General features: G+C 47.7%; 1 protein-coding gene across 2 annotated transcripts; it reads right to left on the bottom strand.

Annotated features, from left to right (window-relative positions):
• Nucleotides 1-2242: 2242 nt before the first annotated feature.
• On the bottom strand, nt 2243-47102 carry LOC144489719 (X-ray repair cross-complementing protein 5-like). Of its 2 annotated transcripts, XM_078207570.1 has the most exons (13): nt 47000-47102; nt 44276-44373; nt 40380-40489; nt 39156-39294; nt 36283-36537; nt 30707-30890; nt 27084-27270; nt 20369-20537; nt 16070-16216; nt 12202-12363; nt 8715-8844; nt 8239-8339; nt 2243-2590 (listed from the first exon to the last, which is right to left on the bottom strand). In XM_078207570.1, exons 2-13 carry the CDS (start codon nt 44343-44345, stop codon nt 2388-2390), a joined length of 1857 nt encoding a protein of 618 aa, XP_078063696.1. In that variant the 5' UTR covers nt 44346-44373; nt 47000-47102; the 3' UTR covers nt 2243-2387. The 2 variants fall into 2 exon arrangements, with proteins under 2 accessions (XP_078063696.1, XP_078063698.1); XM_078207572.1 differs by lacking the exon at nt 16070-16216.
• Nucleotides 47103-54943: the final 7841 nt, after the last annotated feature.

Raw genomic sequence — 54943 nt, 5'->3', positions numbered from 1 at the left:
AACGCCAGGGACCTGAGTTTGATTCCTGGCTTGGGTCATTGTCTGTGTGGAGTTTGCACATTCTCCCCGTGTCTGCGTGGGCTTCCTCCGGGTGCTCCGGTTTCCTCCCACACTCCAAAGATGCATGGGGTAGGTGGATTGGCCGTGCTAAATTGCCCCTTAGTGTCAGGGGGACTAGCAGGGTAAATATGTGGGGTTATGGTGATAGGACCTGGGTGGGATTGTTGTCGGTGCAGACTCGATGGGCCGAATGGCCTCCTTCTGCACTGTAGGGATTCTATGATTCTCATGATAATGGAGCTTCAGAATCACACTGGGCGGAGTTTGCCCCTCACTGTCGTGACACTGAATCCAGCTGCCGCTGGGTAATCCCAATTTCCCAACAATAGCCGTATCAGAAAAACAGAAACAGATTCTCAAATATTTTACTTCAACAAAACAGTGAATTATTTTAACTTCTCGATATTATGAAGTCCTGACCCGTACACAACCGCTTCTTTAAACAGTTATCTTAGAAACATATAAATGGAAGATTTCCTCCTGGGAGCCATACTCGTTGCTCGGGTATAATCACCAGCGGCTGCATGTCTTGTCCTCAATATAGGAGGTGAACATCATTACTATGGAACGAGAAGGAGGAAGCTGCAGGGGTGCTGCGAGGGAGCTGCAGTGGTGCTGCGAGGGAGCTGCAGTGGTGCTGCGAGGGAGCTGCAGTGGTGCTGAGAGGGAGCTGCAGGCAGTGCCGTGAGGGAGCTGCAGGGGTGCTGCGAGGGAGCTGCAGTGGTGCTGCGAGGGAGTTGCAGTGATGCTGTGAAGCAGCTGCGATGGGGCTCTGAGAGTGATGCTGTGGAACTCAAGGCAACTATGATGGAGCTCTGAGGAAGCTACAAAAAGATGTTTAGAGTCTGGTTCAATTAAACACTGAGTGAGCAATGGTGGTGGTCTGGAGATGGTGATGTGGAATCTCAGGACTCTGAGGTCCGAGAGAGGAAGTAAATAAGAAAGGGTGGGATTTTACAGACTCACTCGTCCTGAAACCGTAAAATCCCACCCGAGGTCAACGCACCTTTTCGCGTTCCGCCCCTCGCCCGCTCCGATTCCCGTGCCGGGCAGAACGGGAAAATTCTGGCCATAGAGTTTCGAGAAGAAAAACACACAGGAGCGGCAACAAAACAGGCAGGAAGTACCCAAAAAAAATCATCCCCAGTAAACTCTTTAATCTTGTCACTTATATTAAAATACAGACAGCCAAAATCAGGATTGGAGGTTGGTTAGCGTGCGAGGGAAATGCGAGAAGAGATGGTTTGTATTTAATTTGAACTTTTCACCTCAGAGCAACCCTAACTGCCTTCACCCAGAACAGGCTCGAGGGGCTGAATGGCCTGCCTCTGTTTCCAGCGAGAGATTACTGATCTGATACGGTAACTGTTCCCATCAAAGCGAGGTCCCAAAACCTCGTTATTACTTTGTACCGTTGTTAAAAGAAATCATAGAATCCCTTCAGGGCAGAAAGAGGCCATTCGGCCCATCGAGTCTGCACTGACTACAATCCCACCCAAGCCCTATCCCCGTTACCCCACATATTTACCCTGCTAATCCCCCTGACACTAAGGCGCTATTTAGTATGGCCAATCCACCCAGCCCGCACATGGATCTTGCATGTTTAGGTTAACCTTTGCAGCTCCGTGCTGCCTATTTCTCTCTCCACTCACTAGAACTACAAGTGTAAAGAGCGCAGCCAAGGGTCAGTATACTACCCTTGGGCGGTGCCAGCTGGTTGTTAACAGGTACCTTTCTGCCATAACCAAGTCCGGGGCTTCCTCACCAACCCCCCGGTAAAAATAACAGGGAGGAAAATAATATTCAGACGTGGCAGTGACTTTCCCAGGACTGGGTTTTGTTGGAGGTGAGTAGGTTACAGGTGGCCTGTAAAACACAAAGTATAAAATAAACTTGTGACAAATTCAACAGGTACAAAAATATCCCGGGGGCAGATTTCTGAGTTCCTTGTCAGCGAGGTGGCCTGTATATCCTGGAGGCCTCGGAAGGAGAGCCTGGGCTCTCCTCATTACGCAGATGGTCGGAATCACGGAGTCAGAGCAAGTCCTGGTTCTGTTATATTTGGATCAGAGCTGATTTGGATACTGGCTGCTGGCTGCGGTGGGGGTGGGGGTTGGGGGGGGGGATGTTGGGGGCGGGGTGGGAGGGGGGGCGGTTGGGGGGGGGCGGTCACAGTTTGAAGATTCCTGTGATGTTTTGATTCATTTGGGAAGGCCAGTTGGGTCTTTTCCCCAGCTAAACCCGACAGTCTCCGCTGCTCGTACACGACCCGCAGCCCCCGCCCTCCCCCCGCTCCCCCCCAGGCCATGGCCTGAATTCCACCGCGGTCAGTTCTCAGCGAAGTGACCGGTGATGGCGTCGATCAGCTCCTGCTTCTTGCTGCCCCTCAGCCCGTACTGTTTACAGACCTCCTTGAGCACCGGCACGGTCAGCTTGCCCAGCGTCCCGCTCCGCAGGTACTGCCTGACCTCCTCCTTCCCCAGCGACACCTCCACGTTTGGCTTCTTCTCGGCTCCCCCGGCTGCGTCGCCTGATCACAGAGAACAGCAGTTCATTCTTCAGACAGTCACCGTGACAAATCTCCGAAGTACCGAAGACAAACAATGGCCCCACTCTTGAATATTCGGCTAATAAGAAACAGCACCGTGCAATTCCACTTCAGTTAATTATGGCTCGGGTCACTGTCTGTGTGGAGTCTGCATGTTCTCCCCGTGTCTGCGTGGGTTTCCTCCGGGTGCTCCGGTTTCCTCCCACAGTCCGAAAGACATGCTGGTTAGGATGCATTGGCCGTGCTAAATTCTCCCTCAGTGTACCTGAACAGGCGCCGGAGTGTGGCAACTAGGGGAATTTCACAGTAACTTCATTGCGGTGTCAATGTAAGTCTTACTTGCGACACTAATAAATAAACTTTACTTTTAAATTTACTTTACACCTGTTCATTGTTTATAATTTGGAATTACATTTGGAATATTGTGTGCAGTTCTGGTCACCTCACTATAAGAAGGATGTGGAAGCGCTGGAAAGAGTGCAGAGGAGATTTACCAGGATGCTGCCTGGTTTGGAGGGTAGGTCTTATGAGGAAAGGTTGAGGGAGCTAGGGCTGTTCTCTCTGGAGCGGAGGAGGCTGAGGGGAGACTTAATAGAGGTTTATAAAATGATGAAGGGGATAGATAGAGTGAACGTTCAAAGACTATTTCCTCGGGTGGATGGAGCTATTATAAGGGGGCATAACTATAGGGTTCATGGTGGGAGATATAGGAAGGATGTCTGAGGTAGGTTCTTTACTCAGAGAGTGGTTGGGGTGTGGAATGGACTGCCTGCAGTGATAGTGGGGTCAGACACTTTAGGAACATTTCAGCGGTTATTGGATAGGCACATGGAGCACACCAGGATGATCGGGAGTGGGATAGCTTGATCTTGGTTTCAGATAAAGCTCGGCACAACATCGTGGGCCGAAGGGCCTGTTCTGTGCTGTACTGTTCTATGTTCTATAAGGGACAGTAAAACAATAATCATTCTGGAGGAGCGGGCATCGCTAGCATTTATTGCCCTTCTTTAGTTGCCATGAATAGGGCAGTTTTGTGTGGGACTTGCCAAGTTAATTCAGAGAACGTTCAGCTGTCAGCCTCATTGGGACTGGAATCACCAGGAGGACAGGCTGGTAAAGACAGCAAGTTTAAAGTTTATTTATTAGTCACAAGTGGGCTTACATTAACACTGCAATGAAGTTACTGTGAAAATCCCCCAGTCACCACACTCTGGCGCCTGTTCGGGTAACACTGAGGGAGAATTTAGCACGGCCAATGCACCCTAACCAGCACGTCTTTCGGGATGGTGGGAGGAAACCGGAGCACCCGGAGGAAACCCACACAGACACGGGGAGAAACGTGCAGACTCTGCACAGAGAGTGACCCAAGTCGGGAATCGAACCCGGGTCCCTGGCGCTGTGAGGCAGCAGTGCTAACCACTGTGCCGCCGTGCCACCCCCTTCCATAATAGACATGAGCTCGGTCGTTGGATTTTTCTGACAATCTGACAGGTTTTGGGGTCACCTTTATCGGGAGCTACTTGATATTGATCAAGTTTTTAAAAAACAAATACTCGCTTAGAATTCTCAGACAGTCATGGTGGGCATTTGAACCCACATTTTCCCTCTGGATTTGAATACCGCTGCAAAAACAGAGGCGTGCTGTCAAAGCTTTTCATCTTGCACTCATCAGGACAGACACAAGAATGCCAAATTTCAAAGGGAGTAACAATTTATACTCCACGAAAAAATGGGTGCTGATTGGTCAGCATATCGATTTTGATTGGTTGAGGTATTGCCATGGTGGGTGCGCCAGGGAACTATTGACCCCCCCTCCCCATGCTTCCATTTAATTAAAAAAGGCAGTGCCTGGACATGTTCCTTTTGCCTGTAGAGGACAGGTCCCTCCATATGAATACACGTAATTTCTAGCAGGCGTAAATGGGCCACATTGCGAGCCCGACTGATAATCTTTAATTGCTGCTCTTTGAAATTTGATATTCTTGCATCTGTCCTGTATAATAAAACAGCTATTTGTTCCCTGGATTATCTACAGTGGTCCACCCCAGAACCCTGAGGCCGAAAGCAGTCAACAGAATTGTTTGGAAACTCTGAGGAGCAAGTTGGGTACCTACCAGCCACCAGAACAAGGAGCTGAACCTCCACAGTTGTGTGATGTTAAATAAAGGTTGGAAGGTTGCTTTGCCAAAAATCAATGGGCAGGATCCCCATAAAACCTTTCCTCAGGAAATAACTAACAGGGAGGAACGATAAAGTGAATTCTGGAGGGCTGTGGCATACCTCACGGGCTGGTTTCTACAGAAGTGAATGCACCTTCAATATTCTTGCCACGTAAAGGGGAATTCTTGGGCAGGGAGCACAAAGATGAACTGAGTTCACAGGCATGAGGAATGATAAACTGCGGTGTTGAGTTAATAGTGCTTGCTTTGTTTAACTCTAAAATACAATAAAGTTTGTTTTTATTTGAAAAAGTTGAAATCTAGTGACGTAGTTCTGTCAGGTAATTATGGTCAGTTAATTCTCTATAAATGTTCCTAACAGGGTTGTAATAAATTACAGCGGCCACTACACTTCACTGACTGTAGTGTTTTACAATGTCCTGAGGAAAGGCACTAAAGAAACGCAATTCTTTGTTTCTTTTGGCGACCAGCTGGTTCAGTTCTGAGAGAATTGAGCAGAGATTTCCGTGTCTGTGTGGCTCACTTGTATCCCACGCGGCGCATTTACTGACACAACGTTTAATTTGCTCCCCTTGCCGCAGTACTCACTGAGCTTCCTCTTCTGTTGGCTCTTTTCACCTAGGTTATAGCCCGGGGGATAAACCAGCTCCAGGCCCCTATTACGCTCCTCTATCAAAGTCATTTATTTGCACCTCTCCAGCTTCCTCTCTCCCCCCCAGCTTCTCACCCCACGTTCACTCCAGCCCCCCCGCCCCCCCCCCCCCCCCCCCCCCCCACCCACTGCCACGGCTCTCCCTCTCCAACCCCCCTTCTCCACCTCTCTACCTTTCCTCCTCCCCCCCAGCACCCATCTCCCCTCTGGCTCCCCTTCTCCCCCCGGTTCCCCCTCTCTGCCCCCCAGCTCCCCCTCTCTGCCCCCCAGCTATCCCTCTCTGCCCCCCAGCTCCCCCTCTCTGCCCCCCAGCTCCCCCTCTCTGCCCCCCAGCTCCCCTTCTCTGCCCCCCAGCTCCCCCTCTCTGCCCCCCAGCTCCCCCTCTCTGCCCCCCAGCTCCCCATCTCTGCCCCCCAGCTCCCCCTCTCTGCCCCCCAGCTCCCCCTCTCTGCCCCCCAGCTCCCCCTCTCTGCCCCCCCAGCTCAGAATCACAGAATCCTCTTCGGCCCACCAAATCTGCACTGATGCATGAAATGCCCTGACCTGCCCACCTAATCCCATTTACCAGCACTTGGCCCATAGCCCTGAATGTTATGACGTGCCAAGTACTCATCCAGGTACTTTTTAAAGGATGTGAGGCATCCCGCCTCCACCACCCCCCCAGGCAGCGCATTCCAGACCCTCACCACCCTCTGGGGAAAAAACCTTTTCCTCAAATCCCCCCTAAACCTCCCACCCCTCACTTTTAACTTGTGTCCCCTCGTAACTGACCCTTCAACTCAGGGCAACAGCTGCTCCCTATCCACCCTGTCCATGTCCCTCATAATCTTGAACACCTCAATCAAGTCGCCCCTCAGTCTTCTCCGCTCCAGAGAAAACAACGCAAGCCAATCCAACCTCTCTTCATAACTTAAACACTCCGTCCCAGGCAGCATCCTGGTGAATCTCCTCTGCACCCCCTCCAGTGCGATCACATCCTTCCTATAATGTGGTGACCAGAACTGCACACAGTGCTCCAGCTGTGACCTCACCAAAGTTCTATACAACTCCATCATGACCTCTCTGCTTTGTGATCTATACCCCGATTGATAAAGGCGAGTGTGCCATATGCCTTTTTCACCACCCTATTAACCTGCCTTTCCGCCTTCAGAGATCTATGGACAAACACGCCAAGGTCCCTTTGTTCTTCGGAACTTCCCAGTGTCAGACCTTTCACAGTATACTTCCACCCTCTCCCCACCCCCAATTCTCCCTCCCCCCAAGCTCCCCCTCTCTCCCCCAGCTCCCCCTTTCTCCCCCCAGCTCCCCCTCTCCCCCCAGCTCCTCCTCTCTCCCCCCAGCTCCCCTCTCTCCCCCCAGCTCCCCTCTTCCCCCAGCTCCCCCTCTTTCCCTTCTCTCCCCCCCAGCTCCCCCTCGCCCCCCAGCTCCCCCTCTCTCCCCCCCAGCTCCCCCTCTCCCCCCAGCTCCCCCCAGCTCCCCTCTCTCCCCCCCAGCTCCCCCTCTCCCCCCAGCTCCTCTCTCTCCCCTCAGCTCCCCTCTCTCCCCCCCAGCTCCCCTCTCTCCCCCGCAGCTCCCCCTCAGCTCCCCCTCTTCCCCCCCAGCTCCCCCTCGTCCCCCCCAGCTCCCCCTCTTCCCCCCCAGCTTCCCCTCACCCGCAGCTCCCTCTCTCTCCCCAGCTCCCCCTCAGCTCCCCTACTCCCCCCAGCTGCCCTTCTCCAACACCCCCAGCTCCCCCTCCCCGCCAGCTCTCCCTTTCCCCGCCAGCTGCCCCTCCCTCCCCCCAGCTCCCCCTCTCTCCCCACTATCTGCTCCTTTCCCCAGCTCTGTCCCCTCTCCCCCCAGCTCTGCCCCCCCTCCCCTGAGCTCTGTCCCCTCTCCCCCCTGCTCTGCCTCCTCTTCCCCTGAGCTCTGCACCCCTCCCATCCCACCCCGTCCGAGCTCGCTCTTATTAACAGTGGAGGAATAATACATTAGCTGGTCTTTTTCCTTCAGCAAGTTTATTCTACATACAGCTCAGTACAGATACAAGCTCCTCTGATTCCCCCACAGTATCTGTTCCCCCTGTGTCCATTTATACTCTTTCAGAGGTTGAGTCAATAACCATCGCCTGTCTTTAATAAGGCAATTACTGTAATTGCCACAGTATGCATTTGCTGATACACTGACTCTCCTCTCTGCATCCCCCAGCTCCCCCACCCTAACCCCCCCCCACTTTGCCATATTTCTCCCCTCTTCATGCCCCCAGCAACCCCTCTCTGCCCCCCAGGGGGCATTACAACTGGATTCAACAATTACCCAATATTCATACCTGCCCCGGGGCCCTGAATCCAATGGGAAATATTCCCGATATACTGCTCTGTTACAGACTACGTGTGAAAGCTGGGCTTTTTTAGTCTTTACAATCACTATCTTTTCATAATCACTATCATTCCTTATCATAATCAAGGACCCCACACACCTCGGACATTCTCTCTTCCACCTTCTTCTGTCGGGGAAAAGGTCTGAGGTCACGTACCAACCGACTCAAGAACAGCTTCTTCCCTGCTGCTGTCAGACTTTTGAACGGACCGACCTCGCATTAAGTTGATCTTTCTCGACACCCGAGCTATGACTGTAACACTACATTCTGCACTCTCTCCTTTCCTTCTCTATGAACGGTATGCCTTGTCTGTATAGTGCGCAAGAAACAATACTTTTCACTGTATGTTAATACATGTGACAATAATAAATCAAATCAAATCAAATTAATTCCTTTTGCTGCTGGGCAGTGGGTACGAGCTGTACAGCAGGATACTCACGTGTCAAATCTTCAACTTCTTCCGGTTCCTTCAAATCGAGGGCCAGTGCCTCCAGATTACGGAAATGCCGCTGAAGAACCGGATTCTCAAAGCTCTCAGGCCTAATCCAGAGGGATAGAAATGGTCACCATTTTATTTTAAGGAGAATTTGCAGAAATTTCCTGTTCATCTGCACTGGGGAAATCATAGAAATCCTACAGTGCAGGAGGAGGCCATTCAGCCCATCGAGTCTGCACCGACAACAATCCCACCCCAGGTCCTATCCCCGTAACCCAATGTATTTACCCCGCTAGTCCCTCTAATCTACACATCTGGGTCACTGAGGGGCAATTTAGCACGGCCAATCCCGCACACCTTTCAGACTGTGGGAGGAACCCGGAGGAAACCCATGCAGACACGGGGAGAACGTGCAGACTCTCCGCACAGACAGTGATCCTCTAATGGCGCAGAAAGTATCGCTGGAACCTCTGACTGACCTGTATTTAAACCGGAGCTTCTGCACCACTGATTTCATCTTCTCGATCTGATCCTCGCTGGCCACTCGCTTCTCCGTAAAGCCGATCTTCCTGACATCGTCGGCGTAAGGCAAATAAATCAGGTGGAATCCTGATGGGAAAACGACGGAAAGGTTTTGTTTGTACCAGGAATCGGTGAGCATTTCACACGTCCACTCTGCCCGACTCAGGAGTTGCGTTTGATGGGATGACCTGGGATGAACATTCGCGTTTTTGCAGAAATCAGGTCAAAGCTACGACTAGTAAAGTTTTAAAGTTTCAAAGTTTATTTTATTAGTGTCACAAGTAGGTTTACATTAACACTGCAATGAAGTTACTGTGTAAATCCCCGAGTCGCCACACTCCTGTTCGGGTACACTGAGGGAGAATTTAGCACGGCCAATCCACCCTAACCCACACGTCTTTCAGACTGTGGGAGGAAACCGGAGCACCCGGAGGAAACCCACGCAGACACGGGGAGAACGTGCAGACTCCACACAGACAGTGACCCAAGCTGGAAATTGACCCAGGTCCCTGGGTGCGTGTGTGAGTGGTGATTGCAGCTCCGTGGGGTGGATTCTTTGTGTAATTTAATGCTTTTCAGACGTGACAGAAAACTGCGGTCCCCACATCCCACGGAGGTGGATGTTAACGACCCTGTTTTGAAGAGCAGCGGGGAGTTTTCCCTGGTGTCTCGGCCAGTATTCATCCCTCAATCAACATCGCTTAAAAAACTCTGCCTATCGTCAGGTTACTGTTCCCAGGGAGGAAACCACAAGTGAAGACCCACGTCTAAAATCACTGCACTGCCAATGTAATGCAGGGCTACAGCGATGGTAAATGATTCATTGAATTACACTGCATAGAATCCATTCAGCCCATCATAAGACCATAAGACCATAAGACATAGGAGCGGAAGTAAGGCCATTCGGCCCATCGAGTCCACTCCACCATTCAATCATGGTTGATTTCAACTCCATTTACCCGCTCTCTCCCCATAGCCCTTAATTCCTCGAGAAATCAAGAATTTATCAATTTCTGTCTTGAAGACGCTCAACGTCTCGGCCTCCACAGCCCTCTGTGGCAATGAATTCCACAGACCCACCACTCTCTGGCTGAAGAAATTTCTCCTCATCTCTGTTCTAAAGTGACTCCCTTTTATTCTAAGGTTGTGCCCCCGCGTCCTAGTCTCCCCTGTTAATGGAAACAACTTCCCTACGTCCATCCTATCTAAGCCGTTCATTATCTTGTAAGTTTCTATCAGATCTCCCCTCAACCTCCTAAACTCCAATGAATATAATCCCACGATCCTCAGACGTTCATCGTATGTCAGGCCTACCATTCCTGGGATCATCCGTGTGAATCTCCGCTGGACCCGCTCCAGTGCCAGTATGTCCTTCCTGAGGTGTGGGGCCCAAAATTGCTCACAGTACTCCAAATGGGGCCTAACCAGTGCTTTATAAAGCCTCAGAAGTACATCCCTGCTTTTGTATTCCAAGCCTCTTGAGATAAATGACAACATTACATTTGCTTTCTTAATTACGGACTCAACCTGCAAGTTTACCTTTAGAGAATCCTGGACTAGGACTCCCAAGTCCCTTTGCACTTTAGCATTATGAATTTTGTCACCGTTTAGAAAATAGTCCATGCCTCTATTCTTTTTTCCAAAGTGCACGACCTCGCACTTGCCCACGTTGAATTTCATCAGCCACTTCTTGGACCACTCTCCTAAACTGTCTAAATCTTTCTGCAGCCTCCCCACCTCCTCAATACTACCTGCCCCTCCACCTATCTTTGTATCATCGGCAAACTTGGCCAGAATGCCCCCAGTCCTGTCATCTAGATCGTTAATATATAATGGCTATACTGGCTCTTTGAAAGAGCTTATCCAATGCGTCTCAAGAGCCTTCTCTTTCCCCCAGCCCTGCAATCTTTTCTCCTTTATAGATTGGATCAATTTCCTCTCAGCAGTTATTATGTAATCTTCAATTTTCATCCACCCACTGTAACATGTATCCGCTGTAACTCTGAACTATAGAAATCTGAAGTTAGTTCATCTGAGTCCAAGCCCAGGCTGTGGTGCTATCTTTCTCTTACGTTGATCTTTCTCTACACCCCGAGCTGTGACTGTAACACTACATTCTGCACTCTCTCCTTTCCTTCTCTATGAACGGTATGTTTTGTCTGTATAGCACGCAAGAAACAATACTTTTTACTGTATACTAATAAACATGACAATAATAAATCAAATCAAATATCTGGTTTCAGTTCCTCTCTGCATTGGAGCTGCACACAATCAGCCAGGCTCCACTGTGTGCATATATGTGTGTGTACGTGCGGTGCGCGCGTGTACGTGTGGTGTGCGTGCATACGTGTGGTGTGCGCGTGTACGTGCGGTGCGCGCGTGTACGTGTGGTGCGCGCGCGTACGTGCGGTGCGCGCGCATACATGCGGTGTGCGCGCGTACGTGTGGTGTGCGCGTGTACGTGCGGTGCGGGCGCGTATGTGCGTTGAGCGCGCGTACGTGCGGTGCGCGCGCGTACGTGTGGTGCGCGCGCGTACGTGTGGTGCGTACGTGTGGTGCGTGCGTGTACGTGTGGTGCGTGCGTGTACGTGTAGTGCGTGCGTACGTGTGGTGCGTGCGTGTACGTGTGGTGCGTGCGTACGTGTGGTGCGTGCGTCTACGTGTGTACATGTGGTGCGTGCATGTACATGTGGTGTCTGTGTACATGTGGTGCGTGTGTGTACCTGAGATGTGTGTAAATGTGTGCTATGTGTGTACGTGTGGTGTGTGTACGTGTGGTGTGTGTACGTGTGGTGTGTGTGCACATGTGGTGTGTGTATACACGTGGTATGTGGTGTGTGTGTGTGTGTGTGTGTGGGGAAGGTGAGTGGGGGTAGGATAGGCAACAGCTACGATGCCCTCCATAGACAAATAGTGTGTGAATAATTATCATATGTGGCCACGCAGAACAAAGAACAATACAGCACAGGAACAGGCCCTTCGGCCCTCCAAGCCCGTGCCGCTCCCTGGTCCAAACGAGACCATTCTTTTGTATCCCTCCATTCCCACTCCGTTCATCTGGCTATCTAGATAAGTCTTAAACGTTCCCAGTGTGTCCGCCTCCACCACCTTGCCTGGCAGCGCATTCCAGGCCCCCACCACCCTCTGTGTAAAATATGTCCTTCTGACATCTGTGTTAAACCTCCCCCCCTTCACCTTGAAACTATGACCCCTCGTGAACGTCACCGCCGACCTGGGGAAAAGCTTCCCACCGTTCACCCTATCTATGCCTTTCATAATTTTATACACCTCTATTCAGTCTCCCCTCATCCTCCGTCTTTCCAGGGAGAAAAGGTGCCGGAGATTCTGTGGCACTGGTGTGACCATAACTCAGTCAGAAAGGAGAGACAAATCAAGTGTACTCACCCAGTCAGTGAGCAATCCGAGAGAGACAGTGTCACTGACCTGGAGGGATGGTCTGCACTTTCTGATCATCCAGCGCCTCCTCCTGTGGGACCAACGCCACAAATCGGGGTGCGGTGTTCCTCCGGGGAGTGTAGCGGCAAACAGCATACACGTCCTTCTCCAGGCACTTGGTGAGCAGTGCGCTGAATAAAGTGGTGCTTCCTGTTGGGAATGTGAAACATAAACACAGCTCAGAACAATAAGCACCTGGCACCAGGGCTGGCCCAAAGGCTGCTGGAAAGGACCAGGGGGGCTGACCTCTCTGAGCTGCTTAGCAAGTGGTGACGATAAAGTCAAATTGTTACTTCATCCCCTATAACACGATAGAATTCTTCATCAAGGTGGACAGTGAGGGAGTTGATTTTGAGACTAGGGTCCTGAATCTTAATAAAGGAAACTACGATGAATATGAGGCACAAGTTGGCTTTGATAGATTGGGAAATGTTATTTAAGGGGACGATGGTGGATCGGCAACGGCAAACATTCAAAGAATGATTATTTAATCCAGTCTGGCACAAAAATAAAACTGGAAAGGTGGCCAAACCAAGGCTTACAAGGGAAATTAGAGATAGTTAAAGGTCCAAGGGAGAGGCATACAAATGATCCAGAAAAACTATAGACCTGAGGATTGGGACAGTTTATAATTCAGCAAAGGGACTAATTAATAAGGGGAAAATGGAGTACGAGAGTAAGCTTGCGGGGAACATAAACTTTGACCGTAAAAGTTTCGAAACATAGAATCCCTACAGTACAGAAAGAGGCCATTCGGCCCATCGAGTCTGCACCGACCACAATCCCACCCAGGCCCTACCCCCATATCCCTACATATATACCCACTTATCCCTCTAACCGACACATCTCAGGACACTAAGGGGCAGTTTTTAGCATGGCCAATCAACCTAACCCGCACATCTTTGGACTGTGGGAGGAAACCGGAGCACCCGGAGGAAACCCACGCAGATACGAGGAGAATGTGCAGACTCCACACAGACAGTGACCCAAGCCGGGAATCAAATCCAGGCCCCTGGAGCTGTGAAGCAGCAGTGTTAACCACTGTGCTACCGTGCCATCCAACTTCTATTAGGTGTGTGAGGTGAAAAAGATTGTTAACGGCAAACTAGGTCCTTTACAGTCAGAAACAGGGGAATTTATAATGTGGAACAAAGAAATGGCTGACCAGCTAAATACATACTCTGGTTCTGTCTTCACAAAGGAGGACACAAATAACGTACCAGAAAAGTTGGGGAACACAGGGTCCAGGGAGAGGGAGGAACTGAAGGAAATTAATATTAGTAGAGAAATGGTGTTGGGGAAATTGAGATTGAAGGCTGATAAATCCCCAGGGCCCGATAATCTACACCCCGGAGTACTTAAGGAAATGGTCTGAGAAATAGTGGGTATATTGGTATTCATCTTCCAAGGTTCTATAGCCTTTGGGACAGTTCCTATGGATTGGAGGGTAGCTAATGTAACCCCACTATTTAAAAAGGGAGGCAGAGAGAGAACAGGGAATTATAGACCAGTCAGCCTGACGTCGGTAGTGGGGGAGGATTTAATAGCAGAGCACTTGGTAAACAGCGGCTGGACAGGACAGAGTCAGATGGATTTACACGAGGGGAATCATGCTTGACAAATCTACTGGAATTCTTCAAGGATGTAACTAGTAGAGTTGATGAGGGGCAGCCAGTGGATGTGGTTTATTTGGACTTTCAGATAAGGTCCCACATAAGAGATCAGTGTGTAAAATTAAAGTGCATGGGATTGGGTAGTGTATTGAGATGGATAGAAAACTGGTTGGCAGGCAGGAAACAAAGAGTAGGAAATAAACAAGGTCTTTTTCCAAATGGCAGGCAGTGATTAGTGGGGTACCGCTGGGATCAGTGCTGGGGCCCCAGCTATTCACTACATATAAATTAATGATTTAGACAAGAGAACAAAATGTAATATCTCCAAATCTGCAGATCTAAAAAGGAAAGATAGGAAAGGTAGGATTCGAGAGCCGTGGATAACCAGGGAAATTGAGGATCTGATTAAAATGAAAAGGGAGGCGTACGTTAAGTCCAGGCAACTGAAAACAGATGGAGCTCTGGAGGAATACAGAGAGAGTAGGAAAGAACTCAAACGGGGAGTTAGAAGGGCAAAAAGAGGTCACGAGATGTTCTTGGCAGGCAGGATTAAGGAGAATCCTAAGGCATTCTATTCATACGTTAGGAACAAAAGAGTTGTCAGGGAGAAAATCGGACCACTCAGGGACAAAGGAGGGGAATTATGCTTAGAACCCAAGGGAATAGGGGAGATCCTAAATGAATACTTTGCATCGGTATTCACGAAGGAGAGGGGCGTGTTAACCGGGAGTGTCTCGGAGGGAGGTGTTGACCCGTTAGAGAAAATCTCCATTACAAGAGAGGAAGTGTTAGGTTTTTTAGGGAACATTGAAACTGACAAAGCCCCAGGGCCTGATGGCATCTATCCTCGACTGCTCTGGGAGACGAGAGATGAAATTGCTGGGCCTCTGATGGAAATCTTTGTCGCTTCTTTGGACACGGGTGAGGTCCCTGAGGATTGGAGGATAGTGAATGTCGTCCCGTTGTTTAAGAAGGGTAGCAGGGATAACCCAGGAAATTATAGGCCGGTGAGCTTGACGTCCGTGGTAGGGAAGTTGTTGGAGAGGATTCTTAGAGACAGGATGTATGTGCATTTAGAACGGAACAATCTCATTCGTGACAGACAGCATGGTTTTGTAAGAGGGAGGTCGTGCCTTACAAATTTGGTGGAGTTTTTTGAGGAAGTGACAAAAACGGTTGATGAAGGAAGGGCCGTGGATGTCGTCTATATGGATTTCAGTAAGGCATTTGACAAAGTCCCACATGGCAGGTTGGTTAAGAAGGTTAAGGCTCATGGGATACAAGGAGAAGTGGCTAGATGGGTGGAGAACTGGCTTGGCCATAGGAGACAGAGGGTAGTGGTCGAAGGGTCTTTTTCTGGCTGGAGGTCTGTGACCAGTGGTGTTCCGCAGGGCTCTGTACTGGGACCTCTGCTATTTGTGATATATATAAATGATTTGGAAGAAGGTGTAACTGGTGTAATCAGCAGGTTTGCGGATGACACGAAGATGGCTGGACTTGCGGATAGCGAAGAGCATTGTCGGGCAATACAGCAGGATATAGATAGGCTGGAAAATTGGGCGGAGAGGTGGCAGATGGAGTTTAATCCGGATGAATGCGAAGTGATGCATTTTGGAAGAAATAATGTAGGGAGGAGTTATACAATAAATGGCAGAGTCATCAGGAGTATAGAAACACAGAGGGACCTAGGTGTGCAAGTCCACAAATCCTTGAAGGTAGCAACACAGGTGGAGAAGGTGGTGAAGAAGGCATATGGTATGCTTGCCTTTATAGGACGGGGTAGAGAGTATAAAAGCTGGAGTCTGATGATGCAGCTGTATAGAACGCTGGTTAGGCCACATTTGGAGTACTGCGTCCAGTTCTGGTCGCCGCACTACCAGAAGGACGTGGAGGCGTTAGAGAGAGTGCAGAGAAGGTTTACCAGGATGTTGCCTGGTATGGAGGGTCTTAGCTATGAGGAGAGATTGGGTAGACTGGGGTTGTTCTCCTTGGAAAGACGGAGAATGAGGGGAGATCTAATAGAGGTGTACAAGATTATGAAGGGTATAGATAGGGTGAACAGTGGGAAGCTTTTTCCCAGGTCGGAGGTGACGATCACAAGGGGTCACGGGCTCAAGCTGAGAGGGGCGAAGTATAACTCGGATATCAGAGGGACGTTTTTTACACAGAGGGTGGTGGGGGCCTGGAATGCGCTGCCAAGTAGGGTGGTGGAGGCAGGCACGCTGACATCGTTTAAGACTTACCTGGATAGTCACATGAGCAGCCTGGGAATGGAGGGATACAAACGATTGGTCTAGTTGGACCAAGGAGCGGCGCAGGCTTGGAGGGCCGAAGGGCCTGTTTCCTGTGCTGTACTGTTCTTTGTTCATTATGACACAAAGCTGGGTGAGCTGTGAGGAAGATGGAGAGATGCTTCAGTGTGATGTGAACAAGTTGAGTGAGTGGGCAAATGAACAGCAGATGCAGTATAATTTGGAGAAATGTGAGGTTACAAAGAACAAAGAACAATACAGCACAGGAACAGGCCCTTCGGCCCTCCAAGCCCGTGCCGCTCCCTGGTCCAAACTAGACCATTCTTTTGTATCCCTCCATTCCCACTCCGTTCATATGGCTGTCTAGATAAGTCTTAAACGTTCCCAGTGTGTCCGCCTCCACCACCTTGCCTGGCAGCGCATTCCAGGCCCCCACCACCCTCTGTGTAAAATATGTCCGTCTGATATCCGTGTTAAACCTCCCCCCCTTCACCTTGAACCTATGACCCCTCGTGAACGTCACCACCGACCTGGGGAAAAGCTTCCCACCGTTCACCCTATCTATGCCTTTCATAATTTTATACACCTCTATTAAGTCTCCCCTCATCCTCCGTCTTTCCAGGGAGAACAACCCCAGTTTACCCAATCTCTCCTCATAACTAAGCCCCTCCATACCAGGTAACATCCTGGTAAACCTCCTCTGTACTCTCTCCAAAGCCTCCATGTCCTTCTGGTAGTGTGGCGACCAGAACTGGACGCAGTATTCCAGATGCGGTCGAACCAACGTTCTATACATCTGCAACATCAGACCCCAACTTTTATACTCTATGCCCCGTCCTATAAAGGCAAGCATGCCATGTGCCTTCTTCACCACCTTCTCCACCTGTGACGTCACTTTCAAGGATCTGTGGACTTGCACACCCAGGTCCCTCTGCGTATCTACACCCTTTATGGTTCTGCCATTTATCATATAGCTCCTCCCTACATTATTTCTACCAAAATGCATCACTTCGCATTCATCAGGATTGAACTCCATCTGCCATTTCTTTGCCCAAATTTCCAGCCTATCTATATCCTTCTGTAGCTTCTGACAATGCTCCTCACTATCTGCAAGTCCTGCCAATTTTGTGTCGTCCGCAAACTTACTGATCACCCCAGTTACACCTTCTTCCAGATCGTTTATATAAATCACAAACAGCAGAGGTCCCAATACAGAGCCCTGCGGAACACCACTAGTCACAGGCCTCCAGCCGGAAAAAGACCCTTCCACTACCACCCTCTGTCTTCTGTGACCAAGCCAGTTCTCCAGCCATCTCGCCACCTCCCGCTTTATCCCATGAGATCCAACCTTTTTCACCAGCCTACCATGAGGGACTTTGTCAAACGCTTTACTAAAGTCCATATAGACGACATCCACTGCCCTTCCCTCGTCAACCATTTTGGTCACTTCTTCAAAAAACTCCACCAGGTTAGTGAGGCATGACCTCCCTCTCACAAAACCATGCTGACTATCGTTAATGAGTTTATTCCTTTCTAAATGCGCATACATCCTATCTCTAAGAATCTTCTCCAACAACTTCCCCACCACGGACGTCAAGCTCACCGGCCTATAATTACCCGGGTTATCCTTCCTACCCTTCTTAAATAACGGGACCACATTAGCTATCCTCCAATCCTCTGGGACCTCACCTGCGTCCAGTGACGAGACAAAGATTTGCGTCAGAGGCCCAGCGATTTCATCTCTCGTCTCCCTGAGCAGCCTTGGATAGATTCCATCAGGCCCTGGGGATTTGTCAGTCTTTAAATTCTCTAACAAACCTAACACTTCCTCCTTTGTAATGGAGATTTTCTCCAACGGTTCAACACTCCCCTCCGAGACACTCCCAGTCAACACATCCCTCTCCTTTGTGAATACTGATGCAAAGTATTCATTTAGGATCTCCCCTACTTCTTTGGGTTCCAAGCATAATTCCCCACTTTTGTCCCTGAGAGGTCCGATTTTTTCCCTGACAACACTTTGGTTATCCACTTTGGTAGCAAAAACGGAAGGCAGATTACTATCTGAAAGGCCATAAATTAGGAAAAAGGAATGTGAAATGAGACCTGGGTGTCCTCATGCACCAGTCGCTGAAGTTAAGCATGCAGGTGCAGCAGGCGGTGAAAAAGGCAAATGGAATGTTGGCCTTCATAGCGAGAGGATTAGAGTACGGGGCAGGGGTGTCTGGTTGCATATATATGGGGCCTTGGTGGGACCACACCTGGAATATTGTGTGCAGCTTTTGTCTCCTTATCTGAGGAAGGACGTTCTTGCTGTAGAGCGGAGGTTTACCAGGCTGATTCCTTGGATGGCGGGACTGACTCCCAAGGTGAGATTGAGTCGGTTAGGATTATATTCACCAGAGTTCAGAAGAATGAGGCGGGGGGAATCTCATAGAAACCCGTGTCAGCATGGGTTTCCTCCGGGTGCTCCGGTTTCCTCCCATAATCTGAAAGACGTGCTGGTTAGGTGCATTGGCCATGCTAAATTCTCCCTCGGTGTACCCAAACAGGCGCCAGGGTGTGGCAACTCAGGGATTTTCACAGTAACTTCATTGCAGTGTTAATGTAATTGTGACACAAATAAATAAACTTGAAATTCTAACAAGACGAGACAATGTAAATGCAGGAAGGATGTTCCCCAATGGCGGGGGGGTTGGGGCGGCGTACAGAACCAGGGATCACAATTTAAGAATACAGGCTAAACCATTTAGGACAGAGATGAGGAAAAATGTCTTCACCCAGAGAGTGGTGAATGTGTGGAATTTGCTACCACAGAAAGTAATTGAGGCCAAAATATTGAATGTATTCAAGAAGCAGTTAGATATAGCACTTGGTTGGGGCGAAGAGGATCAAAAGATATGGGGGAGAAGATGGGAACAGAATATCGAGTTGGATGATCAGCCATGATCATAATGAATGATGGAGCAGACTCGAAGGGCTGAATGGCCTCCTCCTGCTCCTATTTTCTATGTTTCTAACCAGGGTAATAGGATTCAGCACCTGACTCCTCGATTCAAAATGTGAGAAATCTTTGGCGTGATCTATGATCCAGAGCAGTGGAGAGAACACATTAACGCCATTCAGTATGTAACCGCATGCTGTAATGAGAGGAAGTGGACCAGGTACAATGAGCTCAAATTCATCTTCTCATCTCTTAAGATATAATAATGCTCAGGTAGCATCAAACAATCAGTGATACAGCTCCCAAGGATAGGGGATACTCTTCAGGGTATTCTAGGCTAGTGGTATTCTATACAGGGTATTTTGGGGTAGTGGTATTCTCTACAGGGTATTCTAGGGTAGAGGTATTCTATTCAGGGTATTCTAGGGCAGGGGCATTCTATACAGGGTATTCTAGGGTAGCGGTATTCTATACCGGGTATTCTAGACGGGGTATTCTAGGGTAGAGGTATTCTCTACGGGGTATTCTAGGGTAGAGGTATTCTATATGGGGTATTTTAGGATAGAGGTATTTTATATGGGGTATTCTAGGGTAGAGGTATTCTCTACGAGGTATTCTGGGGTAGAGGGATTCTATTCAGGGTATTTAGGATAGAGGTATTCTATACATGGTATTCTAGGATAGAGGTATTCTATTCAGGGTATTTTAGGATAGAAGTATTCTATACGGGATATTCTAGGGTAGAGGTATTCTATACGGGGTATTCTAGGATAGAGGGATTCTATACGGGGTATTCTAGGATAGAGGGATTCTATATGGGGTATTCTAGGACAGAGGTATTCTATACGGGGTATTCTAGGGTAGAGGTATTCTATATGGGGTATTCCAGGATAGAGATATTCTAGACAAGGTATTTAGGGTAGAGGGATTCTAGACAGGGTATTCTAGGAGAGAAGGATTCGAGAGTAGGGGTATTCTATACAGGGTATTTTAGGATAGTGGTATTCTATACAGGGTATTCTAGGGTAGAGGGATTCTAGAGGAGGGGTATTCTATCCGATAACATATTTGCATCTGCTCGATATTACGGCTGCATTGTAAATATATAAAATGTCACTCTCTCTCTCTCCAGTAGGATTCCTTCATGCTGGAACATTAGCTCCTAACGTTTTAACACTTCTCGCTGCCACTGCAGGGTTTCCCATCATTATCTGCATGAATCTGTCTTGTGAACCATCAGCTAACTGAGGAGAAGGGGGATGAAGTTTGGACCCTGTGCTCTATAAATACCCTGGGTAGAGCCATGCCCACTTGGCCAAAGGGCAGCAGTAACAGCGGCTGAGGGTTACCTGTTATCAGCATCTCATCTGGGTAAATGAACTGTGGGGGTCTGATGTGGTGGTGCTTCTTTAAGAGTGACAATGGCTTGAAACCAATGAGAACCAAGCCTGGGCCATCAAATCTCTTCAATTCCTCGGTTTCCTCTTTCTCCAGAACAATCTGCCTCTGTCCATAAACCTGGGAACCAAAAAGAACAAGAACAGGCTTAAATTATATGAAAGAGCAACATCTTTCGAGGTACTCACCCGCTGACCCTCCCAAAGCCTGTCCACCATCTACAAGGCACAAGTCAGGAGTGATAGAGTACTCTCCACTTGCAGCTCCAGCAACACTCATGAAGCTTGACACCATCCAGGACAAAACAGCCCGCTTGACTGGCACTCCTTCTACAAGCATTCACTTCCTCCACCACGGACACATTGGCTGCCGTGTGTACCATCGATAAGATGCACTGCAGGAACTGACCAAGGTTCCTTCAATAGCTCCTTCCAAACCCACAACTACTTCCATCTAGAAGGGCCAGGGCAGCAGGTACCTGGGAACACCATCACCGACAAGTTCCCCTCCAAGCCACTCACTATTCCGACTTGGAAATATATTGGCTGTTCCTTCACGGTCGCTGGGTCAAAATCCCTGAACTCCCTCCCTAACAGCACAGTGGGTGTACCTACACCACATGCACTGTAGCGTTTCAAGAAGGAAGCTCACCACCACCTTCTCAAGGGCAACTCGGGATGGGCAATCATAGAATCCCTGCAGTGCAGAAGGAGACCATTCAGTCCATTGAGTTTGTACCGACCACAATCCCACCCAGCCCCTATCCCTGTAGCCCCATGTATCTATCCTGATAGTGCCCCTGACACTAAGGAGCAATTTATCATGGCCAATCAACCTAACCCGCACATCTTTGGAGTGTGGGAGGAAACCGGAGCACCCGGAGGAAACCCACGCAGACACGGGGAGAACGTGCAGATTCCACACAGACAGTGACCCAAGCCGGGAATCGAACTCACGTCCCTGGCGCTGTGAGGCACCAGTGCTAACCACCATGCCGCCCTAACGGTCCTCTTCTGGATTAGGTCACACTGTGTGTTATGAGCGATCACCGTCATGAGTAACACAGCCTCTGTGTTATTTTGTTAAAGAACACAGACGCTCAAGCACGCTCTGTTCATTAGGCTGGACATATTTTGTGGAATAATCCATCAATATAGATGGTCATGTAACCACATCAAGCAGATAAACTCAATGAAGTGAAAGCAAAATACTATGGACGCTGGAAATCTGAAATAAAAACAGAGAATGCTGGAAAAGCTCAGCAGGTGCACGGAGAGAGAAGCAGAGTTAACATTTCGGGTCCGTATGCCTCTTCTTCAAAGAGCTAATCCAGTGAAGGTCTGACTGAAAAATGGAAAGTTAATCTCGGTATAAAAAGAGCAAAGGGATGGAAGCCTCTTCCCACTGGCTGTCTGGATTACGATGGTACAAAATATTCAGGACATTGGAAGAAGGGTGATGCGTATCCCAGAAACGGGACGGCACGGTGACACAGTGGTTAGCACTGCTGCTTCACAGCGCCAGGGACGCGAGTTCGATTCCCGGCTTGGGTCACTGTCTGTGTGGAGTCTCTGCACGTTCTCCCCCGTGTCTGCGTGGGTTTCCTCCGGGCCTTCCAGTTTCCTTCCACAGTCCGAAAGACGTGCTGGTTAGGGTGCATTGGCCGTGCTAAATTCTCCCTAAGTGTTACCCGAACAGGCGCCGGAGTGTGGCGACTAGGGGATTTTCACAGTAACTTCACTGCAGTGTTAATGTAAGCCTTACTTGTGACACTAATAAATAAACTTTTAACTTTAAACAGGTAATCAGTTACAGACAGAGCAGAAAATAAAAATGATACCTCGTACTGATCCTTATTTTAAAATAAAAAAGCAAGTTACAGGGAGGGAATCAATTTGTGAAAGGGATGAAGAGAGTCAAATGTAAGTAGAAAGATTCCTACATTACAGCAGTGGCTAAACTTCGAAACCAATGCTGAACAAGGAGACAGGTTGTCGAAGTTTTTTGTCTTGCACTCATCAGGACAAACCCCAGAAGGTCAAATTTCAAACAATTGTGACAATTTATACCACAGGAGAAAAGGGTGTTGATTGGTTGACAAGTCGACTCTGATTGGCCGAGGTCTTGCCATGGAGAAAGCAATGAGGAGCTATAGGCTTATCAAGCTGTCAGATAATTCAAAACAGGTGCAAGGCTTGGGCATATTCCTTTTGTCTGCAGGAAAGTTCAGAAGTACTTCATTGGCTGTGAAGTGCTTTGGGCCATCTTGAAGTTGTGGAAGGCGCTATTTTAATTAATACAAGTTCTTTTTTTCTTTATTTACTCATCTCATTACCATTCTATCTTTGCCTTGCACCATTATCTCTTCTGTTATTTAATCTCTGCTGCCTCCCCTTTCACTCTTTCCAGCCCTCCGTGCATACCTTCCTTCTGTACCTGTTTGAACCCTGTGGCATGTCTAACGTGGGCTAGTTGTAAAGAAAAGTCATCGACCTGAAACATAAGAACATAAGAACATAAGAAATAGGAGCAGGAGTAGGCCATCTAGCCCCTCGAGCCTGCCCCGCCATTCAATAAGATCATGGCTGATCTGACGTGGATCAGTACCACTTACCCGCCTGATCCCCATAACCCTTAATTCCCTTACCGATCAGGAATCCATCCATCCGCGCTTTAAACATATTCAGCGAGGTAGCCTCCACCACCTCAGTGGGCAGAGAATTCCAGAGATTCACCACCCTCTGGGAGAAGAAGTTCCTCCTCAACTCTGTCTTAAACCGACCCCCCTTTATTTTGAGGCTGTGTCCTCTAGTTTTAACTTCCTTACTAAGTGGAAAGAATCTCTCCGCCTCCACCCTATCCAGCCCCCGCATTATCTTATAAGTCTCCATAAGATCCCCCCTCATCCTTCTAAACTCCAACGAGTTCAAACCCAATCTCCTCAGCCTCTCCTCATAATCCAAACCCCTCATCTCCGGTATCAACCTGGTGAACCTTCTCTGCACTCCCTCCAATGCCAATATATCCTTCCTCATATAAGGGGACCAATACTGCACACAGTATTCCAGCTGCGGCCTCACCAATGCCCTGTACAGGTGCATCAAGACATCCCTGCTTTTATATTCTATCCCCTTCGCAATATAGGCCAACATCCCATTTGCCTTCTTGATCACCTGTTGTACCTGCAGACTGGGCTTTTGCGTCTCATGCACAAGGACCCCCAGGTCCCTTTGCACGGTAGCATGTTTTAATTTGTTTCCATTGAGATAGTAATCCCATTTGTTATTATTTCCTCCAAAGTGTATAACCTCGCATTTCTCAACGTTATACTCCATTTGCCATATCCTCGCCCACTCACTCAGCCTGTCCAAATCTCTCTGCAGATCTTCTCCGTCCTCCACACGATTCACTTTTCCACTTATCTTTGTGTCGTCTGCAAACTTCGTTACCCTACACTCCGTCCCCTCCTCCAGATCATCTATATAAATGGTAAATAGTTGCGGCCCGAGTACTGATCCCTGCGGCACGCCACTAGTTACCTTCCTCCAACCGGAAAAACACCCATTTATTCCGACTCTTTGCTTCCTGTCGGATAGCCAGTCCCCAATCCACTTTAACACACTACCCCCAACTCCGTGTGCCCTAATCTTCTTCAGTAGCCTTTTCTGGGGCACCTTATCAAACGCCTTTTGGAAATCCAAAAACACCGCATCCACCGGTTCTCCTCCATCAACCGCCCTAGTCACATCTTCATAAAAATCCAACATGTTCGTCAAGCACGACTTTCCCCTCATGAATCCATGCTGCGTCTGATTGATCGAACCATTTCTATCCAGATGCCCTGCTATCTCCTCTTTAATAATGGATTCCAGCATTTTCCCTACTACAGACGTTAAGCTGACCGGCCTATAGTTACCCGCCTTTTGTCTCCTTCCTTTTTTAAACAGCGGCGTAACATTAGCCTTTTTCCAATCAACCGGCACTACCCCAGAATGCAACGAGTTTTGATAAATAATCACTAACGCATCCACTATTACCTCTGACATTTCTTTCAATACCCTGGGATGCATTCCATCCGGACCCGGGGACTTATCCACCTTCAGTCCCATTAGTCTACCCAGCACTGCCTCTCTGGTAACATTAATGGTATTAAGTATTTCTCCTGCTGCCAACCCTCTATCGTTAATATTTGGCAAACTATTTGTGTCCTCCACCGTGAAGACCGACACAAAAAACTTATTTAAAGACTCAGCCATATCCTCATTTCCCACTATTAACTCCCCCCTCTCGTCCTCCAAGGGTCCAACATTCACTCTAGCCACTCTATTCCTTTTTATATATTTATAAAAACTTTTACTATCATTTTTTATATTAATTGCTAGCCGAGCTTCATAGTCTATCCTTCCTTTCTTTATCGCTTTCTTAGTCTCTCTTTGTTGTTTCTTAAATTTTTCCCAATCACTTGTTTCTCCATTATTTTTGGCCACTCTGTACGCAGCTGTTTTTATTTTAATACTCTCCTTTATTTCCTTCGTTATCCACGGCTGGTTCTCCCTTTTCTTACAATCCTTGTTTTTTGCTGGAATATATTTTTGCTGAGAACTGAAAAGGATCTCCTTAAAAATCCTCCACTGTTCCTCAGCTATCCTACCTGCCAGCCTGCTCTCCCAGTCTACCTTAGCCAATTCATCCCTCATCCTATCATATTTCCCTCTGTTCAAACAGAGGACACTGGTTTGGGACCAAACTTTCTCCTCTTCCATCTGAATCAGAAATTCGACCATATTGTGGTCACTAGACCCAAGAGGGTCCTTCACAATAAGATCCTTAATTCTACCTACCTCGTTACACAATACCAGATCCAAAATAGCTCGTTCCCTCGTCGGTTCCGTAACATGCTGTTCAAGGAAACTATCCCGACAGCATTCTAAGAACTCTTCCTCCATTCCACCCTTACCGACTTGAGTCTGCCAGTCAATGTGCATGTTGAAGTCCCCCATGATTATTGCCGTTCCGTTTTGACACGCATCCCTTATCTGCTTGTTTATAGCCCTCCCTACCTCAACATTATTATTTGGGGGCCTATATACCACACCTACTAGTGTCTTTCTCCCTCTACTATTCCTCATCTCTACCCATAATGATTCCACGTTTTGTTCCTCAGAGCCTATGTCATCCCTCAGTACTACCCTGATATTATCTCTTATTAATAGCGCGACCCCACCACCTTTTCCTTCCTGTCTATTCTTCCTAAACGCCTGATACCCCTGGATATTCATCTCCCAGTCCTGGTCACCTTTCAGCCACGTTTCTGTAATGGCCACTAGATCGTACCCACTTGTGCTGATTTGCACCATCAACTCATTTACCTTGTTCCGAATGCTTCGTGCATTCAGGCAAAGTGTCCTTATTCCAGCTTTTATCTGGACCCGCTTTGATGAGTCGCGAACACCCTCTCCCTCTACTCCCTTATCTAAATTACCGCCTTCATTCACTTGCACTCTCTCCTCTACCATTAATTTTGTAATTCCCCTTACCCCTGCATCCTCCACCCCATCAATTAGTTCCTTGATCCTAGTCAACTCTTCTAGCTCCCCTCCCCCCAACCTATCTAGTTTAAATTCTCCCCAGTAACCTTAGCCAACCAACCTAAAACATTAACTCTTGTTTCTCTCTGTACAGTACGCACAAGGGATACAATAAAAGGGGAGTTCTGTTACTAGATGAGTAATTCAGAGGTTTTGACTAATGATAGAATCAGAGAATCCCTACAGTGCAGAAGGAGGCCATTCATTCCATCAAGTCTGCACCGACCACAATCCCACCCAAGCCCTGTCCTCATAAACCTATGCATCTACCCTAGCTAGTCCACCTGATACTAAAGGGGCAATTTAGCATGGCCAATCCACCTAAACCGCACATCTTTGGACTGTGGCAGGAAACCGGAGCACCCGGAGGAAACCCACGCAGACACGGGGAGAACGTGCAAACTCCAGATAGACAGTGACCCAAACCAGGAATCGAACCCGGGTCCCTGGTGCTGTGAGTCAGCAGTGCTAACCTACTGTGCCACCATGCCATCGATCTAGAGGCACGAGTTCAAACCACACCACAGCAACTGGGGGAGAAAAAGAGAAGATGCTGGAAAATCTCAGCAGGTTTGGCAGCATCTGTGAATAGAGAAAAGAGCCAATGTTTCGAGTCTGGATGACCCTTCGCCAGAGCTGTATAATAAAGGGGAAATTAGTCTGTGATCATGAAATTACCCGATTGTTGTTAAAAACCCATCTGGTTCATTAATGCTCTTTAGAGAAGGAAATCTGCCGTCCTTATCCGGTCTGGCCTGTCTGAGGATCCAGAACCGCATGGCTGACTCTCAACTACCCTCTGATTGACTTAGAAAGCCACTCAGTTGTGTCAAAAGTCATGATGAAACTGCACTGTGGATGTGCCTTCACACCGCAGAGTGCAGCAGGTGTAGAAAACGCCTCATCATCGCCTTCTCGAGGGCAATTAGGGATGCACAATAACTCACATCTCGTTCATGAATTAAGAAAGAGCATTTTCTGTTTGTATTTCAGATTACCAGCATCCGCAGTGTTTTGCCTTTGGTCAGGCAGGAGTTGACGTTTTAATTCAGCACGGTATAGGTTCACCGTCCTTTACCTGGGCCTTCTTGGTGTCGCTGGGCAGGAGCAGACTGCCCGTCGCCCCGTTAAACCAGCGGGTTTTGGTTTTGACGGGCTCGTTGCTTTCTCGGTACAGGCGGACGGCACTGGGTTTCCTGGCACACCGCACGAGATTGTAAACTCCGATTGAAAGTTCCACGCCTTCTCCCAGCTTCAGGTTCAGCCTGGCCAAAACAAAACAAAAAAAAAACAGGACATCAAATACAAGCGGCACCGGAACAGAGAGTTTAACAGGGGCTGAAACTCAAAGACATTCTGATGCACATTAAGCGGTTGAAGAAGGCGGCAGTTTAGGGATGGGGGGCGGTGGGGTTTAAGCCAAGGTCCTGACGACTTGGTCAGTTGGATGTAAAAGATCCCACAGCACCACATGGAGGATGGCACGGTGGCACAGTGGTTAGCACTGCTGCTTCACAGCGCCTGGGACCCGGGTTCGATTCCCGGCTCGGGGCACTGTCTGTGTAGAGTTTACACATTCTCCTTGTGTCTGCGTGGGTTTCCTCCGGGTGCTCCGGTTTCCTCCCACGTTCTGAAAGATGTGCTGGTTAGGGTGCATTGACCCGAACAGGCTGTGGCAACAAGGGGAATTTCACAGTAACTTCATTGCAGTGTTAATGTAAGCCTTACTTGTGACTAATAAATAAACTTTACTTTGGAGAGCAGGGAAGCTCTGTCCTGTCAAATTAACCTCCAAAAAACAGATCTGGTCATTATCTCACTGTTCAAGTGTGTGTGGAAAATAGTTGCTATGTTTACCAATGTTTGTGAGGAGGATTGTCAGAGGATGCAGCAGGATATAGATAGTCTGGATAGACTTGGGCGGAGAAAGGGCAGATGGAATTTAATAAGAGTTTTAACAACACCAGGTTAAAGTCCAACAGGTTTATTTGGTAGCAAACACCATTAGCTTTCGGAGCGCTGCTCCTTCATCAGATGGAGTGGAAATGTGCTCTCAAACAGGGCACAGAGACACAAAGATCAAGTTACAGAATACTGATTAGAATGCGAATCCCTACAACCAACCAGATCTTAAAGATACAGACAATGTGGGTGGAGGGAGCATTAAGCACAGGTTAAAGAGATGTGTATTGTATACAGACAGTCTCCAGGTACACGGTACCTACTCTTGCAACTCGGCCAACGTTGTCTCCCTGATACGCTGCAGGAAAGGATGTCCCGAGGCATGGTACATTGGGAAAGCCTTAGCAGACGCTACGACAACGGATGAATGAACACCGCTCGACAATCACCAGGCAAGACTGTTCTCTTCCTGTGGGGGAGCACTTCAGCAGTCAGGGGCATTCAGCCTCTGATCTTCAGGTAAGCGTTCCCCAAGGCGGCCTTCATGACACACGACAGCGCAGAGTCGCTGAGCAGAAACTGATAGCCAAGTTCCGCACACATGAGGACGGCCTAAACCGGGATGTTGGATTTATGTCACATTATCAGTAACCCCCACAGTTTGCCTCCTGGACTTGCAGAATCTCACTGGCTGTCCTGTCTGGAGACAATACACATCTCTTTAACCTGCGCTTAATGCTCCCTCCACTCACATTGTCGGTATCTTTAAGATCTGGTTGGTTGTAGGGAATCGCATTCTACTCAGTATTCTGTAACTTGATTTTGTGTCTCTGTGCCCTGGTTGAGAGCACATTTCCACTCCATCTGACGAAGGAGCAGCGCTCCGAAAGCTAATGGTGTTTGCTACCAAATAAACCTGTTGGACTTTAACCTGGTGTTGTTAAAACTCTTACTGTGTTCACCCCAGCCCAACACCGGCATCTCCACATCATGACTAAGATGGAATTTAATCCAGACGAATGCGCCTCTGTTTTCTCAGAAGACAAAGGAAATTTGCTATGTCCACTACGACTCTCACCAACTTTTACAGATACACCATAGAAAGCATTCTTTCTGGTTGTATCACAGCTTGGTATGGATCCTGCTCTGCCCAAGACCACAAGAAACTACAAAAGGTTGTGAATGTAGCCCAATCCATCACGCAAACCAGCCTCCCATCCATTGACTCTGTCTATACTTCCCGCTGCCTCAGCAAAGCAGTCAGCATAATCAAGGACCCCACACACCCCGGACATTCTCTCTTCCACCAAAAGATACGGTCACGTACCAACTGACTCGAGAACAGCTTCTTCCCTGCTGCCATCAGACTTTTGAATGGACCTACCTTGCATTAAGTTGATATTTCTCTACATCCTAGCTATGGCTGAAACATTTTTCACTCTCTCCTTTCCTTCTCTATGAATGGTATGCGTTGTCGGTATAGTGCGCAAGAAACAATACTTTTCACTGTATACCAATACATGTGACAATAATAAATCAAATCAAATCAAAGATGATGCATTTTGAAAGGTCCAATGCAGTACGGAAATACACAGTAAATGGCAGGACCCTTAGAAGCATTAACATGCAGAGGGATCTGGGCGTACAGGTCCACAGTTCCCTGAAAGTGGCAACACAAGTGGATAAGGTGGTCAAGATGGCGTATGGCATGCTTGCCTTCATCGGTTGGGCCATAGGGTGCAAAAATTGGCAGGTCAAGTTGCAGCTGTATAGAGCTTTAGTTAGGGCATGTTTGGAATATTGCATACAGTTCTGATCGCCACATTAAAAGTTTACCAGGATGTTGCCTGGTTTGGAGTGTATCAGCTATGAGGAGAGATTGGACAAACTTGATTTGTTTTCATTTGAACGTCAGAGGCTGAGGGGCGACCTGATAGAAGTCTACAAGATTATGAGAGGCGTGGATAGAATGGATAGTCAGAGTCTTTTTCCCAGGGTAGAAATGTCAATTACTAGGGGACAGAGGTTTAAGGCAAAAGGGGGAAAGTTTAAAGGAGATGTGAGAGGCAAGTTTTTTTACACAGAGGGTGGTAAGTGCCTGGAACTCACTGCCAGAGGAGGTGGTAGAAGCAGATACAATAGCAACGTTTAACAGATACATGAATAGGCCGGGAATGGAGGGATACGGACCGCGTAGAGACAAAAGGTCTTTAGTTTAGAAAGGCATCCTGTGTCCAGACGCAGACTTGGAGGGCTGAAGGGCCTGTTCCTGTGCTGTACTCAATTCTTTGTATGGCCGATTCCTGTCAAAGGAACATGATGCACTTTATGATGTTTCAACATAAGAGATGCAGCAGAGAAACAGGCCATTCAGCCCAACAGCTGCATGCCAGTATTTCCGCTTCCTATGAACTTTCTCCCTCCCCTCTCCCTTTCGCGTTATCAGCGTAACCGGCCAATGATTTTCTCTCTCATGCTCATCCAGCTTCTCCCTAAACGCAGCTACACCATTCATTACAACCCTGTGGTAGCCAAGTTCCACATTCCCATCATTCTCTGGGTAAAGAAATTTCTCCTGCATTCCTGGCCTGGTCACTACCTGGTGTTGACGGCTTCTGGTTTCGCTCTTCCCTGCGAGTGGAAACATGCCCTGAGTGCCTAATCAATGAAGATCGTCCGTACATTTGAGCAGATTGTGTGCATGAACACGGACGTTCTGTCTGCCAAGGTCCGCAGGGAGTACATTAGTAACTCTCCGAGGACCCAGGAGACGCGGTGCTACTCTGAGTGACTGCTGACCTGGTGACGGTCCTCTTCTTGTAGTCCTTGTCCCACACTTTCCGAAGCAGATCGTCCAACCTGGCTGACCCCTCGCCTTGCACAGCTGCATCCCCATCCTCTGATACACTGACAATGTCGCAGTAAAAGAGAGACATGTCAAACCCACCAGGCTTCTTCAGATGCATCAGGTCAAGGATGATACCTGTACACAGACAAGGGCAGAGACAAAGACACGCCATTCACAGCATAGCAGCAATAGGCAAAGCTTCTGTTATTATTGCTCGCGAGATAATGGGCGGGATTTTAAAGCCACGCTCACCCCCCAGGCTCCATGTCCCGCTCGCTACGATTCCCGTGGTGGGCGGGACGGGAAAATTCCGCCCAGTCTTTTGACAAAAATGATCAGCAATTTTCCCTGCAACGTTTCTCAGATTCTTTAAGTTGGAGCTAGACCCAGTTCTTGACGAGGGTAAAGATTGTGAAGTACAAAAAATCAGATTTGATCTGTGATCTCCTAGACTGGTTTTGGTTGCCTGACGGGTTTGACTTTGGGCCTGTTTATTTGCCTTGATTAGCAGACTATGTCGGTGACTGTGGGGGAAGGGGCGGGGGGGAGGGGGGTGGGGGGCGGGGGGGGGTGGAGGGATAGAATGAGGAAAGAGAGGAAGAAGTGTTTAGTTCCGGTCTTCGTACCATCACGTCACAGGGCAAGCTGGCGTGGACTGCAGGTCTTACCCTTCCCTTTAGTTACCCTTTCCCTTTAGATGCTGGCTGGCAGGACACCAACCCATGTTGGAAACAGCCTTCTGGCCATCCCTACAGAACCACGCTTCAGGTGACAATCAGGACAGTGGAAGCAGTGAAGGGGTTGTTCGATGAAGCTCCAATGCACAGTACAACACTGGTCTGGCCACTACACTGTCTAACTCTGCTTCAACACGACTGAATAGTTTGAAAGGGAGAAGAGTGGGCCTAAGGCTAGTATTTTAAACTTAAATAAAGGCAACTATGTGGGCATGAAAGTTGTGCTAGCTAAATGAACTGGGAGATTAGGCTAGGGGACAGATCAATAGACAAGCAGTGGCAGACATTTAAGGGGCTATTTCAGAATATTCTGAATAAGCAAATTTCTAGTATTAAAAAGATTTGGAGGGGGAGGACCCACTTCTGTGGTTAACTAAAGAAGTTAAGGAAACTGTCAAACTTAAGCATATAACTGCAGGCCAGAGGATTGGTTAGAATGTGAAGAACAGCAGAGAATGACCAAAGGTTAATCAGGAGAAAGAAATTAGACTATGAGAGGAAGATGGCTAGAAATGTGAAAACTTATAGCATGTGTTTCTACAGGTGTTTAAACAGGAAATTAGCAAGTTAAGTGAGTCCTCTAGAGAGTGAGAATGAACCATAGAATCCCTACAGTGCAGGAGGAGACCATTCAGCCCATTGAGTCTGCACCGACTCTCCGAAAAAACATCTTACTCAGGTCCACCCAATCGATTTATCCCTGTAACCCCATGCATTGACCATGGCTAATCCACCTAACCTACAGTATCAGGGGAATTAGCTGGGTAAATACATAAGGTTATGGGGATAGGGCCTGGGTGGGATTGTCAGTGAAGACTCAATGGGCCGAATGGTCTCCTCCTGCACTATAGGGATTCTATGATTCTACACATTTTTGGACACTAAGGGGCAATTTAGCATGGCCAATCCATCTAACCTGCACATCTTTGGACTGTGGGAGGAAACCGGAGCACCCGGAGGAAACCCACGCAGACATGAGGAGAACATGCAGACTCCACACAGGCTGTCACCCAAGCCGGGAATCAAACCGGGTCTCTGGTGCTGTGAGGCAGCAGTGCTAACCACTGTGCCACCACGTCCCCCAATGGGTAGACAATCGTAGATAATAGGAAGATGGCCAACAAAATGAACACATATTTGGATTTTGTCTTCACTGGAGAGGATACATAAACATTCCAGAAATATCTGTAAATCTGGAGGTGGAAAGGGGAGAGGAACTTGGTGAAATTACAATCATTAGAGAAGTGGTTTGAGCAAACTGATGGAGCTAAGGCTGGCAAGTCTCCGGGTCCTGATAGACTTCATCCTAGGGTCTTGAACAAATGAGGTGGTAGATACATTGGTGTTAATTTTGCAAAATTCTCTAGATTCTGGAAAGTTTCCATCAAATTGGAAAGTGGCAAATATAACCCCTCTATTCAAGAAGGGAGGGAGGCCAAAAACAGGAAATTATAGGCCAGTTAGCTTGACATCTGCCGTGGGAAAATTGTTAGAATTGATTGTTAAGTCCAAAGATGCGCGGGTTAGGTTGATTGGCCATGCTAAAATTGCCCTTAGTGTCCTGAGATGCGTAGGTTAGAGGGATTAGTGGGTAAATATGTAGGGATGTGGGGGTACGGCCTGGGTGGGATTGTGGTCGGTGCAGACTCGATGGGCCGAATGGCTTCTTTTTGTGTTGTAGGGTTTCTATGATTCTATGAAGGAGGCTATAGCTGGACACTTATAAAATCCCAAGGTAATTGGGAAAAGTCAGCATGATTTTGTGAAAGGGAAATTATGTTTAGCCAACTTAATGGCATTCTTTGAAGGAGTACCATATACTGTGGATAAAGGGGAACCTGTAGATGTGCTGTACTTCAATTTCCAGAAAGCAAAGCAAGAAGAACAAAGAAAAGTACAGCACAGGAACAGGCTCTTCGGCCCTCCAAGCTTGCGCCGATCATGATGCCTGTCTAAACTAAAACCGTATGCACTTACGGAGCCCGTATCCTTCCATTCCCATCCTATTCATGTATTCGTCTAGTTGCCCCGTAAATGCCGCAATCGTACCCGCTCCCACCACCTCCCCGGGCAGCGCGTTCCAGACATTCATCACCTTCTGTGTAAAAAAAATTGCCTCGGCACATCTCCTCTAAACTTTTCCCCCATGCACTTTAAACCTATGTCTCCTAGTACCTGACTTTCCTACCCTAGAAAAGAGCATCTGACTATCCACACCGTCCATGCCTCTCATAAGCATTTGATAAGCATCAAAGATTATTGTGAAAAATAAAAGCTCACGATGTAGGGGGTAACATTTGAGCCTAGATAGAAGACTGGCTGGCTGGCAGAAAACAGAGAGTATGTATAAATGGGTCTTTGTCTGATTGGCAGGGCAGGAGGTCATGAGCAGAGTCTTGTAGAGGTCTGTGCTGGGGCCTCAACCTTTTACATCAATGGCTTAGATGAGGGAAGCAAAGACATGGGAGATACATTTGCAGACAGTACAATGATAGATAGGAAAGTATGTTGTGAAGGGGACGTGAGTTTGCAGATGAATACAGATAGGTTGAGTGGGCAAAAATCTGGCAGATGGAGTATAATGTGGGAAAATGTGAAGTTGTTCACTTTAGCAGGAAGAATAAAAAAATCAGCATTACTTAAATGGAGAATAATTGCAGAATGCCGAGGTGCAGAGGGATCTAGGTGTTCCTGTGCTTGAATCACGAAAAGTTAGTATGCAGGTACAGCATGTAAATGAGAAGGCTAATAGAATGTTATTCCTTATTACAAAAGGAATTGAACACAAAAGTAAGGATGGTATGCTTCAGTTACACAGGGCATTGGTGAGACCGCATCTCAAATACTGTGTGCAGTTTTTGTCTTATTGAAGGTATGGTGGCACAGCGGTTAGCACTGCTACCTCACAGCGCCACGAACCCCCGGGTTCAATTCCAGCTTTGGGTCACTGTCTGTGGAGTTTGCACTTTCTCCCCGTGTCTGCGTGGGTTTCCTCCGGGTGCTCCGGTTTCCTCCCACACTCCAAAGACGTGCAGGTTCGGTTGATTGGCTATGCTAAATTGTCCCTAATGTCAGGCGCATTAGCAGGGTAAATATGTGGGGTTACAGGAATAGGGCCCGTGTGCAATTGTGGTTGGTGCAGGCTTGATGGACCAAATGGCCTCCTTCTGCACTGTAGGGATTCCATGGGATTCTAAGGAAGTGTGTAAATGAGTTGGAGACGTTTCAGAGGGGGTTTGCTGGATCGGTAGCTGGAACGAGCGGTTTATCTTATGGGAAAAGGTTGGGCAGACTGGGCTTGTTTCCACTGGAGTTTAGAAGGGTGAGGGGTGACTTGATTGAAGTAACTGAGATCCTGAACAGTCTGGACAAGGTGGGCATGGAAAGGATGTTTCTTCTTGTGGGAGAGTCCAGAACGAGTGGGCTCTGTTTTGAAATTAGTGGTTGCCCTTTTAGGACAGAGATGGAGAGAATTGTTTTCTTTCAGAGGGTTGCATGACTTTGGAACTCTCTGGCCGGAATTTACTGGCACGTCCGCTCGAGGTTCGCACGATCCCGCCCGAGGCTAACGGAGTATGCCGTTCTCCGAGCCTCACCCACCCCTGGAATCAGGGCAGGCGTGCCGGTAAAATTCCGGCCTCTGTCTCAGAAGACAATGGGGGGTCACTGAAAATCTTTAAGGCAGAGGTAGAGAGATTCTTGTTAGGCGAGGGAATCAAAGATTATTGTGGGTAGATAGGAATGTGGAATTTGAAATACAAACGTACAAGGGCGGCACGGTAGCGCAGTGGTCAGCACTGCAGCTTCACAGATCCAGGGTCCCGGGTTCGATTCCCGGCTCGGGTCACTGTCTGCGTGGAGTTTGCACATTCTCCTCGTGTCTGCGTGGGTTTCCTCCGGGTGCTCCGGTTTCCTCCCACAGTCCAAAGATGTGCGGGTTAGGTTGATTGGCCATGCTAAAATTGCCCCTTAGAGTCCTAAGATGCGTAGGTTAGAGGGATTTGCGGGTAAATATGTGGGGGTAGGACCTGGGTGGGATTGTGGTCGGTGCAGACTCGATGGGCCAAATGGCCTCCTTCTGCACTGTAGGGTTTCTATGATTTCTATGAAGGCATGATCTCATTGAACGGCACAGCAGGCGGGAGGGGCCAAATGGCCTACTTACGCTCCAATTTTGTGCGAAGCACTATTTTCAATCTTGTCAAATCCATCCATTGCCTCAGCCCTCCCCGTCTCTGCGACCTGCACCCCAGTCCGATAACCCTCTGAAATCTCTGCTCTCAGGTGACAAGCTGAGGAAGAGGGTCTGCAGTGACCCAGAGGGTCAAGGATCGGAGGGGGGGGCGGCGGCCATAAGCCAGAGGGCTGGTAGCAAGAGGAAAGGTGAGGGAGTGGAAGAGGCGGGGAGCTGGAGGGGCAACGACAGGGAGGGTCAGCGAGTGGAATGTGTGGCACGTGGGAGATTCGGCAAGCATGATGGGCAGAAAACCGGAGCGAAGTATATTTATATCTTTAAATTGATTTCATTTCAAAAGTTATTTCATCGACCGCTATAGTAATTCAGCAACGTTAAATATTTTCACTCACAGGTTATCATATTGAGAAATGTCCTAGACTCTAAAGACAGCTTTTACATTGGTTTTAATGGGAAAACCTGATTTGTTTAAAGTTGTTTCACATAAAGTTGCACTTCACGGCAATGCAACTGCAATCTTAAGTGAGGACTTTGTGATTCAACATCTTTGAACCAGTCGCTGACAAATGCTTGATGGTAACAGTGGTTTGCCTACCTGTCTCTCGCAGGTCATTGGCCTTTGTTCTGGTCAGTCGTGCTTTGGAGCTGTCTTTAGCATGTGGGTTGTCATTGTTGGTGAACAGCATGATGCGCTTGTGGCTCAGTTTCAGCGTGACGTCACTGAAGAGATTGGAGCAGACCCAGAGAGCATCACTCAACGAGTCATCGGCACTGTGGCCTATGTTCTTCTTGAAGGACTTGTTCCCCTTCTCCCCCTCATACTGGTCCAACTCCAGTACTCGCTTAGCACCTGAGCCCAGACAGAGAGAGTCAGATTAGAACATCAATCTATTAAACACACCAGGGGAGGCGATGGTCCAGTGGTATTATCGCTAGACTCTTAACCCAGAAACTCAGCTAATGTTCCGGGGACCCGGGTTCGAATGGCGCCACGGCAGACGGTGGAATTTGAATTCAATTTTTTTTAAATCTGGAATTAAGAATCCACTGATGACCATGAACCATGGTCGATTGTCAGAAAAACCTATCTGGTTCACTAATGTCCTTTAGGGAAGGAAATCTGCCGTCCTTACCTGGTCTGGCCTACATGTGACTCCAGAGCCACAGCAATGTGGTTGACTCTCAACTGCCCTCCAAGGGCAACTAGGGATGGGCAATAAATGCTGGCCAGCCAGCGACGCCCGTGTCCCACAAATGAATAAAAAACAGGAAATGGCCCATGTTCTTTTTACATAGATACAGGATGATGACCTATTAGGGACAGAGGCCTCAGAAACCTGCTCTTACACTTTCAAACTTAAGGATCCTGGGGCTAGAACTCTCCTCCTCCTCTTGGCTTTTTAATTTTTCTTTTATAGGATGTGGGCGTTGCTGGCTAGACCATCTCTTATTGCCCTCGAGAAAGTAGGTGGTGAGCCGCCATCTTGAACCGCTGCAGTCCCTGTGGTGTAGGCACACCCACAGTGCTGTTAGGGAGGAACTTCCAGGATTTTGACCCAGTGACAGTGAAGGAACAGCTGATATATTTCCAAGTCAGGATGGTGAGTGGCTTGAAGGGGAACTTGCAGGTGGCGGAGTGCCAAGATATGTGCTGCCTTTTTCCTTCTAGATGGTAGAAGTCATGGGTTTGGAAGGTGCTGTTCATAAGTTGATAAGATATAGGAGCAGAATTAGGCCATTTGGCCCATCGGGTCTGCTCCGCCATTCAATCATGGCTGATATGCTCCTCATCCCCATTTTCCTGCCTTCTCCCCATAACCTTTCAACCCATTCCCAATTAAAAATCTGTCTAACTCCTCCTTAATTTTACTCACTGTCCCAGCATCTGCCGCACTTTGGGGCAGCGAATTCCAGAGTTTCACAAGCCTTTGGGAGAAGTAGTTTCTCCTCAACTCTGTTTTAAATTTGCTGCCCCTTATCCTAAGACTATGACCTCTCGTCCTAGAATGCCCCACCGGCAGAAGCATCCGCTCCACGTCTACTTTATCCTGTTGAAGGAGCCTTAGGTGAGTTGCTGCAGAGCATCTTACAGATGGTACACACGGCTGCCACTCGGTGGAGGAGAGTGAGAGTGTTGAAGGTGGTAGATGTGATGCCAATCAAGTGGACCGCTTTGTCCTGGATGGTGTCGAGTTTCTTGCGTGTTGTTCGAGCCGCACTCATCCGGGCAAGTGGGTATTCCATTACACTCCTGACTTGTGCCCTGTAGATGGTGGACAGATATTGGGGGAGTCAGAAGGTGAGTTACTCCCCGCAGAGTTCCCAGCATCTGACCTGCATTTGTAACCACAATATTTCTATTCCACCAGGACCTCAAAACAATGCATCCAAGAACTTGTGCGTTTTGAACCTCAGTCTGAGCTGTCCTGCAAAATGGTGCCTCATGCCAGCCAGAGTTCCCCACACCTCCAGTGGAAGTAGGCTCGAGGAGACACATGTTCTGCTCCATGGAAACAGAATCTCATCTGGACTTGAGCCGTCCGCTTAGCGGCTCTGGACGGGCTGAGATTGCGGTAATTAGCAATTAGGTCCAAGAATGGGCATTTAATCTGGAATTTCATAGAGACTATTCTTATTAGCAGAATGTTCATTCCGTTCCTGTGGTTCAGACAAGTCCTGGAGAATTGTGAGTTGTAAACATGTGAAATTTATTTTCAAGTTTTGTGGTTGAGGCAGAAAGGATGTTAATCCAACTGGACAGAGGTACAAAGGAAATGGGATCAAGGAAATATCGAATTTTACATACATGGTGCCACGGGTGGCACAGTGGATAGCACTGCCATCTCACTGCGCCAGGGGCCCGGGTTCAATTCCGGCCTCAGGTCATTGTCTGCGTGGAGTCTGCACATTCTCCCCGTGGGTTTCTTCTGGGTGCTCTGGTTTCCTCCCACAGTCTGAAAGACGTACAGTTAGGTGGAATGGCCATGCTAAATTAACCCTTAGTGTCAGGGGATTAGCAGGGTAAAGACATGGGGTTGCGGGGATAGGGCCTGGGATTGTTGTCAGTACTGGCTCAAATGGCCTCTTTCTGCACTGTAGGATTCTATGATGAGGATTCAGTCCATCATGCCTGTTGCCTGCTCTTCATATCAGTGATCCAATGAGAAAACGGTGGGTAAATGTGAAAAGTGCAACCAAAAAGCACCAATTGCATTGATATAGGGCCTTTCCCAATCCCAGATGTCCCAAAACGCTTTACAGTCAATACTTCTGAAGTGTATTCCCAGTATTCCGGCCAATAGTTACTTCTCAATCAACATCACTGAATCAGATTGCCTGGTTATTGTCACTTTACTGCTCCCAGCTGCGTACCTACACCACAACGTGCACAGAGCAGAGTCCCAAGGGAGGGACATACCCCACACCGAGTTTAAACGGACTTGCTCCAGATCTGGGGGATAAACTTGCCTGGTGTGTCCAAGTCGTGGAGGACATAAACATGCTTGAAGTCAACAGAGTTCTTGTGCTTCTGAGTCCCGAAGAACACGACAGCCAGAAGGTCACGGTCGCTGCTAATAATCTTACTGGTGTAAACCCTGTGGACACACTGCAAGTAGAGAGAGTCTAATCAGTCAGCAGCACTATTAACCGACCTTTGCGGAAGGATGTATTGGCCTTGGAGGGAGTACAGAGAAGGTTGACCAGGTTGATACCGGAGATGAGGGGGTTAGCTTATGAGGAGAGATTGAGTCGATTGGGCCTGTACTCGTTGGGAGTTTAGAAGGCTGAGGGGAGATCTTATAGAGACATATAAGATAATGAAGGGGCTAGAGAGGGTAGAGGCAGAGAGATTCTTTCCACTTAGAAAGGAAACAAGAACTAGAGGACACAGCCTCAAAATAAGGGGGAGTCAGTTTAGGACAGAGTTGAGGAGGAACTTCTTCTCTCAGAGGGTAGGGAATCTCTGCCCATTGAAGCAGTGGAGGCTACCTCATTAAATATGTTTAAGTCACAGGTAGATAGATTTCTGATCAAGAAGGGAATTAAGGGTTATGGGGAGTGGGTGGGTCAGTGGAACTAAACCACTATCAGATCAGCCATGATCTTACTGAATGGCGGGGCCGGCTTGAGGGGCTAGATGGCCTACTCCTGCTCCTATTTCTTTTGTTCTTATGTTCTTAAAACACTCAGCACACACAGACACAGGGATAACATGCAAACTCCACAGACAGTGACCCAAGCCGGGAATCGACCCTGGGTCCCTGGCACTGTGAAGCAGCAGTGCTAACCACTGTGCCACCGTGCTGTCCCTTTTGCACGGTAGATTTTCTTCACAGTATTTTTGAAAAACATCAGGACAAATTTCAAAAACCTTTTTTGAGGTAAAAATGTGCCTTGAATGTTTTCAAGAAGAGGGACTGTGTGTGTGTCTCTCAGAGATGTGAGGGAGAGACAGGTTTTATAGGACCATTAGAGTATCAGGCATAGGAACAGAAGGAGGCCATTCAGCCCATCGAGTCTGTTCCACCATTCAATGAGATCATGACTGATCTGATGTGATAATCCTCAACTCCACTTTCCCGCCTTATCCCCAAGACCCTCGATTCCCTGACTGATTAAAAATCTGTCTACCTCAGCCCTGAACATACTTAACGACTGTCACCTACAGCACTGTCACTGGTCTCCTCTTACCTGAATAGTCATGTCGAATGCTGAAGTGGCCTCACCATTCATTTCAAACATGGCCTCCGAAGCATCAATGAGGAAGACTAAGCTGTCCCTGCCTGCGTATCGAACGTCCTCTGAAACATAAATCAACACGTCACAACCTTAACTGATAGAAAAGAGCGGCCAGTGACAAAACTGAGTAATCGCAGGTTGTGATCATTCTCCAACCACTACACGCTTCTTTGTATTAGGAGGGATTTATGGTGTTTGTAACAGCTGGGCATCTCTGTGAGTGGATGTAATACATTCTCTTTTGTAAAAAAAAATCGATAGCTGTGGCTCAACACCTTCTAACCGCTAGAACCGCAGTGACATCACTCAGAGAAGGCCCCGGAAAGACTGCAGGGGTTGGGGGGGAGGGTGTCACCCTGGTTTGATTTGATTTATTGTCACGTGGATTAGTATACAGTGAAAAGTATAGTTTCTTGCACGCTATATAGACAAAATATACCATTCATAGAGAAGGAAAGGAGAGAGTGCAGAATGTAGTGTTAGTCAGAGCTCGGGTGAAGAGAAATATCAACTTAATGCGAGGTAGGTCCATTCAAAAGTCTGATGGTAGCAGGGGTGCACGGTGGCACAGTGATTAGCACTGCTGCCTCACAGCGCCAGGGACCCGGGTTCAATTCCCGGCTTGGGTGAAAGTCTGTGTGGAGTCTGCACATTTTCCCCGTGTCTGCGTGGGTTTCCTCCCACAGTCCAATGATGTGCGGGTTAGGTTGATTGGCTATACTAAATTGTCCCTTAGTGTCAGGGGGATTAGCAGGGTAAATATGTGGGGTTACGGGGATAGGGCCTGGGTGGGATAGTTGGCGGTGCGGGCTCGATGGGACAAATGGCCTCCTCCTGCACTGTAGGATTCTATGATCCTAAGAAACTGTTTTTGAGTCGGTTGGTACTATGATCTCAGACTTTTGCATCTTTTTCCCGATGGGAGAAGGTGGAAGAGAGAATGTCCGGGGTGCGTGGGGTCCTTAATTATGCTGGCTGCTTTGCCAAGGCAGCGGGAAGTGTAGACAGAGTCAATGGATGGGAGGCTGGTTTGTGTGATGGATTGGGCTACCTTCACGACCTTTTGTAGTTCCTTGCGGTTTTGGGCAGAGCAGGAGCCCATACCAAGCTGTGATACAACCAGAAAGGATGCTTTCTATCTGCGGACATACGACTCTCACCAACACCTACAGATGCATCATCGAAAGCATTCTTCCAGTTGTATTTCCTTAGTCTCCTCAGAAAATAGAGGCGTTGGTGGGTTTCTTAATGATAGCGTTTTACTCATCTAATAAAATCAAATAACTGGGGATGCTGGAAATCTGAAATAAAAATGGAAAATGCTGGAAAAATTCAGCAGGTCTGGCAGTGTCTGTGGAGAGAGAAAGGATTCAGATCTTTCTGAAGTTGTGGCTGAGTCACATGGGAGGAATACCTTCACTGTGCCACCTGTCATGAAGCTGGAAATGTGTTTGCAAAAATTGAATTAAGAAAGACTTGGAAGTACTGTGAACTGTCAGGGAGATAGTGTTAAACTTGAAGAGGACAAAGACGGGGCTGATGGAATGGACAAGTATCAGATTAAATGTAATGCTGAGAAACGCAAAATGATTCGGCACGGTAGCACAGTGGTTAGCACTGCTGCTTCACAGCTCCAGGGACCTGGGTTCGATTCCCGGCTTGGGTCACTATCTGTGTGGAGTTTGCACATTCTCCTCGTGTCTGCGTGGGTTTCCTCCGGGTGCTCCGGTTTCCTCCCATAGTCCAAAGATGTGCGGGTTAGGTTGATTGGCCATGCTAAAAATTGCCCTTAGTGTCCTGAGATGCGTAGGTTAGAGGGAGTAGTGGGTAAATATGTAGGGATGTGGGGGTAGGGCCTGGGTGGGATTGTGGTCGGTGCAGACTCGATGGGCCGAATAGCCTCTTTCTGATTCATTTTGGTTGGAAGAATGCATAGGACACAATATAAAATAAAACAAACAATTCTAAAGTGGGTGCTGGAGCAGAGAGACCTGGGTGTATATGTGCATAAATCACTGAAGGTGGCAGGACAAGTTGAGAAAGTGGATAAAAAGGCACATGGGATCTTGGTCTTTATAAATAACAGCACAGAGTACAACAGCAAGGGAGTGAAAATGAATTTTTACAAAACACTGGTCCAGCATCAACTGGAGTATTGCGTCCAATTCTGGAGATTGCAATTTAGGAAAGATATGACGGCTTCAGAAAAGGTCCAGGTGGTTCCAGGGATGAGGGACTTCAGTTATGTGGATAGATTGGAGAAGTTGGAACTGTTTTCCTTGGAAAAGTTCAAAATCACGAGGGATCTGGACAGAGTCAAGAGGGAGAAACTGTTCCCATTGGTGGAAGGATCAAGAACCAGAGGACCAATGCACCTAACCAGCACATCTTTCCGGAGGAAACTGGAGCACCTGGAGGAAACCCACACAGACACGGGGAGAATGTGCAGACTCCGCACAGTCACCCAAGCCGAGAGTCAAACACGGATCCCTGGCGCTGTGAAGCAGTAGTGCTAACCACTGTGCCACCCTATATAACATCTGGGTGAAGCACTGGCGAGGCTATGGTTTCAGGTCAGGATTAGAATTATCAAAACGTGCGCAGTGTGTTGTACTTAAACATAATAAATAGGAACAGGAATGCTCCACCATTCAATGAGATCAAGGCTGATTTGATTGTGGCCTTAACTCCACTTCCCTGCCTGTTTCTCTCTCCTATCAAAAACCCGTCTCATCAGCCTCGAATGTTCTTATTATCTAGAGGTGTACAGCATGTTAGAATCGTAGAATCCTACAGTGCAGAAGGAGGCCATTTGGCCCATCAGGTCAAAGGTAGGGTTCTGAAGACTGTGGAGGAACAGAGAGATCTTGGGGTCCATATCCACATATCTCTGAAGGTTGCCACTCAAGTGGATAGAGCTGTGAAGAAGGCCTATAGTGTGTTAGCGTTTATTAACAGGGGGTTGGAGTTTAAGAGCCGTGGGGTTATGCTGCAACTGTACAGGACCTTGGTGAGACCACATTTGGAATATTGTGTGCAGTTCTGATCACCTCACTATAAGAAGGATGTGGAAGCGCTGGAAAGAGTGCAAAGGAGATTTACCAGGATGCTGCCTGGTTTGGGGGGTAGGTCTTATGAGGAAAGGTTGAGGGATCTAGGGTTGTTCTCTCTGGAGCGGAGGAGGTTGAGGGGAGACTTAATAGAGGTTTATAAAATGATGAAGGGGATAGATAGAGTGAACGTTCAAAGACTATTTCCTCGGGTGGATGGAGCTATTACAAGGGGGCATAACGATAGGGTTCATGGTGGGAGATATAGGAAGGATGTCCGAGGTAGGTTCTTTACGCAGAGAGTGGTTGGGGTGTGGAATGGACTGCCTGCAGTGATAGTGGAGTCAGACACTTTAGGAACATTTAAACAGTTATTGGATAGGCACATGGAGCACACCAGGATGATAGGGAGTGGGATAGCTTGATCTTGGTTTCAGATAAAGCTCGGCACAACATCGTGGGCTGAAGGGCCTGTTCTGTGCTGTACTGTTCTATGTTCTATCAAGTCTGCTCTGACCACAATCCCACCAGGCCCTATCCCCATGCATTTACCCTAGCTAGCCCCCCTGACACTGAGGTGCAATTTAGCATGGACAATACATCTAACTCGCACATCTTTGGACTGTGGGAGGAAACCAGAGGACCCAGAGGAAACCTACACAGACACGGGGGGAATGTGCAAACTCTACACAGTGACCTAAGCCGGGAATTGAACCCGGGTCCCTGGCGCTGTGAGGCAGCAGTGCTAACCACTGTGCCACCGTGCCGTTGTAAACCTCGGGTTCACATTTGACCTACCTTCGTTTTCCTCTGCCTCCTCTGGATCCTCCTCATCTTTATTCCGAAAGTGTGACTGCCAATCCGCCATATCTGCTGTGGAGGAAGTGCCAACTCCCCTGTCAGGTAGAAGTACAAGGGACAACATTAACCAAAGGAGACATTCCTGGATCATGGGATTAGCCCAGAGAAGTGACAGAGACAAGGTGGCAGAATAATTCAGTCACTTTGGACTCAAAAAGATTTAAAAACAAAACAGTGCCTTGATTGGTTTCACTTCTTCAAGGGCATACAGCTCTCTCAATCGGAGCTAGTGTAGACCATTCGGGCCCTCAAGCCTGTCCTGCCATTCAATAAGATCATGACTAATCATCTACCTCAACTCCACCTCCCTGCATTATCCCCATCTCCTTTGGCACCCAAAGTCCTATTGATTTCTGCCTGGACTATGCTCATCGAGTGAGCATCCACAGTCCACAGTGGGGTGGAGCGTTCCAAAGGGAGACATATGGCTCCCAGCCTCATCCAGTGCTGGCCTCACTGTGGTTGATTAATTTTCTCCAGGCAAAGGGTATTAACAGATTCAAGGTAGGTGACCCAGATCAGTCATGAATTAGCTGAATGATGGAACAGACTCGAGGGACCGAATGGCCTCCTCCTCGGTGGAAAGTGAGACTTGGTGTTGGGAAATGTGCCCAATATAAGTCTCTTTTAAATTACACATCTGGATTTTAAATGTTTGGAATGATATACAACAGAGAAGAGCAATGGGAGAAGAAATATAAGTTAGTATTAAAGCAGCAGTTATTGAAATGTGTTCCCCTGGAGGGAGCTGTCCCTTTAAGAGGAGAATATGGCACTTTAAGAGTGCAGCAAGAAGTCTCACAACACCAGGTTAAAGTCCAACAGGTTTATTTGGTAGCAAAAGCCACTAGCTTTCGGAGCGCTGCTCCTTCATCAGGTGAGTGGGAGTTCTGTTCACAAACAGGGCATATAAAGACACAAACTCAATTTACAAAATAATGGTTGGAATGCGAGTCTTTACAGGTAATCAAGTCTCAAAGATACAGACAATGTGAGTGGAGGGAGGGTTAAGCACAGGTTAAAGAGATGTATATTGTCTCCAGACAGGACAGTTAGTGAGATTTTGCAAGCACAGGCAAGTCGTGGATTACAGATAGTGTGACATGAACCCAAGATCCTGGTTGAGGCCGTCCTCATGTGTGCGGAACTTGGCTATCAGTCTCTGCTCAGAGACTCTGCGCTGTCGCATGTCGTGAAGGCTGCCTTGGAGAACGCTTACTCGAAGATCAGAGGCCGAATGCCCGTGACTGCTGAAGTGTTCCCCAACAGGAAGAGAACACTCTTGCCTGGTGATTGTCGAGCGGTGTTCATTCATCTGTTGTCGTAGCGTCTGCATGGTCTCCCCAATGTACCATGTCTCGGGGCATCCTTTCCTGCAGTGTATGGAGGTAGACAACGTTGGTCGAGTTGCAAGTGTATTTACCGTGTACCTGGTGGATGGTGCTCTCACGTGAGATGATGGCATCCATGTCGATGATCCGGCACGTCTTGCAGAGGTTGCTGTGGCAGGGTTGTGTGGTGTCGTGGTCACTGTTCTCCTGAAGGCTGGGTAGTTTGCTGCGGACAATGGTCTGTTTGTGGTTGTGCTGTTGTTTGAAGGCAAGAAGTAGGGGTGTGGGGATGGCCTTGGTGAGATGTTTGTCTTCATCAATGACATGTTGAAGGCTCTGGAGAAGATGTCATAGCTTCTCCGCTCCGGGGAAGTACTGGACGATGAAGGGTACTTTGTCTGCCGTGTCTCGTGTTTGTCTTCTGAGGAGGTTGGTGCGATTTTTCGCTGTGGCGCGTTGGAACTATCGATCGATGAGTCGAGCGCCATATCCTGTTCTTATGAGGGCATCTTTCAGCGTCTGGAGGTGTCTGTTGCGATCCTCCTCATCTGAGCAGATCCTGTGTATACGGAGGGCTTGTCCATAGGGGATGGCTTCGTTAACGTGTTTAGGGTGGAAGCTGGAGAAGTGGAGCATCGTGAGGTTATCTGTGGGCTTGCGGTACAGTGAGGTGCTGAGGTGACCATCCTTGATGGAGATGCGTATGTCCAAGAATGCAACCGATTCTGGAGAGTAGTCCATGGTGAGTCTGATGGTGGGATGGAACTTGTTGATGTCATCATATAGTTGTTTCAGTGATTGTTCACCATGAGTCTAAAGGAAGAAAATGTCATCGATGTATCTAGTGTATAGCATCAGTTGAAGGTCCTGTGCGGTGAAGAGGTCCACTTCACCAGGCAAGAGTGTTCTCTTCCTGTTGGGGAACACTTCAGCGGTCACGGGCATTCAGCCTCTGATCTTCGGGTAAGCGCTCTCCAAGGTGGTCTTCACGACAACGCAGAGTCGCTGAGCAGAGAGTGATCGCCATGTTCCACACACATGCGGACGGCCTCAACCGGGATCTTGGGTTCATGTCACACTACCTGTAACCCCCATGACTTGCAAAATCTCACTAACTGTCCTGTCTGGAGACAATACACATCTCTTTAACCTGTGCTTAACGCTCTCTCCTCTCACAATGTCTGTACCTTTAAGATTACCATTATTCTGTAAATTGAGTTTGAGTCTTTATGTGCCCTGTTTCTGAGGAGATCTCCCACTCACCTGACGAAGGAGCAGCGCTCCGAAAGCTAGTGGCTTTTACTACCAAATGGCCGCATTATGAACTCACCTTCCTTGGACATCAAGTCCTGGGGTGGGACTCGAACCCGGAGCTTCTGGATCAGAGGCAGGGACACCAACCCACTGTGCCACAGGATCTCGTACATTTGATGTAATTCTATATAATAGAACAAGAAGTTGTTGATGATGAACTGTTTTTAAGCACGTACAGAACCAGGGAGGAAGGTGGAAGGAACAAATAGAAGTTGTATTGGAAAGAAGAGATTTTTTGGATATTCCTTAATGGCAGAAATCCGGAGAGTGAGCAGGGACAGAGACACTTGTGGGTTCGTGTGCATCTTTCAAGGTGGCTGGACATATTGAGAGCGGTTCGCAAAGCATCTTGGGCTTCATTATTAGAGGCACTGAGGACAAAAGTAGGGAAGTTATGCTGAACCTGTATAAAGCTTGGGTTAAGCACCAATTAGAAGACTGCACTGAGTTCTGGTCGCTTTAGGAAGGGTGTGAGGGTCCTTGTGACAGTGAAGAGGGAGATTTATCAGAATGGTGCCAGGGATGGGGAGGATTTTAGCTACAGGGTTAGGTTGGAGAAGTTGGGGTTGTTCTCCTTGGAGTGAAGGAGATTGAGAGGAGATTTGCCAAGGGTGTACAAGGTTTAGATCAAGTGGACAAAGAAAAGCTATTGCCGTTAGCTGAGGGTACAAGGACTGAAGGAGACAGAGATGAGGTTTCGGGCAAGGTGTGCAGGGAGTAAAATGAGGAACGGGGTGAAATCAGATATAATGAAAGATTTCAAAAGGAAATTGGATGGGCACTTGGGGGAAGATAAACTTGTGGGGAGACGGGGATAGAGCGGGGGAGTGGGACTGACTGGATTGTTCGACAGAGAGCTGGCACTAACTCAATGGTCCCTTTCTGTGTCGTGACGATTCTAACTCGCTCAGTTACACACATCTACCCTCAGGAACCTCTGGCTCAGGGAGCAGTAAATAAAATCAGCCAGCAGTCTCTAACTAACAGCGAGAGTGTGTGTTGGGTATGCACAGGGCCAGACTGCGATACCTCTCACAGTCAAATTGCCTGGCAATACATGCTGGGCCCGATTCTACCATCGCGTTGCGCCCGTTTTCGCCTGTTGCGAAAACTTGGTAAAGTCAGGCGAGTAGCGCAAACCACGCCTGCCTTTGTGCCGGTTCCCCCTTTACCAAGGCCCGGCAATGGCCACGATTAGGACCGCCAGGGCAGGCATTACCCGGCTCGGGAGGGATGTGGTGGGGAGGGGCATTCTATCAGGTTTTTTTTACTGCGCAGGCGCAGTTGGAAGCACTGATCGGAGTTGCAGGGTTTCAGGCGCATTAAGCCCCACCCACAGACTTCTTCAGCGCAATTCGGAATCGCTGATATTTTTGCAGGCAGAGTGTGTATGGAGGCGCCTGAGAATGGGTCTAAAAGTCGGATCTGAAACACTCCCAGTTTCAAGTCCCCCCCGTCCAGCACTGAGAATCAAAATGGTAAAATAGGGCCCGCTGTCTGACCTCACTCATAAAAACCACACTTTCAGCAAGGAACCAATTGTTGCCAACACTTGTGACCGGAGCACAGGTCAGCACCTCTAAGAGGAGAGAAAGAGCATCGGTCTGTTGTCCTAAAATCTGTTTAATGTTTATTTATTAGTGTCACAAGCGTGCTTACATTAACACTGCAATGAAGTTACTGTGAAAATCCCCGAGTCGCCACACTCTGGCACCCGTTCGGGTACACTGAGGGAGAATTTAGCACGGCCAATGCACCGAAGCAGCACATCTTTCAGATGTGGGAGAAAACCAGAGCATCCAGAGGAAACCCACGCAGACACGGGGAGAACATGCAGACTCCACACAGACAGTCACCCAAGCCGAGAATCGAACTCGGGTCCCTGGCACTGTGAGGCAGCAGTGCTAACCACTGTGCCACCCGATTGAATATCTCAGTGGGGAAGAATGGTGGGTCATCAATATCTTTAGAACATCCTCACCTCGCTTCTCCCTGACCCAAGACAGGGTTGGAATAACACTGTCAGGTGTCTCTTTACACAACACCTTTCATAACATCAGGACACCCACCATCAGCAACGTACTTTTGAAGTGTCGCCACTATTATCATGTAAGGAAGACAGTCACTCATTTGGGCATGGCAAGATCCCACAAAACAGCCAGCAGATGACCAGGTTTTTGCGATGTTGGTTCAGGGCTTGGCTAGAAGTTCCCCGGATGACTCTTCCAAAGAGAATGCCACCTGAGAGGGCAGATACATGGCCTCCCTTTACTGTCTCGTCCAAGATGCAGCAGCTCCAATCTCGCCTTTTGCACCCAAGCCTCTGGAGTGGGACTGAAACCACAGCCGACCGAAATGGAGTTAAGAGTGTGAGCCCCCTGAAGCACCCCCAAATCGAGTGAGTGAGATTGCCCCTCCATTCCCCCCAGTCAGTACTCTGGGTATTTGAAACGGGGAAAGTTTCCCATTTCCCCAGCACCAATAATTGCAAGCTTACTGAGTGTTAATCACCACAGTTAGCAACTGCACTCAAAACTATCTGGAGCAGAATGAACAAATGGAAACAGGATTTAACGCAACAAAATGCACATTCTTAATTACACTGCAAAGGATTCCAGGAAATGGTACATGTGTTTATTGAGAATGAAAGACAAGCTGTATTGAAGCTGCCATTCAAATAAGATTAACACACTCCCAACCTCACCGTACCATGGGTGGCACGGTGGCACAGTGGTTAGCACTGCTGCCTCATAGTTCCAGAGACCTGGGTTCAATTCTGGCCTTGGGTCACTGTCTGTGTGGAGTTTGTAGGTTCTCCCCATGTCGGCATGGGTTTCCTCCGGGTGCTCCGGTTTCCTCCCACAGCCCAAAGATGTGCGAGTAAGGTGGATTAAGCATGCTAAATTGCCCCTTAGTGTCAGGGGGATTAGCTAGGGTAAATACATGGGGTTACGGGGATAGGGCCTGGGTGGGATTGTTGTCAGTGCAGACTCGATGGGTTGAATGGCCGCCTTCTGCACTGTAGGGATTCTATGATTCAAAGTGGGTTAGAGAGAGATTATGTCAGAAATGGAGAGTTGTTTAAGTGAGCAAATATGTTAATACTTAAAAGGTCCTCTTTCTTTCTTCAGTTCCGCTGAAGCATTTTACTGTCAGGATTGTGTCTCCCCCCAGCTCCTGGCCTTGCAATTCCATCCTCAAACTAGCCTTGTCCGCCTCTGCCATCTCCTGGTATTCAGTTGCATTGCCACCCGCAGTCTCACTCTCGGCTCAACATAACTCCTGATTACTGAGGACCTCAGGCCGTCCCTACCAACCTCACAGCCAGGGAAGGCATGCTCACTGTTCTGAAACAGGGAGGAACGTGTCATGTGCACAGCAAGCTCCCATAAATGGCAATGAGATAAGCGAACCAACAATCTGTGACGCTGGTGGCGGGATAAGCGATGATCCATACCATCACTAATAGGATCTTTAAAATTATGAAAAGTTTTTGATAGTGGGAGAATGTTTCCTCTTGTTTATTTATTTCAGGAAGGGTGTAAATGCATTGGAAACAGTTCGGAGAATGTTTACTGGACTCATACCAGGAATGGGTGGGTGGTGTTTTGAGCAAGGTTTGGAGAGGTGAACCTTGTATCCGCTGGAGTTTCGAAGAATAAGAGGCGACTTGATTGAAACAGATAAGATCCTGAGGGGGTGTTGACAGGGTGGATGTGGAGAGGATGTTTCCTCTTGTGGGAGAACGTAGAACTAGAGACTCACTGTTAAAAAGTAAGTGGTCACCCGTTTAAAATGGAGATAAGGTGAAACATTTTCTCTCTGGGGGTTCAGTGTCTTTGGAAGTCTCTCTTGAAATGGTGGTGGAAGCAGAGTTTTTGAATTCATGCTATTTTAAACCCCTAAGCTAATCCCAATTGCCCATGTTTGGCCCATATCCCTCTATACCCATCTTACCCATGTAGCTTACTAAATGCTTTTTAAAAGACAAAATTGTACCCGCCTCTATTACTACCTCTGGCAACTTGTTCCAGACACTCACCACCTTCTGTGTGAAAAAATTGCCCCTCTGGACCCTTATGTATCTCTCCCCTTAGACCTATTCCCTCTAGTTTTAGACTCCCCTATCTTTGGGAAAAGATACTGACTTTCTGATGCACTATCAATCGAGTCAAGACTAGTTGTGAGCAAGTCAAATAGGCTTTTATTAGCAAGAACTTGGAGCCATCCCTGTTGGTGATCTGGTCTGTACTGAAGGCTAGGGGGAGGAGCCACCGCCTTTATACCCGGACCAGGGGGAGGAGTCTTGGGCGGAACCAACAGGGATGTGCCACATACGCAGGTAATAATAAATACTAACAGTGGTTAACCACCACAGATAACAGTGGTTTACCACACTATCTAGCTGATCTATGCCCCTCATTATTTTATAGACCGCTATAAGATCATCCCTCAGCCTTCTACGCTCCAGAGAAAAAAGTCCCAGTCTATCCAGCCTCTCCTTATAACTCAAACCATCAAGTCCCGGTAGCATCCTAGTAAATCTCTCCTGCACTCTTTCTAGTCTAATAATATCCTTTCTATAATAGGGTGACCAGAACTGTACACAGTATTCCAAGTGTGGCCTTACAAATGTCTTGTACAACTTCAACAAGACATCCCAACTCCTATATTCAATGTTCTGACCAATGAAACCAAGCATGCTGAATGCCTTCTTCACCACTCTGTCCACCTGTGACTCCACTTTCAAGGACGTAGATCTTTGTTCTGTAACTCTCCCCAACGCCCTACCATTAACTGAGTAAGTCCTGCCCTGGTTCGATCAACCAAAATGCATTACCTCGCATTTATCAAAATTAAACTCCATCTGCCATTCGTCAGCCCATTGGCCCAATTGATCAAGATTCCATTGCAATCCGAGATTACCTTCTTCACTGTCCACTATGCCACCAATCTTGGTGTCATCTGCAAACTTACTAACCATGCCTCCTATATTCTCATCCAAACCATTAATATAAATGACAAATAACAGTGGACCCAGCACTGATCCCTGAGGCACACCGCTGGCCACAGGTCTCCAGTTTGAAAAACAACCACAACCTCTACAACCACCCGTTGGCTTCTGTCATCAAGCCAATGTTGTATCCATTTAGCTACCTCACCCCGGATCCTGTGAGATTTAACTTTATGCAACAACCTACCGTGCGATACCTTGTCAAAGGCCTTGCTAAAGTCCATGTAGACAACATCAACTGCACTGCCCTCATCTACCTTCTTGGTTACCCCTTCAAAAACACTCAATCAAATCTGTGAGACATGATTTTCCACTCACAAAGCCATGCTGACTGTCCCTAATCAGTCCTTGCCTCTCTTAAATAATTTAGCAGTAAAATTGGACCCTTCGTTTGACTGAATCTCCCTGGGAAATCCATAACGGGTAAAGAAAGCAAGCAAATCCCCCACAACCTTTTTTGCCTTGACATTCCATAATGGAATTGCGTCTGGAAACCTGGTAGACACTTTCATTATGGTTAAAAAAATACTGGTTCCCACTTCTGGTTTTAGAGAGGGGACCTACACAATCAATGATAACCCGTGTAAAAGGTTCTTCAAATGCGAGAAGTGGCATCAAAGGTGCTGGTTTTATCACTGCCTGTGGCTTTCCTACCATCTGATACATATGACAGGTGCGACAAGATTCAATCACATCTTTATGTAGTCCAGGCCAATAGAAATGCTTCTGTATCTTAGCCTGAATCTTCTTCACCCCTAGATGACCTCCTACAGGTAACTCTTGTGCTACCCACAATACTTCCTGTCTGTATTCTACCAGCAACACAGTCTGATGAACTTCTGCCTATTTCTCATCTGCACTAACTTGCCAAGGTCTCTATTTTCACCTTAAGATTTTACTATTAAGGTAATAGCATTCTGGAATACACTCTGATTCCTTTTCCGAGTCGGCTTTATGATATAAATCCTTTATCACCTCATTTTTTTGTTATAACTCCATTAATCTTTTAGAGCTAGACACCTCTGCTTGATCCTCTACCTGCTTAGGTCTTTCCTTTACCATCTCATCAGAGTGTCAGCTAGCTGGACCTCAATTCCTTCATCTTTCTCTTTTGTTCTCCCACTCCTGTTTTAACTAATGGCTGTGGGATCTTGTCACCACACGATCTGGAAAAATTCCAGGGTATTTTTCTTTTAACTCCTCAGTTCCCTGGTTTTCTTTTGGCTTTTCCACTACAATGAGCATCAGTTCCTCCTGTGAACCAGCGATATCATTTCCAAGGATAACCTGTATTCCTGGAATAGCCAAGTTTTCCATCACTCCCACTATCACTTACCCAGTCTTGATTGGACTTTCTAGCCTTATCTTACACAGGGGACATACTCCTCTCTCCATTTATTCCACAGATTACCACTCTCTCGGGCAATATTTCAGGAGTGCAAATATTTTCACCTCTTACTATTGGAGACAGACTAGCTCCCATATCTCTCAATATTTTAACTTCTTTACCTACTCCTCCTGTTCTACCTGAGTAAATCTTACCCACACAGGTAAAGTCTTTGAAAAGATCAGACGCTATCTTACTATCCAGCCTGTGCCGAGGCTGTGCACTCTCCTTTAGCTCCTCGACCTCTCTGGAATTTCCCTCACTGCCTTAGCTAATCCCACTGGTTGAGCCTCTTTTACCACATCCTTTTTCCCAGTGCCTTTCTTAAGCCATCAGCACTGTGACTTAGTGTGTCCGACCTTATTACAGTGAAAACACCCGAGGTCTTTCACCTCTTTTCCACCTTCTTGGGTTTCTTTTATCACAGGTGGTAAACTGTTCCCAATGTGATCTACATTTTTGTTTTTCATTGAAGGATCTCCCTCTTTCCCAATTTCTATCCCTCATGGAATGAAATTGCTGTTGGAAGCTAGATGTCAATTTATGCAGTAATGTGTATTCATCTGCCATCTCTGCAGCTCTTCTCACTGTTTTAACTTTCTGTTCCTCAACATGTGTTCTTATCACTTCTGGAAATGAGTTTCTAAACCCCTCCAGCAGAATAATATCTCTAATAACCTCATATATCTTTTCTATCTTTAATGCTCCCACCCATCTATTGAAGTTGCTCTGTTTAATTCTTTCAAACTCGATATAAGTCTGACCTGGTTCCTTTCTTACATTTCTGAACCGTTGTCTCGATACTAATTCATAGGCACTCAAAACAACCTTCTTTACTTCTTCATATTTTCCTGACACCTCCTCTGACAGCGCTGCAAACACCTCAGTAGCCCTGCTTACCAACTTTGGTCTGAATTAACGTTACCCACACCTCTTCTGGCCATTTCATCTGTGTCGCCAATTTCTCAAAGGAAATGAAAAAGACTTCTGCATCTTTTTCATCAAATTTTGCTAATGTTTGGACATATTTGTATGTATCCCCACCAGGCGGTTGGCCACGATGAGTTTGCCCATCATCACTTCTATCTTGCACTTTTACTTCAGTCATTTGAAGTCTTTTTGCTTCAAGTTCCAACGTCATCTTTTCCAACTCGAACAATCTTTCTCTTTCTTCTTTCTCTGACTCCAGCCTTTTCAGTTCACTTTCTAGCTCCAATTGTCTCATTTGCAATTTATTTTTTTTCTAACTCCACTGCACTTGACTGTTTCTCTGATATGCCTAAATGATTGGATAACTCCGTTACAATTTCAGCTTTCTTATTATCCCTGGTTAAACCCACTTTTAGCCTGTTTGCTAATTCTACAAGTGTCGTCTTTTTCTGTCTTTCTAAGCTTCCTTGGCAAATTTGGGAAGCATCTTCGACCCCCAGAATCTCTTTAGCAATTTTAAGAACCATTTCCCCACTTTTGATTTAAGCGACAACAAGTAAAGATCGAGGACTAGTCATAGCCCGAACCCGAGCCCCCAATCTGTTATAAAGCAGAGGTTGATGCCCCCC

The sequence above is a fragment of the Mustelus asterias genome, unplaced genomic scaffold, assembly GCF_964213995.1.
Source record: "Mustelus asterias unplaced genomic scaffold, sMusAst1.hap1.1 HAP1_SCAFFOLD_2469, whole genome shotgun sequence".
Classification (NCBI taxonomy): domain Eukaryota; kingdom Metazoa; phylum Chordata; class Chondrichthyes; order Carcharhiniformes; family Triakidae; genus Mustelus; species Mustelus asterias.
Note: the sequence above shows the minus strand (reverse complement) of the source record. Positions and strands in the feature narration are given on the sequence as shown.

Bases quoted from the DNA above. Each gene is read 5' to 3' on its own strand.
- LOC144489719 (XM_078207570.1), bottom strand. From the start codon at position 44,345: ATGGCGGATTGGCAGTCACACTTTCGGAATAAAGATGAGGAGGATCCA. The intron at 20,538-27,083 runs GTAAAGGACGGT...TTTGGTTCCCAG, and splicing joins GCGACACCAAGAAGGCCCAG to GTTTATGGACAGAGGCAGAT. The intron at 8,845-12,201 runs GTCAGTGACACT...TTTTCCCATCAG, and splicing joins AGTGCAGACCATCCCTCCAG to GATTCCACCTGATTTATTTG.